The 55998-nt window shown below is 41.8% G+C and overlaps 1 protein-coding gene across 2 annotated transcripts; it reads right to left on the minus strand.

The window, feature by feature from the left end:
- Positions 1-6981: 6981 nt before the first annotated feature.
- si:ch211-266g18.6 (synaptotagmin-like protein 1) lies at positions 6982-49306 on the minus strand. 2 transcript variants are annotated; one of them, XM_024146246.2, is made up of 15 exons: positions 49082-49306; positions 45275-45420; positions 44959-45052; positions 43948-43993; positions 43816-43858; positions 42196-43719; positions 31488-31549; positions 31069-31173; positions 29899-30071; positions 28757-28862; positions 21981-22142; positions 21299-21377; positions 19141-19240; positions 7860-8065; positions 6982-7596 (listed from the first exon to the last, which is right to left on the minus strand). In XM_024146246.2, exons 1-15 carry the CDS (start codon positions 49210-49212, stop codon positions 7457-7459), a joined length of 3117 nt encoding a protein of 1038 aa, XP_024002014.1. In that variant the 5' UTR covers positions 49213-49306; the 3' UTR covers positions 6982-7456. The 2 variants fall into 2 exon arrangements, with proteins under 2 accessions (XP_024002014.1, XP_070298691.1); XM_070442590.1 differs by lacking the exon at positions 42196-43719 and having other exon boundaries at positions 49082-49305.
- Between the last annotated feature and the right edge of the window lie 6692 nt (positions 49307-55998).

Raw genomic sequence — 55998 nt, forward strand, 5'->3', positions numbered from 1 at the left:
TCAGAATAATAGTAGAGAATGATTTATTTCAGCTTTTATTTCTTTCATCACATTCCCAGTGGGTCAGAAGTTTACATACACTCAATTAGTATTGGTTGAGGGACAACTATTGGGGAATTGTGGGGGGATCTTTTAGGGTTCGGGTTCACGTTTTTTGGCCTGGTGGGAGATCTGTCAATGTGCCCTTGAGCAGGGCATTGACCCTGGATGCTTCTATGTGTTGGATGACTAGTATGGTGTAGTTGTTGAGCGGCTTCACTGCAAGTATATTGTTTTGGATATTATTATCATTATTTTAAGTTCCTTAACTATAGGGACAAATCATTTCTACGACTGGCCATCCAAGCCAAAAAGTCGGGAGTCTGACCTTTTGATGTATGAGTATCATCGGATCTACATCAATGCTGACTTGAGCAGGGACCTCTACATGAAACGCAGAGAATTCGACCCCATAAAGAAAAATTTATGCTGAAAAACGTATCCCATTCTCTTTGGTGTACCCCGTACAACTACGGGTCAAATGGAAGGAGATATCACACTGAAATCAGCAGTAGAATTTACCCGATTCCTGGAGAACGTTGGAAATGGCAATGAACGAAATGTATAGACTACAGGACAGCCTCTCAACAGACAATGTACAACAGATGGGGCACTGGACTATTGAACTGTTTAGGCTACTGAAATTAATAAACTATGGACTATTACACCCCACCACATCAAAGACACAAAAGACAAAGGTAGGTGTTGTTAATATATTCTCTCACATGCCTATTCAAAAGATAATCACAGCACCACTCGGGCAATCTGTCTAAATGAATAACACTTTAATGACTATTGGCTATGTAGCCTAAATGACAACCACTTATTTGGTAGGTTATAGCCATGATCTATTTGTTTAAGTAACGAATTGACAAGTGAATAAGACAACTCGATGATTGCTATGATCTGGACAATTATTTTTGAACGGTCTAAGTGGGCCGGAATAATTTAAATGGCCCATATGTGAAAAAAGATCAAATGTCATACAGCCTAAGATGCTGAAATTGTAAGCACACAGTACTTTTATTTCTGTTGCCATCTCTACCTTCCTTTAAAAACAYACGTTTATAAAAGAGAGAGACAAACAAGCGGGCTATGTGCGCGAAGCCCACAATTATGCACCTTTCAATCATTATTTCCAGATTTTCGTTGGGCAATTATATCAAAACAAATGAATTAATTGGATGTCAAGGTGGAATGTAAAAGAAATGGAGCTAGGCCAACTGAACATGAAAAGTCAATTGAATAGATGGACGCACTCGCTTTGGCTCTGCCAGTGCCTAGAGCAGACGGATGTTGCGTTGATGTTACAAGTCACTATACTACTCCTGCTCTTTATTTATTTAACCTTTATTTAACTAGGCAAGTCAGTTAAGAAAGATTATTATTTACATTGACGGCCTACCCCCGGCGAAACCCAGACAACGCTGGGCCAATTGTGCGCCTGTCACGCCCTGACCGTAGAGAGCTTTTTATGTCTCTATTTTGGTTTGGTCAGGGTGTGATTTGGGTGGGCATTCTATGTTCCTTTTTCTATGATTTGTATTTATGTGTGTTTGGCCGGGTGTGGTTCTCAATCAGAGGCAGCTGTCTGTCGTTGTCTCTGATTGAGAACCATACTTAGGTAGCTTTTTCCCCACATGGTTTTTGTAGGTAGTTATTTTCTGTTTAGCTGTTTTGTTTGCCTGACAGAACTGTTTTTTTTTTTTTTTTTTATTATTTTTTCATTATTTTACCAGGTAAGTTGACTGAGAACACGTTCTCATTTGCAGCAACGACCTGGGGAATAGTTACAGGGGAGAGGAGGGGGATGAATGAGCCAATTGTAAACTGGGGATTATTAGGTGACCGTGATGGTTGAGGGCCAGATTGGGAATTTAGCCAGGACACCGGGGTTAACACCCCTACTCTTACGATAAGTGCCATGGGATCTTTAATGACCTCAGTCAGGACACCCGTTTAACGTCCCATCCAAAAGACAGCACCCTACACAGAGCAGTGTCCCAAATCACTGCCCTGGGGCATTGGGCTCTTTGTTTAGACCAGAGGAAAGAGTGCCTCCTACTGGCCCTCCAACACCACTTCCAGCAGCACCTGGTCTCCCATCCAAGGACTGACCAGGACCAACCCTGCTTAGCTTCAGAAGCAAGCCAGCAGTGGTATGCAGGGTGGTATGCTGCTGGTATGCTGTTTGCTTTCGTTCTCCTGTTTGTTGTTTTTGTTCGATTGTTTTTTWAAATTAAATCATAAACGCTGCACCTTGGTCCACTCTTCCTTCAGCCCACGAGAAGCGTGACAGCGCCACCGTATGGGACTCACAGCCRGATGTGATTCAGCCTGGATTTGAACCAGGGACTGTAGTGAAGCCTCTTAAACTGAGATGCAGTGCCTTAGACCGCTGCGCCACTCGGGATACCACTCAGGATCTCTTAATGATCCAGCAGCTTTTTATTTAAAAAATAATTATGCCAACATCAGTTTTTTACAAGAAACTCACCTATCAGCAACAGAAAGTGAAAGGTTTTGGTAAGCTTGGGATGGGTTGGCATTATCCTCCACCTACTCCTTAAGATCCAGAAGAGTATMAATTCTCATTGATAAAGTCCCAATTAAAAGGGAATTTCACCCTGGGTGAATCTGGGCTTGTTTTCATCATGTCCGAGCCATTTCTATGTCAGTCAGATGTGTTTCACACATAATTTCCCAGGGGGAAGTCAGGTCTGGGCGACGCGCGCTGAATGATACACACCCTGTGGCGGCTTCCGGTGTATTGTGAGATCTGAACATAAATGTAGTCCTATTTGTGGCATTTCGTGAAGGCTCTATGTGATATTGTTCGCATTATACATTTTTGTGCGTGTAGATATGGTTGTCCTTGTTCGATAGAGACATTGGACTTCTTTCAGCAATGTTCCTACCAGTGGATTCATTGCTAAATATATAAGCTGACACATTTTTCCCGTCTCTGGAAGACTACAACTTGTGTGGGGCAGTGCTTCGTGCTCCGGCCCTGTCTCTCCCCCAAGGCAGGCTTTTCTGAAATGGAGGCAGACACTAATGTAAGAATACTTTGAAGATCACAACGCAGAGTATGAGAGTTTGAGAGGACTAAACTAAAAACGAGAGTACTAATGGTCAATAGCGAATGGTAATAGGAGTTGGGTTTCAGTTCAACATCTGTTCGAATCTGTGGAATGTCACTCCTGAACTCAGAGCGACGTGTTCTACGTGGGCCACATTTCCATTGGTCTGTACAATGAGTCTGGAGTGAGACACTTGTTATTTGGCCATTGGCCAAGTGGTCCTGCAAGGACTTCTGATTGGTCAACCCCAGGCTAGGGTGGAGGGGTTATAAATGGCATCATGTTCCTTTATTCTGGGGGAAAAGCTTAGGACAGGGAGACTGAACATCTGACTCCCAGCATAACATCTTGATTTGTCCTCTCTGAATAAACCTATTTTTCTCCCCCTGATTCGCTTTGGAGTTTGTGTTATTGAAGAATAACATCATTTGCTAAAGCTAACAACACAATCCTTTGAGCAAAACTGAAAGAACTGACCAGACCGCAATGGCTTCAAGTGATTCCTCTCATCAACACGAATTTGACGATGGAGCATTTTTTTTGCTACATGGTGACATTCAACCATATGCTGGGTTTCTTCCCTGGTGATGCTCTGCCAGGCCTTTACTGAAGCTGTCTTCAGTTCCTGCTTGTTCTTGTGGTATTTTGCCTTCAGCAAGTGAAATGCATGCTCAATTGGATTCAGGTCAGGTGATTGACTTGGCCATTGCAGAACATTCTACTTCTTTGACTTAAAAAAGTATTGGGTTGCATTTACAGTATGCTCAGGTCATTGTCCATCTGCACTGTGAAGCGCCATCCAATTATTTATGAAGCATTTGGCTGAATCTGAGCAGATAATATGGCCCTAAACACTTCAGAATTCATCCTGCTGCTTTTGTCAGCAGTCACATCATCAATAAATACAAGGGAACCAGGTCCATTGGCAGCCATACATGCCCAAGCCATGCTTCACAGATGAGGTGGTATGCTTCGGATCATGATCAGTTCCTTCCCTTCTCTATACTCTTCTCTTCGTATCATTTTGGTACAAGTTAATCTTTCAGCGTATTACAGCTGTGAATGTGTTTTGAAGTATTTTGGAATGCCAATAGAGTGTACCAACTGAGATTTAAATCATTTACACAAACAGATTCAAAAAAGATTAAAAGAATCAAAGATGACTGCCATATACCGATACACTAACGCTGAAATATTAATACAGTATAAAGCGTTAGTCAAATGGACCCCAGAATTGGAAAATAAACTCAATACATTATGTAATGACTTTAAGAATTATTACCTGCTGAATTCCAAGATAACCAACCTACAGCACTAGACCAAACTTCACTTGCGTCATCCTTGTGGTATTGAGAGATAAACAGGGTAATGCATTAACTGATTGCACATAAAGGAAGACACTTACTACATGATAGAGTGCTTGCTTTGATATCCAATTGACCTTTTTGTCCTTTCTTTCATCCTGTGAAAAAATGTCATCCTGGTCCCAGATTCTGTCTCGCAATGTTCTGTGTAAAGTCAGCACAATTCTGTCCTTGTCCCACATTAGGTCAGTCAGCACTAGATTTTAACCATAATGTATTATGCAGTACTGTACAAAAAAGGTAAATAAAGCTGGTGACCATTTTACAGTCAGCACTAGATTTTAACCATAATGTATTATGCAGTACTGTACAAAAAAGGTAAATAAAGCTGGTGACCATTTTACAAACATAACTTTATTTTTACACTTTGTGGTGGTTAATTTCTTTACTATCAAATGAGGAGAGATACACTTATCAAGAGAGACAAACTTATCAAACAAGTCAGAGTCATACTTAAACTAAATCTTTAATAAGAGCTTTGCAATAGCAATGACATTCAACGATCCACCATTTCTAATGATCCGTTGAGAGTGATAAAACAAAAGTACAAAGGTATTTTATAGGCAAGATACACCCCTTTCAACCTACATGACGAACAACAGATACATAGAATGTTCACAAGGTTAAGATTCCAAACTAGAACCATCTCTCCCTGGTACGGTTATAGAGCAGAAACATTAACTCATGTTCTCTGGAATGCTCTTTAGGTTTTATCACCCAAAGACATCGTAAATCTCCTCTGTCAGTGTTATCTCATAGAGGCCCATCCTCAGTAGAACACACACACAATAGTTAACAGAATACTCTATTCTGTCGAATAAAACAACCATTATAATGCAATACAAGCATTATAACATAATCTTGCAATTCCCCTGACAACTTACATAATTTGAAAACAGRCACACTCCCTGGGAAATGACAAGATATACAGTACCAGACAAAAGTTTGGACACACCTACTTATTCCAGGGTTTTTCTTTATTTTTACTATTTTCTACATTGTAGAATAATATTGAAGACATCAAAACTACAAAATAACACATATGGAATCATGTAGTAACCAAAAAAAGTGTTTATCAAATTAAAATATATTTTAGATTTGAGATTCTTCAAAATAGCCACCCTTTGCCTTGATGACAGCTTTGCACATTTTTGGCATTCTCTCAACCAGCTTCATGAGGTAGTCATCTGGAATGCATTTCAATTAACATACCTGCCTTGTTAAAGGTTAATTTGTGGTATTTCTTTCCTTCTTAATGCGTTTGAGCCAATCAGTTGTGTTGTGACAAAGTAGGGGTGGTATACAGAAGATAGGTCTATTTGGTAAAAGACCAAGTCCATATTATGGCAAGAACAGCTCAAATTAGCAAAGAGAAAAGACAGTCCCTCATTACTTTAAGACATGAAGGTCATTCAATATGGAACATTTCTTCAAATGCAGTTGCAAAACCCATCAAGCGCTATGATGAAACTGTCTCTCATGAGGACCGCCACAGGAAAGGAAGACCCAGAGTTACCTCTGCTGCAGTGGAAAGTTAATTAGAGTTCCTAGCCTCAGAAATTGCAGCCCAAATAAATGCTTCACAGAGTTCAAGTAACAGACACATCTCAACATCAACTGTTCAGAGGAGACTTCGTGAATCAGGCCTTCATAGTCTAATTTCGGTAAAGAAACCACTACTAAAGGACACCAATAACAAGAAGAGACTTGTTACTTGCCAAGTAACACAAGCAATGGACATGAGACCGGTGGAAATCTGTCGTTTGGTCTGATGAGTCCATATTAGAGATTTTTGGTTCCAACCGCAGGGTTTATGTGAGACGCAGAGTAGGTAACCGGATGATCTCTGCATGTGTGGTTCCCACCCAAAAGCATGGAGGAGGTGTAATGGTGAGGGGGTGCTTTGCTGGTGACACTGTCTGTGATTTATTTAGAATTCAAGGCACACAACCAGCAAGGCTACCACAGCATTCTGCAGCAATATGCCATCCCATATAGTTTGCACTTAGTMCCACTATCATTTGTTTTTCATCAGGACAATGACCCAACACACCTCCAGGCTGTGTAAGGGCTATTTGACCAAGAAGGAGACTGCTGGAGTAGTGCATCAGATGACCTGGCCTCCACAATCACCCAACCTCAACCCAATTGAGATGGTTTGGGATGAGTTGGACTGCAGAGTGAAGAAAAAGCAGCCAACAAGTGCTCAGCATATGTGGGAACTCCTTCAAGACTGTTGGAAAAGCATTCCAGGTGAAGCTGGTTGAGAGAATGCAAAGCTGTCATCAAGGCAAAGAGTGGCTCCTTTGAAGAATCTTAAATATATGAACACTTTTTTGGTTACTACATGATTCCATATGTGTTATGTTTTGGGGCCACAGGTAGCCTAGTGGTGAGAGCGTTGGGCCAGTAACCGAAAGGTTGCTAGATCGAATCCCTGAGCTGACAAGGTAAAAATCTGTCGTTTTGCCCCTGAACAAGGCAGTTAACCCACTGTTCCTAGGCCGTCATTGTAAATAAGAATTTGTTCTTAACTGACTTGCCTAGTTAAATAAAGGAAAAATAAAATGTCATAGTTGTGATGTCTTCACTATTATTCTACAATGTAGAAAATAGTAAACATTAAGAAAAACCCTGGAATGAGTAGATGTGTCCAAACTTTTGACTGGTATCGTAAGTAAAGTATTGGTGAATAACAAATACACCGAAAAATGATGCATTGCAATTCTAATTCTTTATACTTTGATTAATCACAATAAAAAATCTCTATCACAAGAAAAAGGTTCTGAGCAGTAATGACCTTTTACCGAACCTCATCCTCCTGATATATTTGTTTTCCTTTATTCAGAAAAGTTAGAATGTAGATTATGGGGTACAGTTGAAGAGGGTAGAAAGTTGGAAAGTGTTGCTCATGGAAATATGCGCATGTTCGACTCTAGCACTACCGCTGCGCTCCCGCACTGATCTATTCTACTTCCTCGGGGTCATAGAGGAACGAAGGGGGATCTCACCCTCCACCCAAGCATCTGGACTTGATAGCATATTTTCCCAAAGTTGAATTTCCTCATTGACAGATTCCATCCAGTCCACATTTTTGCCATAGCTTTGTCCTGGAATCAAACAGAAAAGTAAGGCATTTCAGAAAAGTAAGCCATTGCAAAATATTGAGTGAACAACTTCTATACCGAAATCAAAGACGAACTATGGTAGCATCTCATACTTTATTTTTTCAGTTGTTAACTATGTTTTTAGTGCTTCAGCCTTGGAAATTGATTACTTTTCGTAACAAATTTTGAAACGTACTATCACAGACATTTGTCAAGCATGAGTAAAGCACAAGTAACATCATGACAAAATGGTGTTTAACAATCACCTGTGCCCAGACTGAGGCGCACCCCTCCCAGGAACTGATTGGAGAGTTTGTTGTGGTCCCACACAGTCAGCTCGCAGCAAGCCTCTCTGACCTCTCCGGCACGGAAACCGTCGTACACCATGGCGTGGTTATACACAGGCTTTTGGCTCTTCTTCACCACCCGCGTCTTCTGACGACTCTTCTTGCTTGTGTCAGGCAACATGTAACTGACATAGAAAATGCAATCATTTTGTTTTTTATAGCACATTAAAATGACGCTAATGACTTTAGCATATGGTGTCTCTGCTTGCAAATATCTGTGCATCTGGATAGATGATAAGCTATCATAAAAAAATGACATATTGATGAGTTCATTAAGAAGCTGAGAAAAAAATGCCTCTCGCTTTCTAACTCTGTAGAGACCGAAGGAGTTTCCCAGAGTTAGCCATCCCTGAGACCGGGTATGGTAACTCATACGTCTAAAGGTTAACAATGATGTTGGGTACAGTGGTTGTTTTTGAAAAAGAGCTTTATAAATAAAATGTAAGCAATGTATGGAGCTACGTGACATCAAAGAGGGTCAGTTCTTTTGGTAGAGAATGCAGTGATGTGTACTAAACCTGTCACCCGTAACAAAACGTAGTACACTATGGTGAACCGCATCTAATGGCTTTAGTGAAGTGGCAGCTGCATTCATATGGATGATATCTCCATAGTCTACGACCGGTAGGAACATCGATTGAATGATCTGCTTTCTACTATTAGGTAAATGAGCTTTGTTCTTTTACACCTTACACTTGGAATAATCTCAAACCTTTATCTCTAGGGTAGGGGGCAGCATTCGGAATCTTGGATGACAAGCTTGCCCAAATTAAACTGTCTGCTACTCAGGCCCAGAAGATAGGATATGCATATAATTGGTAGATTTGGATAGAACACTCTAAAGTTTCCAAAACTGTTAAAATAGCGTCTGTGAGTATAACAGAACTGATTTGGCAGGTGAAAACCTGAGAAAAATCCATTCAGGAAGTAGGATTTATTTTTGTTTTGTAGTTTTCTATTCAATGCCATTACAGTATCCATTGACTTAGGACTCAAATTGCAGTTCCTATTTCTTCCACTAGATGTCAACAGTCTTTAGAAATTGTTTCAGGCTTGTATTCTGAAAAATGAGGGAGTAAGAGCAGTCTGAATGAGTGGACCCTGCAATGTCACAGAGCTTTTTCATGGACCGAGAGAGTGCCTTTCTTGTTTACCTTTTATATTGATGACGTTATTGTCCGGTTGAAATATTATCGATTATTTAGGCTAAAAACAACCTGAGGATTGAATATAAACATCGTTTGACATGTTTCTATGAACTTTACGGATACAATTTGGATGTTTTGTCTGCCTGTTGTGACTGCGTTTGAGCCTGTGGATTACTGAAGAAAAGGCGCAAACAAAAAGGAGGTTTTTGGATATAAAGAGACTTTATCGAACAAGAGGAACGTCTTCTGAGTGCAACCATATGAAGATCATCAAAGGTAAGTGATAAATTTTATCTCTATTTCTGACTTGTGTAACTCTGCTACTTGGCTGGTTACTGTTTGTAATGATTTGTCTGCTGGGCGATGTCCTCAAATAATCAAATAATGGCACTAACATATCTAGATGTGTAGACTATTCCATGCCTCTGGTGCACAAGACGAGAAGGCAGTCTTGCCTAATACTGTCAATGTCCTGGGGACATTAAGTAGCAACAACCTAGCAGACCGGGTATGGTAACTGCTGGTGGTGAAGGAGCCCAGACTACAGAGGTAAAGAGGGAGTTTACACAAAGGGGCTTTGTAGAGGAACACATACACATGTAGCTTTCTGCGCATATAAAGGGAGTTCCAACCTACCATTTGCTACAAGGTGCAATGGTGGGTGAGTGATTTGGCATTTGTAAAATGGATTTGAAAGGAGCATGCATAATGAACATGAGTCCAGTCTCTGTAAAACAGAGGAGGGCTGCATGCATATACAACAAGTCACCATATTCAATTACAGAGAGAAAAGTGTCCTGAACAAGCTTCTTTCTAGCCATAAGCGGGAAGCATTTTCAATGTAAGCTTCCTCACAAGATTATCCATATGAACTTTAAAGGACAACATGTCATCCAACCATATACTGTACCTACGTAGGTATTTGTAGGATGACACTTTTTCAATGGATAAGCCACAAGGTGTGAAAATGTTAACCTTCTCTGGCTGAGTGCGAGCTCTGGTAAAGGTCATRWATTTTTTTTACATTCAAGACCAGTTTGAGACCGTAAAGGGAGGCCTGCAGTGACTGAAAATCAGTCTGGAGCTCTTCAACAGCCGGAACCAGAGAAGGAGCACATGAATATATAACTGTATCATCTGCATATGCATGTGACTTTGCTGGTTGCATCTCATTTCCAAAATCATTAATACGAATTGAGAACAACACAGGAGCTAAAATGGAACCCTGGGGCACACCTCTATTAATCTCAAGAAAGCTAGACTTGTGATTGTCAGTATATACATAGTGTTCTGTAAGAAAGATTGGTTTAGGAGCTATTTACTTCCCCTTCACTGAGACCAATGTTACTGAGTCTAGCTAGCCACAACTAATAGTCAACTGAATCAAATGCCTTTGATAAATCAACAAACAGAGCACCTATAGTTGGGGTGCTGTGCCCCAATCAAAAGCCAGACTGAACCCCGCTCAGTATCTTATTTTCAATTAAGACGTTTTTAAACTGTGAATTCACTAGGGATTCAAAGACTTTGGCCAGGATAGGGAGTTTGGACGATAGGTATTAGCATTTGAGGGATCTCCACCTGTAACAGTGACGCTGTGAGTCGAGAAGCAGGTGAAACGTTTAATAAAACAACAAACATGAAAACAGAGTAACAGTGGTGATATAGCATGAACACAGGAACAATACTGACTGAGGAAGGAACCCAAGGGAGTGACAGATAAAGGGAAGGTAATCAGGGAGCTACGTAAGTCCAGGTGAGTATCCTAATGATCTGCAGGTGTGCGTAATGATGAATCCCAGGAACGGTGGTTAGTACTCCGGCGATGTCGAACGCCAGAGGGGAGGAGCAGGAGTAGATGTGACAGTACCCCCCTCTGACGTGCGGCTCCYGTCGCCGTACGAGGCCGACTAGAGGGACGACCCCGAGGACGAGGAGCGAGTCGGTCGTCGAAGGTGAAAATCACAGATGTTGGGATCCAGAATGTCCTCCACCGGAACCCAACACCGCTCCTCTGGGCCATATCCCCCCCCAATTCACCAGGTACTGGAGCCGACCCCCACGACGCCGGGAGTCCAGGTGGGATCTGACAGCATACACCGGACATTTCCTCAATGTCCAGGTGGGATCGGGGGTGTTAAGGGGGACAGCATCAGCTAGGGGGCCAGGGACCACTGGCCTGAGAAAGGAGACATGAAAAGAGGGTGAGATACGACAGTGACTTGGAAGCTGTAACCTATACGCCACCTCGGTGACCCTCCGGAGAACCTTGAACGGCCCCACAAACCAGGGCCTCAGTTTCTTGTAGGGCAGGCGGTGTGGGAGGTTCCTGGTAGAAAGCCAGAATCGATCCCCAAGGTGGAACACAGGGGTCTCACTGTGGTGGCGGTCTGCCTGTTCCTTTTGACGATGGAACAGGCAGGCCACTCATCAACCGCAGGAGCTTTCGGTCTGGCCCGGAGTCCACGGAGGCAGGCCCGGCTGAAAACCCAAAACACACTGGAATGGGGTCAACCCAGTGGAGGAGTGAGTTCCATGGAAGGAATTGTGCCCACTCACCCTGCCGGTCCTGACAGTGACTCCTCAGGAACCTCCCTAGCTCCTGGTTCATCCTCTCCACCTGCTCGTTAGACTGACGCCGGTAACCAGAAATGAGGCTTCTCCAAAAAGGCCCTCCATACTAGTGATGTGAATTGGGGGCCACTGTCGGAGAATATGTCCTCCGGAAGGGCATAGTTCCGGAAGACCGGCTGGAAGAGTACCTCAGCAACCTGGAGAGCAGTGGGGAGACCAGGAAAAGGGATTAAATGACAGGACTTAGAAAATCTATCCACTACCACCAAAATGGTGGTGAAACCGTCAGAGGGGAGCGCCCAGGTCAGCAGCCGATCCGTTATCCCTTTGGGAATGTAAATGCGTTCAGGGGGACAGTTATTGGGTGCGGGCTCCTTCTCCAGAGCCTGGCGGATGTCCGCATCTACGTCCCAGACTACAGAAGCTACGACTCGGGAGGATGGGATTATAGGTGCACTCTGGACAGGACCCTCTCCCAAATCGTAGAGACGGGACAGGGCATCGGTCTTGGTGTTCTTTGAATCTAGGCGATAGGTTAGCGTGAAGTCAAACCTTGTGAAGAACAGGACCCACCTCGCTTGGTGCGGATTCAGCCTCCTCGCTGTCCATATGTACTCCAGGTTCTGATGGTCAGTGAGAATGACGAATGGTTCCTTGGCGCCCTCCAGGCAGTGTTTCCACTCCTCTAATGCCAACTTCACCGCCAGGAGCTCCCAATCCCCGACGTCGTAATTCCTCTCTGCAGGGGACAGTTTCTTAGAGTAAAACGCACAGGGGTACAATTTCTGTTGAATACCCTGTTGTTGAGACAGAACTGCCCCCACGCCTACCTCTGAAGCGTCCACCTCCACCACAAAGGATRTCGAGGGATCTGGATATTTTAGCAATGGGGTGGAGGTGAAACGTCCCTTAAGGATACCAAAGGCCTCCTCAGCTGCTGGGCTCCACACCAACCTACGGGGCCCTCCCTTAAGGAGAGAGATGAGAGGAGTGGCGACAGAGCTGTAGTTCCTGATGAAGCAACGGTAGAAGTTGACAAACCCCCAAACTCCATTGTACCCCTTTTATGGTGGTTGGGACTGGCCATGACCTGACTGCATCTACCTTCTTGTTTTCCATCCTCACTCCCTGTGGGCTGATTTGGTAACCTAAGAAGTATACCGACCTTTGGTGAAATTGGCACTTCTCAGCCTTGACGAACAGATGGTTAGCCAGTAGGCGTTCCAGGACTGCTCGAACGTGAGTGATGTGATCCTCCAGGGTAGCCGAGTAGATCAGGATGTCATCGATATACATGACCACCTGGCGTCCGAGCATGTCCCTGAACACCTCATTAACGAAAGCCTGGAACACTGACGGAGCATTGGTGTCACCAAGTACTCGTAGTGACCAGACATCATGCTAAATGCCGTCTTCCACTCATCCCCCTCCCGGATGCGGATGAGATTGTAAGCACTTTACCAGTGTGGTAAAAAAAAAAAACAGGCCCCGCGGAGTTGTTCGATGGCTGACTCAATGGTAGAGGGTACCGATACTTTGTGGTGATTTCGTTGAGTATTCTGTAGTCAATGCAGGGACGTAACCCTCCATCTTTCTTGGCCATGAAGAAAAAAACWGCCGATGAAGGGGAAGTGCGGATGAAACCTTGTTAACTCGCCTCTTGGATGTAATCCTCCATGGCCTGGATCTCAGCCACCCACAGAGGGTAAATGCGCTGCACCTGCAAGCGGGTCGAGGGCACAGTCCCAGGGGCGATGAGGAGGAAGACAAGGTGGGGCGAGTCTTGGAGAATACATCTCACAGGTCCTGGTATACCTCCGGGATATGGGCTGAAGAGCAACCATAGGACTCTCATCATGGACCACACGGGACACGGAAGCAGGTCCTCCGGCACTCAGGTGACCAGTGTGTAATTCTCATCCTCGACCATGAGATGGTAGGGTTATGGCGTTGAAGCCAAGGGAGCCTGAGGATGATCTTGTGGACTGGTGCACTGGTAATGACTGGACTCCACGGTGAGGGAGAGTGGTTGAGTGATGTGGGTGATGGTTTTGGATCCTAAAGGCTGACTATCAAGGCCTTGAACCGGAAAAGGAGAGGAGAGTGGGTATGAGATGATGTTAAGGGAGGAGGCAAAGGTCTGGTCAATAAAGTTCCCCATGGCACCGGAATCCACTAAAGCTGTAGACACAGTACATGAGCGACAGTCAGCTAGCGTGATGGACACCAAAAAGAGCCTAGCAGACAGTGATGAAGACGGCATACTCACTCCTGCCCCAGGGGGTGGAGATCACGTGACTGCCCTCTGCTCTTGTGGATCCTGGGTTCGGACATGCCAGACACCTCTGGAGCTTGTGCCCTTCGTGTCCACAGTACAAACAGAGCCCCAGTTGTATCCGTCTGCCGTGGGGAGGCGTGTGACCCCTACCTCCATGGGTTCAGGCTCGAGTGTTCACTGAGGGAGGGAGAGAAACGATGAGAGTACCGGCGCTCCCAAAGTATGTTGTCCAGACGGATGGCAATCGCAAGGTGAGATTGTCTCGACAGGCCAGTTCTGTCTGGATCTCCTCGCTCAGACCTCTTCTGAATGGCGTGCGAAGCGCCGGCTCATTCCATCCACTGGATGCTGCTATTGTCCAAAAGGTGAGCGCGTACTCAGCAGCCGTCTGGTTCCCCTGCTGTAATTGCAGTAGCCGCTCACCTCCCTCTCTGCCCTCTGGGGGATGATTAAAAATAAATGTAAAACAGAGCCATGAACCCCTCATAAGAATCAAGCTCCTCCTTTTCCCCGAGACGGCCGTAGCCCATTCCAACGCCCGCCCAGTCAGTAGAGAAATCATAGTGGCAACCTTGGACCGCTCGGTGGTGGGCGCTCCCATCTGATGCGTAAAATAGAGGGAGCACTGAAGTAGGAAGCCACGGCATTTGGATGGTGTGCCATCATATTTATATAGGATTGGATAAATGGGCATCTCTGACCTGAGCAGGTAGCTGAATGTGCTGACTCACTGGGTCGACTGGTTGTAGAGTTACTTGCGCTGGATGAAGGGAACGCATCCTGGGTGTGTTCGAGACATTGCACACTGCGAAGAACCTCCTCCATAGCCGATCCCAGTTGTGCCAGCTGGTCATGGTGTTGACGTAGAAGATAACGCTGTTCATTGACCGTCTGAGAGATATTAGAATTTCCTGCTGCTTCCATAGTTTGAGTCGGTATTCTGTAACAATGCCGCTGTGAGTTGAGAAGCAGGTGAATATTTTAATAAAACAACAAACATGAAAACGAAACAGCTTAACAGTGGCGATATAACATGAACTTAAAGGTAAGTATCCTAAATATCTACAGGTGCGCGTAATGATGGATGCCAGGTGTGCGTAATGATGAATCCCAGGACCGGTGGTTAGTACTCTGGCGACGTTGAACGCAGGAGGGGAGGAGAAGGAGTAGACGTGACACCAAACCTTTAGCAGTGGGAGGACATCAGCGGATTTCCAAATGCTGGGTATGGAATTGGTCAAGAGAAAATGTGAGCCACAGGTTCAGTAATAATACCAGCTGCTACCTTTGAGGTAGGGATCCAGGTTATCTGGACCTGCAGACGTTTTAGTGTCTACTGCTTTTAGTGCTTTATCAACCTCAGCATAAGAAACAGGCTCAAAGTTAAAATTATTCAGATGAGGGCCTATATCATAGTTTACTGTAACAGAGCTTACATTATAGGCCTGGGCCCCACTATTATCAAAAACTGAACCAGCAAATATGAAGTGCATGTTCAAAACTCCTTCAATATTGGCTTTATCCTTCATTTCATTAGAATCCATAATTAAATGGTCAGGAAGGCCAGAGGATCCATTAGAACCCGGCACTGATTTGATTAGCTTCCAGAACTTGGTAGGGTTGTTTAGATTCTCTGTGACTGCATTTAGAAAGAAATCTGATTTGCAATCCTGTGCATTTGTTTCTTAGCACTCTGAAAGAGGCCCAGTCAACAGGAGCGTTTGTATGTCTAGCTTTAGCCCAAGAGACATCTCTTTTCTAATCAATTTATGTGAAAACCAGGGATTGTCCCTTCCACTGATTAAAATTTTCTTCACAGGTGCATGCTTATCACAAATGGACAAAAATTTCATACAAAAATAGTCCCAGGCAGTGTCAACATCGGGAATCAGACTTACTCTGTCACGACTTCCGCCGAAGTCGGTTCCTCTCCTWSTTCGGGCGGCACTCGGCATCGCCGGTTTTCATCGATCCACTTTTCATTTTCCATTTGTTTTGTCTTGTCTTCTCACACACCTGGTCTCAATTTCCCTCATTACATGTTGTGTATTTAACCCTCTGTTCCCCCCATGTCTTTGTGCGGAATTGTTTATTGTAAGTGCACGTTTTCTCTGGTGCGCGACKGGTTTTGTACCCATTTGTTTGTGGTTCTGGTTACCGGTGGTTTTATGAATAAAACCGCTCCGTTGATTACCCAGTTTTGCTCTCCTGAGCCTGACTTCCCTGCCACCAGTTACGCAGTCCCTTATATACTCTGTAAATATGGTGCAGATCATGTAAGAACGCTTGCTCATCAAAGTTTCTAAAATGTCTTTWAAAAATATCATTACTTGACACAGATTTCTTTAGCAGAGTTTCTGATAAAACCATTGTCTGCATTTGTCGTATTGACCCATATTCTAATCATGTCTATTTTTGGAAATAGACTTCTGAGATTAACATACAAGAGGCCAAAACCTGCTCTGTTTTCGAAAATCATAGGGAGTCGGTAGAGATTGCAGGGTATCTACAGGCCCAGGGCTTGGTCGCACATTACCAGAGACCAACAATAAAAGCATAACAATATATCTCAGTTGCCCAATGTGTGAGGGCTTGGCGGAGCCAGCACCATTGTCAATAAAACGAGCGGAGTCATTCAAAAGTTTGATATTTTGGAAGTATGCCATCAAGTGTAGGCCCAATTGCGTTTGAGAGTGGTACAAATGCAGTTGCAGAGAGAGACCAAGCTCCTGGTGGTATTGACATGATGGTCTCGTCAGAGTGTTTGCAAATTGTAGGGCATAAAGTGAAGATAATTCACTCACCCATTGGTCATTTAGCCTATTTAATCCAGGATGGCATTGAGTAAATTCAGGTGGCTGATTGAGACCCTTTTTCCTGAAGAATATGTTTGTTTTCTATGATTGTTTTCTATCTCTGGTTTACTTTTCACATCGGTATTGATGTGTATATTTTTGAAATTACAGGGCTCGTCTACAAAAGCGCGCTTGGTCTCAGCATGACTCCCTGTCAAAATAAAGGTTAAATAAATACATTTAAAGTATTAATTGAGACAAAATATGGAGAGTCACACAAACACAGACACACAGTGAAAATGACGTCGTCAGAGACGGCTGCCTCGCTTCTTGCTCGGAGGAAACTGCAGTATTCTGTTTTTTATTAATGTATTATTTCAAAGAATTGTTAGCCCAGAATTTTCTTACATTWTTACGTACAGTTGAAGTCGGAAGTTTACATACACCTTATCCAAATACATTTAAACTCCGTTTCACAATTCCTGACATTTAATCCTAGTACAAATTCCCTGTCTTAGGTCAGTTAAGATCACCACTTTATTTTAAGAATGTGAAATGTCAGAATAATAGTAGAGAGAAGGATTTCTTTCAGCTTTTATTTCTTTCATCACATTCCCAGTATGTCAGAAGTTTACATACACTCAATTAGTATTTGGTAGAATTGCCTTTAAATTGTTTAACTTGGGTCAAACGTTTCGGGTAGCCTTCCACAAGCTTCCCACAATAAGTTGGGTGAATTTTGGCCCATTCCTCCTGGCAGAGCTGGTGTAACTGAGTCAGGTTTGTAGGTCTCCTTGCTCGCACACGCCTTTTCAGTTCTGCCCACAAATTTTCGAAAGGATTGAGGTCAGGGCTTTGTGATGGCCACTCCAATACCTTGACTTTGTTGTCCTGAAGCCATTTTGCCACAACTTTGGAAGTATGCTTGGGGTCATTGTCCACTTGGAAGACCCATTTGCGACCAAGCTTTAACTTCCTGACTGATGTCTTGAGATGTTGTTCAATATATCCACATATTTTTCCTTCTCATGAAGCCATCTATTTTGTGAAGTGCACCAGTCCCTCCTGCAGCAAAGCACCCCAACAACATGATGCTGCCACCCCCGTGCTTCACGGATAGGATGGTGTTCTTTCGGCTTGCAAGCCACCACCTTTTCCCTCCAAACATAACGATGGTTATGAACATTATGGCCAAACAGTTATTAATTTTTTTTATCAGACCAGAGGACATTTCTCCAAAATGTATGATCTTTGTCGGCATGTGCAGTTGCAAACCGTAGTCTGGCTTTTTTTATGGCGGTTTTGGAGCAGTGGCTTCTTCCTTGCTGAGCGGCCTTTCAGGTTATGTCGATATAGGACTCATTTTACTGTGGATATAGATACTTTTGTACCCGTTTCCTCTAGCATCTTCACAAGGTCCTGTGCTGTTGTTCTGGGATTGATTTGCACTTTTCGCACCAAAGTACGTTCATCTCTAGGAGACAATGACATCTCTTCCTGAGCGGTATGACGACTGTGTGGTCCCATGGTGTTTATACTTGCGTACTATTGTACAGATGAGTGTGGTACCTTCAGGCGTTTGGAAATTGCTCCCAAGGATGAACCAGCCTTCTGGAGATCCCAAAAAAATTATCTGAGGTTTTGGCTGATTTCTTTTGAATTTCCCATGATGTCAAGCAGAGGCACAGAGTTTGAAGGTAGGCCTTGAAATACATCCACAGGTACACCTCCAATTGACTCAAATGATGTCAATTAGCCTATCAGAAGCTTCTAAAGCCATGACATAATTTTCTGCAATTTTCCAAGCTGTTTAAAGTCACAGTCATCTTAGTGTATGTAAACTTCTGACCCACTGGAATTGTGATACAGTGAATTATATGTGAAATAATCTGTCTGTAAACAATTGTTGGAAAAATTACTTGTGTCATGCACAAAGTAGATGTCCTAACCGACTTGCCAAAACTATAGTTTGTTAACAAAAAATGTGTGGAGTGATTGAAAAACGAGTTTTAATGACTCCAACCTAAGTGTATGTAAACTTCCGACTTCAACTGTATATACATAGACTTTAAATCACTGGCCACTTTAATAAATGGAACACCAGTCACTTTAATAATGTCCACATATCTTTCATTACCCATCTCATATGAAATTGTGGTATTCTACTGTATCTTATTCAATGTCGCTCTGACATCACTTGTCCATATATTTTTATGTTCTTAATTCTATTCCTTTACTAGATTTGTGTGTATTGGGTATATGTTGTGTAATTGTTAGATATTACTTGTTAGATATTACTGCACTGTCAGAGCTAGAAACACAAGCATTTTGCTACACCCGCTAAAGTTGTGTATGTGACCATACATGCCTCAGACGCCATTCTATTAAACCTGTCTTCTACTCACCACTTCACAAAGGAGTCGACACCCTGAGGCTTTAGCTTACGCAGCTCTCTGGCCTCCTTCAGCCACACATGGACCTCCCCTGAGTTAATCTTGTCATCACCTGCAAGAAGAGGAGGCACAATATCCAATATTGATGATCAGAGAGCTAATTCAGTGTCCCACATGTCTTTCAATATGTACTACACGACTATTGACTAATCTAGTCTTTTTCAGGGGTTGGAACCAAAATTATTTTCCAATCGGTTTGGTTTCGTTCCACTGTTCTGACCGGTTTGAACCCCAAAATAGTACCGGTTTATATTGTTCGTTTCTGTTCCTTTTTTAACCTGTGAAATCAACCTTTGATGATGTGTAGCCTATGGTGCAAGATGTAACTCAAATGTTGCGGGTAGGGAGAGCGCAAGAGAGGGTTGAGGAGGAGGCTTGTAGTGCTGGGCATCATTTACATTTACATTTTAGTCATTTAGCAGACGCTCTTATCCAGAGCGACTTTGCATTATATGAATTAGGTCCACAGAATTATACCTAGGAGGAGCAGCTTCTATGAAGGAACTTTGAATGTCCTTTGCGCTAGCTAGCGAACACGCTTGTGTGTGCAGAGTGGCACCATAATTGTAGATTGTGAGATAGGTGTGATATTGTATTTTTGTAGTTTGTGAAATCGCTAGGGGAGGAAGCGGTTTAGTAGCAACAATGGATAATTGTTTTATGACACTAATTGATTGAGGTCTGCAAAATGTGCACTACATGTGTTGTTGACGTGCCTAAAATAAAGGTTAAATATATAGTCCCAGTCAAACGTTTGGACACACCTACTCATTAAAGAGGTTTTTCTTTATTTGTACTATTTTCTACATTGTAGAATAATAGTGAAGACATCAAAACTATGAAATGATACATATGGAATCATTGAAGTAAACAAAAGTGTTAAACAAATCAAAATATATTTGAGATTTGTCAAATAGCTACACTTTGCTTGATGACAGCTTTCCACACTTTTGACATTCTCTCAACCAGCTTCATGATGTAGTCACCTGGAATGTATTTCAATTAACAGGTCTGCCTTATTAAAAGTTAATTTGGGTAATTTCTTTCCTTAATAAGTTTGAGCCAATCATTTGTGTTGTGACAAGGTAGGGGTGGTATACAGAAGATAGCCCTATTTTGTAAAAGACCATGTCCATATTATAGCAAGAACAGCTCAAATAAGCAAATAGAAACAACAGTCCATCATTACTTTTAGACATGCAGGTCAGTCAATCCATAACATTTCCAGAACTTTTAAAGTTTCCTCAAGTGCAGTCGCAAAAACCATCAAGCGCTATGATGAAACTGGCTCTCACGAGGACCGCCACAGGAAAGGAAGACCCAGAGTTACCTCTGCTGCTGAGGATAAGTTCGTTAGAGTTACCAGCCTCAGAAATTGCAGCCCAAATAAATGCTTCACAGAGTTTAAGTAACAGACACATCTCATCATCAACTGTTCAGAGGAGACTGCGTGAATCAGGCCTTCATGGCCGAACTGCTGCAAAGAAACCACTACTAAAGGACACCAATAAGAAGAAGAGATTGCTTGGGCCAAGAAACATGAGTAATGGACATTAGACCGGTTTGACCAAGGAGAGTGATGGAGTGCTGCATCAGATGACCTCGCCTCCACAATCACCCGCCCTCAACCCAATTGAGATGGTTTGGGATGAGTTGGACCGCAAAGTGAAGGAAAAGTAGACAACAAATGCTCAGCATATGTGGGAACTCCTTCAAGACTGTTGGAAAAGCAATCCAGGTGAAGTCGGTTGAGAGAAGGCCAAGAGTGTGCAAAGCTGTCATCAAGGGAAAGGCTGGCTACTTTGAACAATCTAAAATATCAAATATATTTTGATTTGTTTAACATTTTCAGTGAATAATTGATCACATGTGTGTTATTTAATAGTTTTGATGTCTTCACTATTATTCTACAATGTAGAAAATACTAAAAATAAAGAAAAACCCTTGAATGAGTAGGCGTGTCCAAACTTTTGACTGGTACTGTATACATATATTTTTTWAATGTTTTGGCTCAGTAAAGTGATTTAAACATGATTTATTTGTCACTATTTTTCTAGCATAACATAATGCTATCCCATGCACAAAAGAGACAGGCATATCATATCAGTACCTGTTGAGCCAGGGGGAATATATTTCAGTGCTACTGTCAACAGTCCATGATATTCAGGAGAGTCCTGAACGCCAGGATTCTGCAAATAAAAACAAGTGGATGATAACTTAACACACAGGCATTTATAATTGAGTGTTGCTCTTGCTGCTTTTTGTTTCCAAGACATTTACAAACATACATTATATCCAATAGTTGTTCTTAATGTCTTGTGATGTTTTTTTTGTTCTTATTGTGGGTTTGTCAGGTCGACAAACTAATCTATCCTCGGGGATCAATAAAGTATGAACTCATCTCTTACTGCACATAGCATTTCATCTCTATATCAGGGCCAGTGTTGGTCAGGGAGGGAGAGGTGGTGTCCAGCTGAGTTTTAACACATGTTCTACAATAATATTTGTGTTGTGGTTTATTTCCAAGAAACTCCTCCTTACCAGAGATCTGCTCAGGTCAGTGGTGGGTCAAATAAGCAGGCTTTTCAGGCAATTCAGAAAGTGAATTGAGATTGAACTGAAAAGAATCCTCTTTGAAAGTAATTTTGTCATTAATTACATTTCAAGTCCACCTGAAAAGACTACATTAAAATGGGATTGACCTCAACGCCTGGGAGGCAATGTACYAAGCTGCCTTGTGATGTTTCTTTCTGTATAAATTCCACAACTTCTATACAGTAAATGCTATTTACCTTGGGCTGTAGGTTGTACCAGGTAAGGGTCTCATGCCCCCAGTCCCAGGTCTTAAGGTCAATGTCTACCTGCCCCAGAAAGACATTTCTCCCTCTGGAGTCATTGTGCCACACAGAAAGGTTCAGTGTCCTGCCTTTCAGATCATCCATCATCATCTTGTACTGGAGAGGGGAATACAAAAAAAACTGTATTACACACAAAAAAATGAAATAAAAGATGAAGTGTTAAGAGGATRAGCTGCGTTCATAACATCTTGTAAATTCGTAAATAYGAGGATATAATCCACTTGAAAGCCCGTCCAACTCGTAATTACTAGTGGGAAACTCGTCATCCCTGAGATCTGACTTCTAGCACACGATGAACTCAACTACTAAGGAAATCACCTCGGTAACAGAATTTGACAGTTAAATGCAACAACAAAACATTATTTATCAAAATGCAATCTATTGCATGGTTTTTTAACACTATAATAGTTTATGGTTAACGCAGCTTGTTAGCCATTAGCCTATCTGCGTTCTCAATTAGTTCAAAGCATGTAAACGCACAAAACCTGTTGCTTCCAGGTTACACGTAGTATTTTCAAAGTGTCTCACTTGTTATCACTGCAGCATTAGAATAGAATAAAAATGATCTGTTACTAGCTAGGTTTCCATGCAATTGGCTTCAGATTTTCATSCTAATATTCTAAAATCCGCATAAAATCTGTATTTCYCCACCAGAGACGTTTCCATCAAATTGACTTGTTGCAGATAAAAAGCTGTACGTGATATAGTGCACATAAAAATACTTTTTGCAGTAAAATGTACCAAATGAATTTTTTAAAGCTGTACTAATGGTTTTCTCACAAAATAATTGTGTTATATGGCGAGGGTACCCACWCTGGTATTGGCATGTGCGCTCTAGCCAACARCTCGCAAATAGAATGCGGGTCAGCCAGCCTACATGATGAGATTATTAGGGACAAAAGAGCAAGATTATTTTTATTTGTCAAACGGCTGCCAAGCATCGACRATAATGTCACCAGAATAAGACCCTCTATATGAATTGGAAAGGAGCATCAATTGAGCTCGTCGCCTTGCACTTTCACCATCCTATGAAGTTCATCATAACTTACAGTGCTTACGGAAAGTATTCAGACCCCTTGACTTTTTCCACATTTTGGTATGTTACAGCCTTATTCAAAAATTGATTACATAAATAAAAATCCCCAGCAAGCTACACACAATACCCCATAATGACAAAGTGAAAACATGTTTTTATATTTGCAAATGTATTAAATATAAAAAACAGATACCTTATTTACATAGTACTCAGACCCTTTGATATGAGACTCGAAATTGACCTCAGGTGCATCATGTTTCCAATGATTATCCTTCAGATGTTTCTACAACTTGATTGGAGTCCAATTGTGGTAAATTCAATTGATTGGACATGATTTTGAAAGGCACACACCTGTCTATAGAAGGTCCCACAGTTGACTGTGCATGTCAGAGCCAAAACCAGGCCATGAGGTTAAAGGAATTGTCCGTAGAGCTCAGAGACAGGATTATGTCGGCACAGATCTGGRGAAGGGTASCAAAACATKTCTGCAGCATTGAAGGTCCCCAAAATCATTCTTAAATGGAAGAAGTTTGGAACCACCAAGACTTTTACTAGAGCTGGCCGCCCGGCCAAATTGAGCGATCGGGGGAAAAGGGCCTTAGTCAGGGAGGTGATGGTCACTCTGACAGAGCTCTAGAGTTCCTCTGTAGATATGGGAGAACCTTCCAGAAGGACAACCATCTCTGCAGCACTCCACCAATCAGGCCTTTATGGTAGAGTGGCCAGACAGAAGTCACTCCTCAGTAAAAGGCACATGACAGCCCGCTTGGAGTTTGCCAAAAGGCACCTAAAGATGATCAGACCATGAGAAACAACATTCTCATGGTCTGATGAAACCAAGATTGAACTCTTTGGCCTGAATGCCAAGCGTCACGTCTGGAGGAAACCTGGCACAATCCCTACGTTGAAGAATGGTGGTGGCAGTATCATGCTGTGGGGATGTTTTTCAGGGGCAGGGACTGGGAGACTAGTCAGGATCGAGGCAAAGATGAASGGAGCAAAGTACATAGAGATATTTGATGAAATCCTGCTCCGGACCTCAGACTGGGGTGAAAGTTTCACTTTCCAACAGGACAACGACCCTAAGCAAACAGCCAAGACAGCGCAGGCGTGGCATTGGGACAAGTCTCACAAGGTCCTCTATTCTGCCAATTAATCCACACATAAAACGGTCAACCGAATCGTTTCTAGTCATCTCTCCCCCTTCCAGGCTTTTTCTTCTCTTGACTTTATATTGGGATTGGCAACTTTCATAAATAAGGTGCATTATCGCAACTGACCTCGTTCGTCTTTCAGTCACCCACGTGGGTATAACCAATGAGGAGATGGCACGTGGGTGTCTGCTTCGATAAACCAATGAGGAGATGGGAGAGGCAGGACTTGCAGCGCGGTCTGCGTCACAAATAGAACTGACTTCTATTTTAGCCCTTGGCAACTCAGAMGCTCGTTGGCGCGCGCGAGCAGTGTGGGTGCAACAATGGAATAATATAGATTTCTAAATTTATTTTGCAATTCTGCAATTTTGCAGGTGCAGTCAGCCTGTAACAGCTTACAGACGGTAGGCAATTAAGGKCACAGTTATGAACACTTAGGACACTAAAGAGGCCTTTCTACAGACTCTGAAAAACACCAAAWGAAAGATGCCCAGGATCCCTGCTCATCTGCGTGAACGTGCCTTAGGCATGCTGCAAGGAGGCATGAGGACTGCAGATGTGGCCAGGGCAACAAATTGCAATGTCCGTACTGTGAGACACCTAAGACAGCCCTACAGGGAGACAGGACAGACAGCTGATCGTCCTCGCAGTGGCAGACCACGTGTAACAACACCTGTACAGGATTGGTACATCCGAACATCACACCTGCGGGACAGGTACAGGATGGCACAACAACTGCCTGCGAGTTACACCAGGAATGAACAATCCCTTCATCAGTGCTCAGACTGTCCGCAGTAGGCTCAGAGAAGCTGGACTGTCTGTTGTAAGGCAGGTCCTCACCAGACAGCACCGGCAACAACGTCGCCTATGGGCACAAACCCACCGTCGCAGGACCAGACAGGACTGGCAAAAAGTGCTCTTAGCTGAAAAGTCKGGGTTTTGTCTCACCAGGGGTGATGGTCGGATTTGCATTTATCGTTGGAGGAATGATCGTTACACCGAGGCCTGTACTCTGGAGCGGGATCGATTTGGAGGTGGAGGGTCCATCATGGTCTGGGGCGGTGTGTCACAGCATCATCGGACTGAGCTTGTTGTCATTGTAACGCTGTGCGTTACAGGGAAGACATCCTCCTCCCTCATGTGGTACCCTTCCTGCAGCCATACTGCTCGTTCTGTGCGTGATTTCCTGCAAGACAGGAATGCAGTGTTCTGCCATGGCCAGCAAAGAGCCCGGATCTCAATCCCATTGAGCACGTCTGGGATCGGAGGGTGAGGGCTAGGGCCATTCCCCCCAGAAATGTCTGGGGACTTGCAGGTGCCTTGGTGGAAGAGTGGGGTAACATCTCACAGCAAGAACTGGCAAATTTGGTGCAGTCCATGAGGAGGAGATGCACTGCAGTACTTAATGCAGCCACACCAGATACTGACTGTTACTTTTGATTTTGACCCCCCCCTTTGTTCAGGGACACATTATTCCRTTAGTCACATGTTGGTGGAACTTGTTCAGTTTATGTCTCAGTTGTTAAATCTTGTTTTGGTCATRCAAATATTTACACATGTTAAGTTTGCTGAAAATAAACGCAGTTGACAGTGAAAGGACATTTATTTTTTTGCTGAGTTTAGATGGCAACAGCAATGATAGCAATATGCTGGTCACAATATATTAAAGTAATCTACTGCCATCTAGTGGTTTTGATTAGCTATTGACGTTTTGGTTATCTCACAGACCTGGCTGAATAATTTGATTATGGATAAGGACATTGCCATTGCGGACAACAACATTTTCAGATGTGATAGACAAAAAAGACGCAAAGGATTTACTGCTGATACCGGACCAGGCCCAACCCCCCCGTCATTCGCATGAAGAAGAGACCCGAAACAGGGGACACARATCCAGGTGTCTTGTGAGAATTCGTCAGCGAGTGGAAAACCCGCCTCCACCATYCGTCCTATTGGCCAGCGTGCAATCATTTGAGAATAATCTGGATGAGCTCGAGACTATCCTATTAACGGGACATTAGAAACTGTAATATTTTATGTTTCACCGAGTCGTGGCTGAATGACGACATAGATAATATACTGTTGGCTGGTTTTTCCGTGCATCGGCAAGACAGAACAGCCACCTCCAGTAAGACAAGGGGTAGTGGTCTGTGTCTATTTGTCAATAACAGCTGGTGTGTGAAATCTGATATTAAAAAAGTATTGAGGTTTTGCTCGCCTGAGGTAAAGTATCTCATGAGAGTTTATCTATATTTTTCATAGAGATACCTGACAAAGACCTTCAACGTGTAAATACATATATTACTTGTTACCCAAAAGTGCGGCAGTTCGGGGCAAGGTATTAGGGTTATTGTGAGTGTAGCTCCCAAATTATGCAAGTGTTGCTTCTCTTTCTCTCTCTCTTTAAGTCTCCATCTTGTGTAACAAGTGTCCTATTGTGTAAGTTTGCTAGGGACCTGTTGTCATCGTATTAAGTTTATAATCAATAACCTATACAGTGTGTGTGTGTGTCCTATGTTATCATTTAGTTGGTTAGTTAACCTTTCTAGGACACAAGTTCCGGTAGCGGAACCCCTGACAACATTCCGCTGAAAAGGCAGCGCAGAAAATTCATTTTATTTATTTTTAAATATGTAACTTTCACACATTAACAAGTCCAATACAGCAAATGAAAGATAAATATATTTTTAATCTACCCATCATGTCCGATTTAAAAAATGTTTTACAGCGAAAACACAACATATGATTATGTTAGATCACCGCCAAGTCCAAAAAACACACAGCCATTTTCCCRRCCAAAGATAGGAGTCACAAAAAGCAGAAAWAGAGATGAAATTAATCACTAACCTTTGATGATCTTCATCAGATGACACTCATAGGACATCATGTTACACAATACATGTATGTTTTGTTCGATAATGTGCATATTTATATAAAAAACTCTCAGTTTACATTGGCGCCATGTTCAGAAATGCCTCCAAAATATCCGGAGAAATTGCAGAGCCACATCAAATAACAGAAATACTCATCATAAACTTTGATGAAAGATACATTTTTTACATAGAATTAAAGATACACTTGTTCTTAACTTCTTTATGATAGGGGGCAGCATTTTCACTTTTGGATGAATTGCGTGCCCATAGTGAACTGCCTCCTACTCTGTCCCAGATGCTAATATATGCATATTATTATTACTATTGGATATAAAACACTCCAAAGTTTCTAAAACTGTTTGAATGATGTCTGTGAGTATAACAGAACTCATATGGCAGGCAAAAACCTGAGAAAAAATCCAAACAGGAAGTGAGAATTCTGAGACTGGTCAATGTTCAACTCATCRCCGATTCAATTCCCTGTAAGATATGGATCTGTTTGCACTTCCTACGCCTTCCACTAGATGTCAACAGTCTGTAGAACGTGGAATGAAGCTTATGCTGTGTTGTGGKGCCGGATGGGAGGGGAATKAGTCAGTGGTCTGGCAGAATGCCAGTTCCTGGTCAAGCGCTTTCCTCATGATATCGCCTTGCGTTCCATAACTTCTACAGACATGAAGGAATGCTCCGGTTGGAACGTTATTGGATATATATGATAACAACATCCTGACCAGTTTGACCAGTTTATTCGACCTGTGTTATATAACTTTTTGAAGTTTTCGTCCGAGTTCGCCTCCATCTGCGCGAGCGTTTGGACATTTGCACTAAACATGCTAGCAAAAGTAGCTACTTAGACATAAGTAATGGACATTATCRAACAAAACAACGATTTATTGTGGAACTAGGATTCCTGGGAGTGCATTCTAAAGAAGATGATCAAAGGTAAGGGAATATTTATGATGTAATTTTGTATTTCTGTTGACTCCAACATGGCGGAGAAATGTTGTTATTTTCGAGCGCCGTCTCAGATTATTGCGTGGTGTGCTTTTTACGTAAAGTTTTTAAAAAAATCTGACACAGCGGTTGCATTAAGAACAAGTGTATCTTTAATTCTATGTAAAAAAATGTATCTTTCATCAAAGTTTATGATGAGTATTTCTGTTATTTGACGTGGCTCTCTGCAATTTCTCCGGATATTTTGGAGGCATTTCTGAACATGGTGCCAATGTAAACCGAGATTTGTGGATATAAATATGCACATTATCGAACAAAACATAAATGTATTGTGTAACATGATGTCCTATGAGTGTCATCTGATGAAGATCATCAAAGGTTAGTGATTCATTTTATCTCTATTTCTGCTTTTTATGACTACTATCTTTTGCTGGGAAAATGGCTGTGTTTTTCTGTGGCTATGTACTGAGCTAACATAATCGTTTGGTGTRMTTTCGCCGTAAATCYTTTTTGAAATCAGACATGTTGGCTGGATTCACAACATGTGTAGCTTTAATTTGGTGTCTTTCATGTGTGATTTCATGAAAGATTGATTTTTATAGGCTAAGAGATGCGTAACTTTCCCAAGTACATTTTCATGCTAAATTAATTCATAAAATATACGGGAAGCACTCACAACACGGTAAAACCTACTTTCAGTGTCTCTCCACCAAAAACTGGGTTGATTGTGCGTTTCTTGATGGAGGTCTTCTTCTTGCTATGGCGGGATTTGTCAGGGTGGAGGTAGGTTTTCACATATCTGCACAGGAGACAGGAGTTATACTGTTAAAGGAGTAGTTCACTATTTTACAACTTGATGTAAGATAGTTCCTCACCCTGAAAGTAGTCTATGGGCTAAAATAAACGTACGTTTTCTTTAAAACAGCCACTACAAATKTCAGCCACCACAAGCTAACAATCAATGGATGTGATGGGGACATGTGAGCATGTAAAAAAAACATAATGTCAAAATCACCTGAAATAAAATCAACTCCATAATTGGTTTGATGTTACTTAAAGGTGATTTGTCTCCCATAACTTCCATTGATTGTTAGGTTGTGGTGGCTAAAGTTAGCTGAAGTTTGTTGTGGCTTACAGTTGGATTACAGTTTCTCCTGGCCCATAGACGACTTTCAGGGTGAGGAACCATCTAACATCAAGTTGTACAATAGTGAACTACTTATATTATTGATGCCATGGGAGACGAGTCATCTTGTATGCTACACAGCAATGACCATAGTTTAAAGGTTCCTTCCCATTCTAACCCCTTAAAAATATTTAACATAAACTGATCTAATACTCTACTAAATACTTATTATTTGGCTCATATTTATTTTTTTAAACCTGTTGTAGGTTCTGGAGACCCCAATTAAAGCTGCAATATGTAACTTTTTGGGCGACTCGACCAAATTCACATAGAAATGTAAGTTGGAGATCTGTCATTCTCATTGAAAGCAAGTCTAAGAAGCGGTACATCTGTTCTATGTGCACWATTTCTCGTTTTTGGGTCTTAAACGTTCAGTTTTCTACACCAGCTGCAAACAGCTGAAAATACAATATATTGGGTTATGGAAAATATATTTCACAGCAAATTAGATGGTACAATAATTCTCTACACTATACTTGCTTGTTTTGTCACATAAATTGAAATTAGGCTGACTATTAGAATTTTAGCAACCAGGAAATGGCAGAACGATTTCTGCATAGTGCATCTTTAAAACACCTGATTTAACTACTATAATATTGGTCTGAATTTGTGTGTCTATGTGCATGCATGCGTGGTGTGTTGAGTTTACGGGTCAGTGCGCTGCTTGCGAGGGTTGGCGTAGGCAAGGTCCTGACACTGCTCCACTGTGACGATCAGCTCCTCTGCATTTCTGTACCTTAGCGAGAACTCCACTGCCCCCTGAACAGTCACACTCCCAAAGTCCCCCGCCTCACTGTACACACTCAGAAGACTGCCAATGCGCTGACAAAAGAGGACAGGAGAGGGACATTTCAAAGCTACTCATTTGGAGACAAAGCATGTTCTTCAGGCGTCATTTTGGAAATGGAAGGATTACCAAACACAACCATATTAACCTCTACAGGATCGATGCCCCCCTCCCCCCCGGTTGTAAGTAACAAGAACATTTCCCAGTACATAGACATATGTGGCATGGACAGAAAGCTTAAATTCTTGTTAATCTAACTGCACTGTCCAATTTACAGTAGCTATTACAGTGAAAGAATGCCATGCTATTGTTTGAGGGGAGTGCTCAGTTATGAACTTGAAAATGTATTAATAAACCAATTAGGCACATTTGGGCAGTCTTGATACAACATTTTGGGGGGAAATACAATGGTTCATTGGATTAGTCCTAAACTTTGCAGATGCACTGCTGCCATCTAGTGGCCAAAATCGAAATTGCGCCTAACCTAGAACAGTACATTGTCACCTTTTCTCTTGCATTTCAAGGATGAGGGGGGAAAAAATGCATGTTTTTTTCTTTGTGTTATCTTTTACCAGATCTAATATATTAAATTCTCCTACATTAATTTCCACAAACTTCAAACTGTTTCCTTTCAAATGGTATCAAGTATATGCATTTGAAAAAAAGGGTTAAGCCTCACTTTCAGTATTTYGTATTTTTTTGGGGAAAAGGTGGCCTAGATAAAGCAATCATTTTGGGGGGTTTTAAGTAATCATTGCAATAGTTTAAAACATGATGCAATTATGAACTGCAAAATCAAGAGCTGTGTCAAGTATTTTGAAAAGTCATACAGTATGATTGTATTTTTGCACAAATATCACCTTTGATGTTCARAGAAAAGAAAAAGAAAGATTAATAAAATAGACAAAGTATTAAAACAAATATTTCACGGGACAGCTAATATCTTGCTATTCAAGCCATACCTTCCAAAACGACTACAGTATGTTGTTGTAAATGGTAGATTTATGGTAACTGTCCATAAAATGGTCCTACCCCAGTGAGGCCCAAAGCAATGGAGCCATAACCTCTTCTTGCAGAGAAGTCAGACCCATAGCTGGAGACAGAGCTGCAGTCATCATCTGAGTCCAGACCCTCATCCTGAAGAGGGTTAGAGTTCGAGTAAAAGTCAAGGAAGGCATATGAAAGCCATCAGCCGGTGTGTGCATGTATGTGGTAATGTTTTTTCAATAGTGCTACATTTCATGTATTTAGACAACTTAACTCACATGAATGAAAGGCATCAKTGTGTGTGCGTGCATGTTTTAAAGAGTTATAACATCCATCTTTCTGGTTGTTTATGTCAGTACTACTAAACTCCCACAAGTGAAAGCCATTATTCAGAATATGTACATAAACAGTTGAAGAATGCATTTATTCATCTGTTTTGTTGGAAATGTATTTTGACGTCTAACCTCCCAGGTGTCCATAGGTGTAACAACCACTGAAGGGGGCTCCTGAGACGTAACTGGGTGCTCTAAGCCAGAGTGAGAGAAAAAAAACACAGACAAAAACAACCGTTTGTAATTTGGTGTGATATGCATGTTACCTCAATTGGCATGTGAACTTCCTTGATTGAAAACATACTACTGTATAGCGAATCTCTAAGTGTCAGATACAGTGCAAGGACATTCAGAGACTTGTCCCAAAGCCACTCCTGCGTTGTCTTGGCTGTGTGCTTAGGGTCGTTGACCTGTTGGAAGGTGAACCTTCACCCCGGTTTGAGGTCTGGAGCAGGTTTTCATCAAGGCCCTCAACTTCCGGACTCGTCTCAGTGCTGTTTGTTGCTACTTGGCTATCAGCCAAACTTTTCCGTTTTTACTTTTAATACATTTACCAAAGTCTTCGTTTTTTTCCCATTCAACTTTTTCACCCCGGACGCTTTATCTGGACATGGTTCTACAGGACCTCCATCAGCAGAAGCTAAGTAGTAACATTAACACTATGCCATCTAATTGCAGTCACTGTACTCATACTATACAGGAGAACTATCGCCTTGTGGTGAGGATAGGTGTGTTGCAAGCCCAGCTTCAGATGCAATCGTTAGGCAAGGACAATTTAAGCGTAGGAAAGGATGAAACAACTTGTGTGCCACCAGTAAGTACAGATAGTAGTATATCTCCCCCCCCCCCACAGTCTCCGCAGCCGGACAGTTTTCTCAAGGATCCTGGAAAGAAATGTTGTTGGCATACTCAACAAGTGTCGCTCATTCAGCCGACAGAAACGTTCAACTGGTTCTCCCCATTTAAGCAACGAGTATTAGACTTAAACATAATTATCCAGCGACCATACACTCACTGTCTACCAGGGGGCAGAGCTATCAAACATAAAACCTACTCTGAAGATTGTGCTGGCTAAGGCTAAAACTGGCGAGTGTAGAGAGTATAGGGATATTGTTTTACCACGTCGGCACCAACGATGTTAGGATGAAACAGCCAGAGGTCACCAGGCTCAACATAGCTTAAGCGTGTAATTCAGCTAGAAAGATGTGTCAGCATTGAGTAATTGTCTCTTAGGGGAAGTGATGAGCTCTACAGCTGACACTCACAACTCAATCGCTGGTTGAATACTGTTTTCTGCCCCTCCCTCTTTCTGGGACTCACCCATAAAAAGGACCAAGCCTGGCCTGCTGAGGAGTGACGGACTCCATCCTAGCTGGAGGGGTGCTCTCATCTTATCTATGAACATAGACAGGGCTCTAACTCCTCTAGCTTCACAATGAGATAGGCTGTTAGCCAGCCTGCAGCTTAGTGGAGTCTGCCACTAGCACAGTCAGTGTATTCAGCTCAGCTATCCCCATCGAGACCGAGTCTGTGCCTCAATCTAGGTTGAGCAAAACAAAACATGGCGGTGTTCGCCTTAGCAATCTCACTGGAATAAAGACCTCCATTCCTGTCATTATTGAAAGAGATTGCGATATCTCACATCTCAAAATAGGGTTACTTAATCAATTCCAATGCAGTCATAATCAATGAACTAATCACTGACCACAATCTTGATGTGATTGGCCTAACTGAAACATGGCTCAAGCCTGATGAATTTACTGTGTTAAGTGAGGCCTCTCCTCCTGGTTACACTAGTGACCATATCCCTGCGCATCCCGCAAAGGCGGAGGTAATACTGCATTTTCGTCTTTTTTTGAGCTTCTAGTCGGCAGGTAGCCTAGTGGTTAGAGTGTTGAACTAGCAACCGAAAGGTTGCAACATTGAATCCCTGAGCTGACAAGGTGCAAGGCAGTTAACCCACTGTTCCTAGGCTGTGATTGAAAATAAGAATTGTTTCTTAACTGACTTGCCTAGTTAAATAAAGGTTTAAAAAAATTGTCATGTAATCTATGCAGCCTATTCAATCACTTTTTATAGCTACTGTTTACAGGCCTCCTGTGCCGTATACAGCATTCCTCAGTGAGTTCCCTGAATTACTATTGGACCTTGAAATCATGGCAGATAATATTCACATTTTTGGTGACTTTAATATTTACATGAAAAAGACCACAGACCCATTTAAAAAGGCTTTCGGAGCCATCATCGACTTAATGCGTTTTGTCCAACATGTTTCCGGACCTACGCATTGCCACAGGGACCTAGTTTTGTCCCATGGAATAAATGTTGTGGATCTTAATTTTTTTCCTCATAATCCTGGACTATCGGACCACCATTTAATTCCGTTTGCAATCGCAACAAATAATCTGCTCAGACCCCAACCAAGGATCATCAAAAGCTGTGCTATAAATTCTTTAACAACCCAAAGATTCCTAGATACCCTTCCAGACTCCCTCCAYCTACCCAAGGAAGTCGGAGTACAAAAATTGGTTAACCTCCTAACTGAGGATCTTAATTTAACCTTGCGTAATACCCTAGATGCAGTCACATCCCTAGAAACATTTGTCACAAGACATTTGCTCCCTGGTGTACAGAAAATACCCGAGCCCTGAAGCAAGCTTCCCGAAAATTGGAACGGAAATGGCACTCCACCAAACTAGAAGTTTTCCGACTAGCTTGGAAAGACTGTACCGTGCAGTATCGAAGAGCCCTCACTGCTGCTCGATCATCCTATTTTTCCAACCTAATTGAGGAGAATAAGAACAAAATGTAGCATAAGAACTAAAAAGCAGCATTCAACAAGAGAGGATAGCTTTCACTTCAGCAGTGATACACTGTTGGTCCCGTGTGGCTCAGTTGGTAGAGCATGGCGCTTGCAACGCCAGGGTTGTGGGTTCATTCCCCACGGGGGGACCAGGATGAATATGTATGAACTTTCCAATTTGTAAGTCGCTCTGGATAAGAGCGTCTGCTAAATGACTTAAATGTAAATACATTTATGAACTTCTTTGATGAAAAGATCATGATCATTAGAAAGCAAATTACGGACACCACTTTGAATCTGCGTATTTCTCCAAACCTCAGTTGTCCTGAGTCTACACAGAACTGCCAGGACCTAGGATCAATGGAGACACTCAACATTTTCGATCCTGTCTCGCTTGACACATTCATGAAAATAGTCATGGCCTCTAAACCTTCAAGCTGTATACTGGACCCTATTCTAACTAAACTACTGAAAGAGCTACTGCCTGTGCTTGGCCCACCTATGTTGAACATAATAAATGGCTCCCTATCCTCCAGATGTGTACCAAACTCACTAAAAGTGGCAGTAATAAAGCCTCTCTTGAAAAAGCCAAACCTTGACCCAGAAAAAAAAAAAAAAAACTATTGGCCTATATTGAATCTTTCATTCCTCTAAAAAATTGTTGGAAAAGCTGTTACGCGGAAACTCACTGCCTTCATGAAGACAAATAATGCATACGAAATGCTTCAGTCTGGTTTTAGAGCCCATCATAGCACTGGGAAACCAAAGTCTTTGGGTTCCGGGGGGAGTATGGTTGCAAAGCTGAAACTTAAAGGAATTGACGGAAGGGCACCACCAGGAGTGGAGCCTGCGGCTTAATTTGACTCAACACGGGAAACCTCACCCGGCCCGGACACGGAAAGGATTGACAGATTTAGATCTTATCTGTCTCTGTGGATGGTTTGTCCTCTGTCAAATCAATGTGTTTGTTTCGGCATCCCTCAAGGTTCCGTTTTAGTACCACTATTGTTTTCACTATATATTCTACCTCTCGGTGATGTCATTCGGAAACACAATGTCAACTAACACTGCTATGCGGATGACATACAGCTGTACGTTTCGATGAAACATGGTGATGCCCTAAAATTGCCTACCCTGGAAGCCTGTGTTTCAAACATAAGGAAGTGGACGGCGGCAAATGTTTTACTTTTAAACTCTGAAAAAACAGAGATGCTAGTTCTAGGTTCCAATAAACAAAGAGATCTGCTGTTGGATCTGACAACTAATCTTGATGGTTGTACAGTCATCTCAAATAAAACTGTGCAGGACTTCAGTGTTACTCTGGACTCTGATCTCTCCTTTGATGAACAAATCAAGAATATTTCAAGGATAGCTTTTTTCCATCTTTGTGACATTGCAAAAATCATTAACTTTTTGTTCAGAAATTATGCAGAAAAGCTAATCCATGTTTTTGTCACTTCTAGATTAGACTACTGCAATGCTCTACTCTCCGGCTACCGGATAAAGCACTAAATAAACTTCAGTTAGCGCTAAACACGGCTGCTAGAATCCTGACTAGAACCAAAACATTTGATCAYATTACTCCAGTGCTAGCCTCTCTTCATTGGCTTCCTGTTAAGGCTAGGGCTGATTTCAAGATTTTACTGCTAACCTACAAAGCATTACATGGGTTTTCTCCTACCTATCTCTCTGATTTGGTCCTGCCATACATACCTACAGTCACAAGACGCAGGCCTCCTTATAGTCCTTAGAATTTATACAGCTGGAGGCAGGGCTTTCTCCAATAGAGCTCCATTTTTATGGAATGATCTGCCTATCCATGTGAGAGATGCAGACTCGGTCTCAATCTTTAAGTCTTTACTGAAGACTCATCTCTTCTGTAGGTCCTATGATTGAGTGTAGTCTGGCCCAGGGGTGCAAAGGTGAACAGCAAGTCACTGGAGCGACAAACTGCCCTTGCCGTTACTGCCTGGCCGGCTCCCCTTTCTCCACTGGGATTCTTTGCCTCTGAAACTATTACGGGGGCTGAGTGACTGGCTTACTAGTGCTCTTCCATGCCGTCCCTAGGAGGGGTGCATCACTTGAGTGGGTTGAGTCACAGACGTGATCATCCTATCTGGTTTTGCGCCACCCGGGCTTGTGCGGTGGAGGAGAACTTTGTGGGGTATACTCAGYCTTGTCTTCCTGTTCGGGCGGCGCTCGGCGGTCGTCGTCACCGGCCTACTAGCTGCCACCGATCCCTTCTCCCTTTTCTGTTGGTTTTGTCTTATTGGTTACACCTGTTTCTTGTTTAGGTTTTAGTTGGGCTATTTAAGTCAGTGATGCCCGCCGGTTTTTGTGCGGGCTTATTTCCTCTGTTCGTGTTTGTGGTTGTGCGATTTTCTTGTTTTTCTCCGGACTGGTTGGGTCCTGTTTTTGGGTCGGTCTTTGTTATGCGCCTGGTGTTTTGGCGTGACCGTTTTCCTGCGCCGGAATAAAAAACAATTGTCCTTTACCCTCTGTTCCATGCGCCTGACTCCGCACCCACTACTCATAGAAGTGCGTTACAAAACGGGATAAATCTGCAGTTACAAGGAAGAGGGAAACAGTTGTGGACATGGTGGAGAAATTTGAGGCCTTTACTAGGAAGCTTGAGTTGTTCGATTTGGACTTGTCATCTGGAAGGCTACTGTACTTCAGCACACTGAAGAAACGACAGGCTGAGGGACCAGGCTGCAGCACTGTCACAGTGGTGATGGAAGATTTCATCAAGYAGGGACAACTTATCCACCAGATTTGAAGACTACAGCATGCCCAAGGATTTCATTGCGTTTGTACGTTATCCTCTCACAGTCCGCCCAGGTGGAGAATTTTACTCCCTTGCTAAGAAAACAATACCTTCGCTGGATGAGGCCACAATTCAAACTGAGCTGATTGAATTCCAGACATCGAGCCAAATCAGGGATGCGCTCAGGAGTGCCGAGTCCCTGTGTGTGTTGTGGGTGGCATGCTCAGAGGAATACAGCACAATAAAGAAACTTGCATTTTATGTGCTAACAATGTTTGGATCGACTTACACCTGTGAGTCCTCATTTTCCTCTATGAGCGCAATATAGACTCACGACAGGAACCTGCTTTCACATAAGTCAATCAAGGACTGCCTGCACATCAAAATCACATCCATCCATCAAACCAAATATCCACAAGATTGCGTCCGAGGGGAAATGCAACTTTTCTCATTGAATAAGTAACTTAGTGGCCTGTATTTAGTAAATACTGACTGTATTTAGTAAATACTAATATTATTGTGAGAGCTTATCCAGGGATATTTAAATGTCAAGCTGACAGTATGTTCTGTTTGTTCTGTCGTTAGAGAGCTGGCTATCCCGACACAGACATACTTTTTTTCTTTAAATTATTGTTTTATGTAGGATACTACATTTTTGACGAGTTGCAATTGTAAGTAGGCCTAATAAAAAAATCCACCTTCTATTAGGCTGTTAAGCCTCATAGCCTACCTCAGCCAGTTAAGTTATTTTATATAGGTCTAGGCTCCAAGGAAATAGACTCAAATTAAGCCCTCTTGTTGTTTTTAAAGTCAAATTAAAATGAAGATTATTGATTATTGAATTGCTCGACTGGTGTAGGTTTTCTCCATCTGTTGGTGTGCAACACTTGCATAACAAGTAAGCTAGATTTTCCTGCACCAGGCACTGTTCACCTCCTATTGATCGCACTGCGGTTGCAGCTTTACGTTTCAGCAGCACAAAATGGTCCGCTGCCTGCGTTGTTAGTTGACTGTCTACTGCATTCTCTCTCATCATGAATGAAGTTAAAGTGTAACTTTTTTATTATTTAGGTATGGTGACTTCCTTCTCGGGACATTGCATTTGGGAGTATTTTTAATTTCATTAGATTTTTTATGAAAACAATTTTCATAATTATTTTGGGGGGACAAATAATTTTGCCGACAGATGTTTTCTACAATTTAAATTGAACCTTTATTTAACTAGGCAAGTCAGTTAAGAACAAATTCTTATTTACAATGATGCCTACCCCTGCAAAACCCAGATGACGCTGGGCCAAATGTGCGCAGCGCCACTCGGGAGCCATGACCAATATGACCAATATATATCTTTTTTTCAGAACATTAACCATGTGTGTAGGTAGATGTGGAGAGGTTGATACAAATGATTTGTTGTAAATTGGGGGGGGGGGGGGGGGTTCACACCTACAGTAGCCGAGCTATTAGACTATCCTTTTGTAAAGGTTGAAGAGTCTATTGTCCTGCTAATAGCCCATCCTAGAAACGTTGTTTGCAGAATTCACAACCTGCTACGCTGGTGAAAAACAAAATGCCTCCAGCTGTCCATCACTACTGTAAATAAAAACACAGAATATCTAAGGGGCTTTTATATAATTATAATGCAGAGTTAATAATAATAATACTTTTCCCCCCTTCCACTTGTTGAAAGTTCCAATTGATAACGTTTTTTTTAATCAATTAATATATTTGAGTTTAACCACAATATTTGTTGTATTATTTTTCTGGTGGATTAAAGAAGATAACAATATTTTGGAGATTATTTCGTTTTCAAATAACCGAAAGTGAGCGATTTAATCGGAATAAAGGRAAAAAGGCTATTCTTGAACATGGGGTGAGACATTCTTACTAAATTGCAAATAAAGCCAGTTTGTTATTTAGAAAAATGTATTTTTGTTTTTAGAGGGAGAGAAACCAAAAGCCCACCGTGCCTATTTTTTGGACAAGGACATCCCGGCCGGCCAAACCCTCCCCTAACATGGACAACGCTGGGTACGTCGCCTCATGGGTCTCCCGGTCACGGCCAGCACGGGTATAGAACCAGCATCTGTAGCAACGCAGTTTGCACTGCGATGCAGTGTCTTAGACCGCTGAGCCACTTGGGAGGCCCCATCCACAAAGTTTTTCATGCTGATCAATTGCATTGCACAAAGTATCAAAATACTACTTAAACAGAGAAATTCAAATACATTATTAGGAGATATGCTGGACCCTATGTCAGAGAGGTGTTTTTGGGACCACGTCGTGTCTATTGTCCTGCTAATAGCCCTTGTGAAAAAAAAAGTGTTCGAAAACATTTTTCCCCCTTCCACTTGCCTCTTCCATTAATTTTGTATTTTTATCAAGGAATCCTGTACAGTATATGCTTAATCTGACATTTCGCAGGTGCATGAGTTTTGGAGTTAAAAATCTCTTCCCAACAATTTAGTTAAGTGATAAGTATCATTGCCATTCCAAATAAAATTGAATATTTTTTGCTCAAATAATTTAAACAGGTCATTCTCCGCCTGAATCTCTGCCAATGACGTGACTCTCCGCCAATAATTACATTTAGAGGATTGGAAGATTCTAAATGTCAGCCTTTAAATGCTTTATTATCCAAATGTTTAAAGTGCGTGTGGGAGACGAAGAGAATGCATTTGTCTGTTAGGGCTTTCAGGAGGAACAGAAAATTGCATGTCAATTCCATGCCATGGAATCACTTCCCAACTATTTTGCAATCTATATGTCTCACCACCAATAATTAAATTTAAAGGATTGGAGGATTATAAATTAATATCTAAGGGTCATTTTTTGTTAGGGCAAATCTGGTCTGTGAGTATATCTAATAATAATATTCGCTTTGTAAATAAGGATGCATTATGAAAGGATAATGACATCCGCAAGAGACGGTGGGAATATTGCTCATTTTAGAGACTATAATACTGTACCCATGGCATCCGGGTCAGGATAACCACAAAGAACTAACTGGAATATAATTGAACATTTTCGTTTCTCTTACAATAACCTTCTTCATCCTCATCATTCAGTTCATTGCACAATTATCCGTTTCTATTTGGTTTATATTGCTCATTCATTGTCAGTTAGAGACACATTAGCACATTGGGACCTAAAAGCATAACCAGTGCTCTAACTCCCCCTTGTGGTGGTCTGGAGCAATGAAGCAGTCATGCGGGGTAATGTTCTAAACCACAAATTCCCCGCGGCATAATCTCAAAACTTTTAATTGAGGAACCACTGTAGAAAATAAAGGAAAATCCTTGAATGAGTAGGTGTGTCCAAACTTTTGACTGGGACTGTATGTATATACACTGCATAAAAAAATAAAGGGAACACTAAAATAACACATCCTAGATCTGAATGAATGAAATATTCTTATTAAATACTTTTTTCTTTACATAGTTGAATGTGCTGACAACAAAATCACACAAAAATGATCAATGGAAATCAAATTTATCAACCCATGGAGGTCTGGATTTGGAGTCACACTCAAAATTAAAGTGGAAAACCAGGCTGATCGAACTTTGATGTAATGTCCTTAAAACAAGTCAAAATGAGGCTCAGTAGTGTGTGTGGCCTCCACGTGCCTGTATGACCTCCCTACAACGCCTGGGCATGCTCCTGATGAGGTGGCGGATGGTCTCCTGAGGGATCTCCTCCCAGACCTGGACTAAAGCATCCGCCAACTCCTGGACAGTCTGTGGTGCAACGTGGCGTTGGTGGATGGAGCGAGACATGATGTCCCAGATGTGCTCAATTGGATTCAGGTCTGAGGAACGGGCGGGCCAGTCCATAGCATCAATGCCTTCCTCTTGCAGGAACTGCTGACACACTCCAGCCACATGAGGTATAGCATTGTCTTGCATTAGGAGGAACCCAGGGCCAACCGCACCAGCATATGGTCTCACAAGGGGTCTGAGGATCTCATCTCGGTACCTAATGGCAGTCAGGCTACCTCTGGCGAGCACATGGAGGGCTGTGCGGCCCCCCAAAGAAATGCCACCCCACACCATGACTGACCCACCGCCAAACCGGTCATGCTGGAGGATGTTGCAGGCAGCAGAACGTTCTCCACGGCGTCTCCAGACTCTGTCACGTCTGTCACATGTGGTCAGTGTGAACCTGCTTTCATCTGTGAAGAGCACAGGGCGCCAGTGGCGAATTTGCCAATCTTGGTGTTCTCTGGCAAAAGCCAAACGTACTGCACGGTGTTGGGCTGTAAGCACAACCCCCACCTGTGGACGTCGGGCCCTCATACCACCCTCATGGAGTCTGTTTCTGACCGTTTGAGCAGACACATGCACATTTGTGGCCTGCTGGAGGTCATTTTGCAGGGCTCTGGCAGTGCACCTCCTTGCACAAAGGCGGAGGTAGCGGTCCTGCTGCTGGGTTGTTGCCCTCCTACGGCCTCTTCCACGTCTCCTGATGTACTGGCCTGTCTCCTGGTAGCGCCTCCATGCTCTGGACACTACGCTGACAGACACAGCAAACCTTCTTGCCACAGCTCGCATTGATGTGCCATCCTGGATGAGCTGCACTACCTGAGCCACTTGTGTGGGTTGTAGACTCCGTCTCATGCTACCACTAGAGTGAAAGCACCGCCAGCATTCAAAAGTGACCAAAACATCAGCCAGGAAGCATAGGAACTGAGAAGTGGCCTGTGGTCACCACCTGCAGAACCACTCCTTTATTGGGGGTGTCTTGCTAATTGCCTATTTACATTTATTTACATTTAAGTCATTTAGCAGACGCTCTTATCCAGAGCGACTTACAAGCCTATAATTTCCACCTTTTGTCTATTCCATTTGCACAACAGCATGTGAAATTTATTGTCAATCAGTGTTGCTTCCTAAGTGGACAGTTTGATTTCACAGAAGTGTGATTGACTTGGAGTTACATTGTGTTGTTTAAGTGTTCCCTTTATTTTTTTGAGCAGTGTATATATTTTTATAAGTCAAAGGTGTGTCATGATATTCCTCAAATGTCATAGCTTGAAGCTGTGTTGCAAACGAGGAAACACTGTAAAGTACTTTCATTCTGAACCTCTTTTCTAACAACAGCAAGCACAAACACGGTTATGAAGGCAAAAGATTTGAAATCACGAGATCAGGATGGAATTTTATCATGTTAGTTCTGCTAACGAAAGCGTCGCAACATGTTGTGGCATGTGAAACTGAAAAATAATAGAGAGCTCCACACCAAAGTTTAAACTGCAAAATAGAGGGACCTCTTACCTTCAGTGTCATCTGTCACTGGGGATTCAGAGGAATTGACCACTATTGCGGGAATGAGACATTTTCCAGTCTTCTGATTCACTTTTTGAAAGTCTCCATTTGGAGACAGCTTGGACTTCAAAGTATTCCTTTCCTTAAATATATCTGCCTCCTTTCCATCTAAAGTAACACATGTCTGCCCATCCACTGCTCTGCTTAGAGATTCAGTAGACTTCTTTACATCCATCTGTTCTTGTTTCTTTTCTTCATCAAAATCTCTTGGAGAAACCCTATGGTCCATCTTTGTTACATGTTTCATGCCACCAACAATTGCAGTCTCTGAGAGATCATTTCTAAACGTGGACACTTCCTTCTCTTCGTCTTCCTTTGATGTATGCAGATGGCTAGAAATGACGACTTCACCTAGAAAATGAACAGCAAATGGTAGAGACTCTTCTGAACAAACTAGGTCCTTTTTGGGTCTGGCCTCTTTGAAGATAGATGATTCATCAACAGGAACATGTTTGTCTATGGTGAGTATGTCCTGTGGTCCCTCGGGGAGCAAGTACTGAGGTTTCTCTATACATTTGAAGGACTCAATGGTAGGCAACGGGTCATTTCTCTGGAGAGAGAATGCATCCTCAAGTGATGGCATTTCACTGTGGCTTTGGTCTGTTTGAAGTTCTTGGCTCTCTGTTGAAACATCTTGGTTTAGCCTAACATATTCCAGCTCCAGCATATCATCATATTCAAGCTGACATTTCTCCTTCTCATACTTGACCTCGGAAGATTGCATGCTATGAGGCCCCTCATGTTCTGAAACTTCATCATCAGGTCTCCTGTTGTTGAACTTATCTTCTGATCGGGTCAGAGTGTCACCACTAGGTGGAGTCCCTGTGGTGTTTGTCTTTCCAAAGGTAAAGTTGACCTCTTTTGGCTTTGGCCTTATGTGGCTGCYCTGTGCCCAGATCTCAAAAGACGGAGTAGTGAGAGACTCATGCCCTGAATGCTCAGCATCAAAACCAAGGGTGATATCCTCTGACCTGTTATGTGCGTCAACCCTAGGCAATATCACTATTGTTTTAGTTGCTCCTATGGCCATCTCTATGTCTTTTGGCTCGGCCTCTATGACGCTACTTTTCAACTCTGGTTGTGTCCATACATAGGGGTCTACATACATTACAGAGCTGTTCTTCTCTGGATCATCCTTTATTTCAGGGGGAAACACCAGCTTTCTGCTAGACTTCAGATTCACAATAGTGTCCAGGGATTTGGTTGTTGGTTTGGTTTGAGGGTCGGGACTAGATACGTTGATAGGACCGAGCTGAGACTCAAGAATGGCATTGGCAATATAAGCAGATTCTGTCTTGTTTTCTTGTCCAGGTTTCCTGTCTGGTGATTGGTGGACAGTGTCAGTTGTGCTAGAGTATGGCATCACTTGATTTTGAGATGTAAATGGGTTGCTACATTTTTCCTCACTAGCAGGCACCTCATGAGACCTGTAGAGTGGATGTTTCCATTCAGGAATATCAACAGCGGTGTTGTCTGTAATAAAGGAAAAGTTCAGGTTTAGTTTACGGTTGGCCTGCCGGGATAGGGTTCGGTGGATCCTTCCACAGCTGCTAAATATTTCATACTCACCAGTATCCACAGTGCTTTCCTCATTGCTAAGTTCCTGGTTAGCCTGAGGATAACAATTGTGTTATTATGTATCAACTCTTTGATTAAAGTGAAAGAAAGTTTTGTCTCAAATAATAATGCAATAAAACAAACCTTTTCACGAAAAGATGGGTTGAGGAAACTTGTGTCTGGTTTCTGGCTATGAGTGGAAAAGAAAGATTGCAAGTAGTTGTACTCAAACAATAAGAATATAAGTACTTAATGTGMATATGCAGTACTTCAAATGTCAGTGCAAGAATGAAAGGTGTAGAACTCTTTAAAAATTTTTTTTATCTTTGGCAAAATTAAAATGTTTGAATGACAAATAGGTATTTCTTGAATATCAATTTTCAAAGCTTCATGCAATTGTTGATAAGCCAAGTGATTTAATTAGTGAGTTGCATGCGTAGATACAGTAATAGAGTTGTACTACTATTACTATTATACAGTAWTTCCTTGCTTTCTAAGCTAAAACGAATCATTGAGTAAAATAAATCTAATGGCCATCCGAGCTATTTGCGTTGACACCCCCCCTCTTGTTTTTACAACGCTGCTACTCAACGCTGTTTTTACAACGCTATTATCTATGCATAGTCCCTTTACCCCTACCTACATGTACAAATTACCTCGACTAGCCTGTACCCCCCCCCCGCACATTTACTCGGAACCGGTACCCCCTGTATATAGCCTCATTATTGTTATTTTATTATGTTACTTTTTTATTTTTTACTTTAGTTTATTTAATAAATATTTTCTTAACTCTATTTTCTTAAAACTGCTGTTGGTTTAAGGGCTTGTAAGTAAGGATTTCACAGTAAGGTCTACACATGTTGTATTCGGCGCATGTGACAAATATAATTTGATTTGATTTGAAAACACCTTGCAGTAACAGTAAAAGTTATTCTCTGGCATAGAAAAACCAAGCCATGAAGCATAATTATGTAATACCAGCACAGAAGTCTTCTGAAGCTTTTATTGCCAGAAGTTTGCTCTTGTAACACATGTATCTTCTATTAGGAGACAGCAATTCACTGTTCAATGCTTAAGCCTCTGCAATGTGTATGTTTGTATTCCCCGTGTGACCAGAAATCTTGATATTGTAGGCTACTCTTAGAATAAACTTACATCTCAGAAGTCTTGGTTTGAGGGTCCTTATTCTCCTTTTCTCCTTCTTTGTTTTCTGTTTGTCCGACATCGCTGAAAGTACTAGTCCTAAAGGCTAAGAAGCAGACAATGATCACTCAGATTATTTATCTTCGGTCAGCCCATCCCTCTGTATGAATAATGTAACTACAGTCTTTATCCTTCTCTCTGAGGAGTGACAGTGGGAGATGACTGAAAAAGGGGTTAAAGTCAGAATATGGAAAATATGAATTATTCTTTCATTGATTGAGAGTGTAGTTATTTAACTGATTCATGGTAATCAGTACAAAATCTATACCTGTTGTCTTCTTTCTCCTCATTGAAGACCTGAGAACTTCTGTTACGTCTGACTGTCGTCCATAGCGATGAGTCCGGAGCTCTTCAAACCACTCCCCGGTCATAATCTTGAGCTTTTTAGGGTCAGGAATGGAGATTTGCAGACGACTGCCACCAATAGACAATAAAGCAGATGGAAAAGTAGTAAATGAAAAGCCTGATTATTTTGGTAAATATTCCAACAAAAATGTTGGTCTCTATTAACATGAATCTACTGCATTGTAAATCTTCTCAAAGGTGTAGATGTTCAAATCAGCTCTTAAATTTGGGCTGAAGGGCTAAATATAACAGATGAASAGTACTAATTTCAAGTAATCTATACTGAACAAAAATATAAACACAACATGCAACAATTTCAACAATTTTACTGAGTTACAGTTCATATAAGGAAATCAGTCAATTGAAATCAATTCTTTAGGACCTAATCTACGGATTTCACATGCCTGGGCATGGGMGCAGCAATGGCTCCCCAYTGGGGAGYCAGGCTCAGCCAATCAGAGTGTGTTTTTCACCACAAAAGGGCTTTATTACAGACARAAATACTCCTCAGTTTCATCAGCTGTCCGGGTGGCTAGTCTCAGATGAAGAAACTGGATGTGGGAGTCCTGGGCTGGTGTGGTTACACGTGGTCTGCGGTTGTGAGGCCTGTTGGCCAAATTATCTAAAACGACGTTGGAGGCTTATGGTAGAGAAACTAACATTACATTATCTGGCATCAACTCTGGTTGACATTCCTGCAGTCAGCATTGCTATTTGCATGCTCACTCAAAACTTGAGACATCTGTGGCATTGTGTTGTGTGACAAAACTGGCCTTTTATTGTCCTCAGCACAAGGTGCACCTGTGTAATGATCGTGCTGTTTAATCAGCTTCTTGATATGCCACACCTGTCAGGTGGATGGATTATMTTGGCAAAGGATAAGTGCTCAGTAAGAAGGAGGTAAACAAATGTGTGAGTATGGAACATTTCTGCAACCTAATTTCAGCTCATGAAACATGGGACCAACACTTTACATGTTGTGTTTTTATTTTTRTTAAATATAAATCCAAATATGTATTTAACTGCATTGAGATACACTACACAGTGCATTYGTAAATTATTCAGACCCCTTGACTTTTTCCACGTTTTGTTACGTTACAAATCTATTCTAAAATGTATTAAAAATCTATATAATTCTCATCAATCTACACACAATACCCCATAATGACAAAGCAAAAACAACAGCTTTTAAAAAGAAATTGCAAATAAAAAAGTTTTATAAACATAAATACATTATTTACATAAGGATTCAGACCCTTTGCTATGAAACTGAGCTCAGGTACATGCTGTTTCCATTGATCATCCTTTAGATGTTTCTGCAACTTGATTTGAGTCCACCTGTGGTAAATYCAATTGATTTAACATGATTTGGAAAGGCACACACCTTTCCAAATCACATACACCTTAGCCAAATACATTTAAACTCAGATTTTCACAATTCCAGACATTTAATCCTAGTAAAAATTCCCTGTTTTAGGTCAGTTAGGATCACCACWTTATTTTAAGAATGTGAAATGTCAGAATAATAGCAGAGAGAACGATGTATTTCAGCTTTTATTTCTTTCATCACATTCCCAGTGGGTCAAAAGTTTACATACACTCAATTAGTATTTGGTAGCATTGCCTTTAAATTGTTTAACTTCGGTCAAACGTTCCGGGTAGCCTTATACAAGCTTCCCACAATAAGTTGGGTTAATTTTGATCCATTCCTCCTGACAGAGCTGATGTAACTGAGTCAGGTTTGTAGGCCTCCTTGCTCGCACACGCTTTTTCAGTTCTGCCCACAATTYTCTATGGGATTGAGGTCAGGGCTTTGTGATGGCTACTCCAATACCTTGACTTTGTTGTCCTTCAGCCATTTTGCCACAACTTTGGAAGTATGCTTGGGGTCAATGTTCATTTGGAAGACCCATTTGCAACCAAGCTTTAACTCCCTGACTGATGTCTTGAGAAGTTGCTTCAATATATCCACATACATTTCCTGCCTCATGATGCCATATATTTTGTGAAGTGCACCAGCCAAATCTGCTTCAACAAGTACTGAGTAAAGGGTCTGAATACTTATGTAAATGTGATATTTCAGTTATATTTTTTATACATTTGCAAAAAAAAACTAATACAAAATATTTTCGCTTTGTCATGACGGGGCATTGTGTGTAGATTGAGATGGGGGGAAAAACTGTTTAATACATTTTAGAATAAGGATGTAAAGTAACAAAATGTGGAAAAAGTCAATGGGTCTGAATGCTTTCCGAATACACTGTGTATACAAAGGTATGTGGACACCACTTTAAATTAGTGCATTTGGCTAATGCAGCCACACCCATTGCTGACAGGTGTATAAAATCGAACACACAGCCATGCAATTTCCATAGACAAACATTGGCAGTAGAATGTCTCATACTGAAGAGCTCAGTGACTTTCAGCRTCCACCTTTCCAACAAGTCAATTGTAAATTGTAAATGCTGTTATTGTGAAGTGGAAACGTCTAGGAGCAACAATGGCTCAGCCACGAAGTGGTAGGCCACACAAGCTCACAGAATGGGACGGCCAAGTGCTGAAGCGCATAGCGCGTAAAAATTGTCTGTCCTCGGTTGCAACACTCACTGAAGAGAATTGGAATGGGAATTGGAATTTCATTGTACTTCCTCAACTGACTGGAATTGAAATGGAATTGACCCCAACTCTGCTATGTAGCCTAGGCTGTATTTATATTTGAATGCATACTTCCTCTGGATGCAACATCAGCACCAGAACTGTTCGTCGGGAGCTTCATGACATGGGTTTCCATGGCCGAGCAGCCTAAGATCCCCATGCGCAATGCCAAGAGTCAGCTGTAGTGGTGTAAAGCTTACCGCCATTGGACTCTGGAGCACTGGAAACACGTTCTCTGGAGTGATGAATCACGCTTAACCATCTGGAAGTCCGACCGACTAATCTGGGTTTGGAGGATGCCAGGAGAACACTACCTGGTCTGGGGCTGTTTTTTATGGTTCGGGCTAGGCCCCTTAGTTCCAGTGAAGGGAAATCTTATAGCTACAGCATACAATGACGATTCTGTGCTTCGAACTTTGTGGAAACAGTTAAGCGAAGGCCCTTTCCTGCTTCGGCATGACAATGCCCCCGTGCACAAAGCGAGGTCCATACAGAAATGGTTTGTCGAGATACAGTAGATGTGGAAGAACTTGACTGGCCTGCAGAGCCCTGACTTCAACCCCATCGAACACCTTTGGGATGAATTGGAATGCCGACTGCGAGCCAGGCCTAATCGCCGAACATCAGTGCCCGAGCACAACATTAACTATCATGAAATAGGGAATGTTCATTCTCAGCATGTATTCGAATCAAATCAAATCAAATTTTATTGTCACATACACATGGTTAGCAGATGTTAATGCGAGTGTAGCGAAATGCTTGTGCTTCTAGTTCCGACAATGCAGTAATAACCAAAGAGTAATCTAACCTAACAATTTCACAACAGCTACCTTATACACACAAGTGTAAAGGGATGAAGAATATGTACATAAAGATATGTGAATGAGTGATGGTACGGAATGGCATAGGCAAGATGCAGTAGATGGTATCGAGTACAGTATATACATATGAGATGAGTAATGTAGGCTATATAAACATTATATTAAGTGGCATTGTTTAAAGTGGCTAGTGATACAACAATAGCGACCCAACAATATCAAGACATTTATTGCCACCAAGGCCATAAATGAATTACCGTATACGTCCAGTCTCTCGCTTCCTGAGGTTGTCATCTCGCTGAAGCACCTGCCGGATTGCCAATTCCTCATCTGTGGACAGATGACTCAGGTCCAGAAACTCCAATAAATCCTTTGGGGACTTCATCATGACATGAAGTTTATGTCCGTTTAAAACTTTTTTTTTAAAGCAGTAATTCCAAAAGAGTYCCAAAGATACAAATGAGGAGAAAAAGGAGTTTTGTTTTCAGTCTTCACACACCTGTGAATGTAAATAAAAAAAGGTGCCAAACCGGTTAATCTACTTTGAGGAAAGAGGAAAAACACATTGACTGATGAAAGGTGAAAGTATGGCATATATTCTTTACATGTCCCMAAAAATTATCTCAATTTAAAACAGCTAATCTAATGAGGAGACATGCAGCCACTGAGTTCCAACACATATACCAAAGTGTTTGGCCCGAACTGGCAATGAATGATGTAATAATGTAAACAGTGAAAGGTCCTTTGTCAATAAGAGTGCTGTTAATGATTTGCAGTGCAACGCCATTGTCCAGGGGAAATATGCTGTGGGGTGGGCACTATGGGCACAGACGTTTTGTCAATAATGTCAAGATTTTARAATCTAAGGAGAAGTAGGAAATGAATTACTTATCCAGTCTGTTTCCCAGYGTAATGAAAGCTATGGGCAACTTTGTATCAAGGCTTCACTAATGAACTATTTCAGCAACCTTCTCCATTAACACTGAGAAGGGTTTAACCTTGTTGCAGAGTGAWCACCCTTACCTAATGCTTGGGTAAATCATTGTCATTGCTTTATGAAAACCCAACCTCAAGCCATAATGGAATTGTTTACAGACAGACACATTCTTGTGGAACCAGGCACGTCATGTGTTCTGACACACCCTATCAAACTGAAACTTGCTATATTGACTTTTTCTAAGGAGGGACAATTTATTTATTTATGATCATCCCATAGTGAGCTATACACTGAGTATACAAGACATTAGGAACACCTGTTCTTCCACGCCATAGACTGACCAGGTGAATCTAGGTGAACGCTATAATCCCTTATTGATGTCACCTGTTAAATCCATTTCAATCAGTGTAGATAAAGGGGAGGAAACAGGTCAGAAAATTATTTTTAAGCCTTGAGACAATTGAGACATGGATCATGTAGGTGTGCCATTTGGAGGGTGACAAAAGATTTCAGTGCCTTTTCAAAAATGGCAAAGCTGCAGCTTTTTTAAATGCACAACAGTTTCCCGTGTGTATCAAGAATGGTCCTTTCGACACCTTGTAGTCCATGGTCTGACGAATTGAGGCGGTTCTGAGGGCAAAGCGGGGTGCAACTCAATATAAACGTGTTCCGAATGTTTTGTAAACTCAGTGTATTTATAGGCTTAGATAGTTTCAAGACAATAAATTGTATTTTCTTTTCTTATTTCCTTGCATATCAATTAGCTTTTGAAAATACATTATCTGTGCAGGTATGACATTGAGAAGATATGATACCTGTATGTACAGTTGAAGTCGGAAGTTTACATACACCTTAGCAAAATACATTTAGACTCAGTTTTTCACAATTCCTGACATTTAATCMKAGTAAAAATTCCCTGTCTTAGGTCAGGTAGGATCACCAATTTATTTGAAGAAGTGAATTGTCAGAATAATAGTAGCGAGAATAATGTATTTCAGCATTTMTTTCTTTCATCACATTCCCAATGGGTCAGAAGTTTACRTACACTCAATTAGTATTTGGTAGCATTGCCTTAAATTGTTTAACTTGGGTCAAACATTTCAGGTAGCCTTCCACAAGCTTCCCACAATAAGTAGGGTGAATTTTGGCCCATTCCTCCTGACAGAGCTGGTGTAACTGAGTCAGGTTTGTAGGCCTCCTTGCTCGCACACGCTTTTTCAGTTCTTCCCACAAATTGTCTATAGGATTGAGGTCAGGGCTTTGTGATGGCCACTCCAATACCTTGACTTTGTTGTACTTAAGCCATTTTGCCACAACTTTGGAAGTATGCTTGGGGTCATTGTTCATTTGGAAGACCCATTTGCAACCAAGCTTTAACTTCCTGACTGATGTCTTGAGAAGTTGCTTCAATATATCCACATCATTTTCCTCCTCATGATGCCATATATTTTGCGAAGTGCACCAGTCCCTCCTGCAGCAAAGTACCCCCACAACATGAAGCTGCCACCCCGTGCTTCACGGTTGGGATGGTGTTCTTCGGCTTGCAAGCATCCCCCTTTTTCCTCCAAACATAATGATGGTCATTATGGCCAAGCAGTTCTATTTTATTCCATCAGCCAAGAGGACATTTCTCCAAAATGTACGATCTTTGTTCCCATGTGCAGTTGCAAACCGTAGTCTGGCTTTTTTTATGGCGGTTTTGGAGCAGTGGCTTCTTCCTTGCTGAGTGGCCTTACAGGTTATGTCGATATCGGACTCATTTTACTGTGGATATAGATACTTTTGTACCCGTTTCCTCCAGCATCTTCACAAGGTCCTTTGCTGTTGTTCTGGGATTGATTTGCACTTTTCGCACCAAAGTACGTTCATCTCTAGGAGACAGAACGCGTCTCCTTCCTGAGCGTTATGACGGCTGCGTGGTCCCATGGTGTTTATACTTGCATACTATTGTTTGTACAGATGAACGTGGTACATTCAGGTGTTTGGAAATTGCTCCCAAGGATAAATCAGACTTGCGGAGGTCTACAAATTTTTGCCTGATTTCTTTAGATTTACCCATGATGTCAGGCAAAGAGGCAGTGAGTTTGAAGGTAGGCCTTGAAACACATCCACAGGTACACCTCCAATTAACTCAAATGATATCAATTAGCTTGTCAGAAGCTTCTAAAGCCATGACGTAATYTTCTGTAATTTTCCAAGCTGTTTAAAGGCACAGTCAATTTAGTGTATGTAAACTTCTGACCCACTGGAATTGTGATACAGTGAATTATAAGTGAAATAATCTGTCTGTAAACAATTATCACAAAAATGATTTTGTGTCATGCACAAAGTAGATGTCCTAACCGACTTGCCAAACTATAGTTTGTTAACAAGAAATTTGTGGAGTGGTTGAAAAACKAGTTAAGTGTATGTTAACTTCTGACTTCAACTGTATGTCTTGAAGGAGTTCCCACACATGCTGGCTACTTTTCCTTCACTCTGCGGTCCAACTCATCCCAAAACATCTTAATTGTGTTTTGGTTGGGTGATTGTGGAGGCCAGGTCATCTGATGCCGCACTCCATCACTCTCCTTCTTGTTTAAATAGCCCTTACACAGCCTGGAGGTGTGCTGGGTCATTGTGCTGATGAAAGCAAAATTATAGTCCAACTAAGCGTAAACCAGATGGGATGGCGTATCGCTGCAGAATGCTGTGGTAGCCATGCTGGTTAAGTGTGCCTTGAATTCTAGACAGTGTCACCAGCAAAGCACCCCCACACCATCACACCTCCTTCTCCATGCTTCACGGTGGGAACCACACATGCGGAGATCATCCTTTCACCTACTCTGCGTCTCACAAAGACACGGCGGTTGAAACCAAACATCTCAAATTTGGACTCATCCGACCAAAGGACAGATTTCCACCGTTCTAATGTCCATTGCTAGTGTTTCTTGGCCCAAGCAAGTCTCTTCCTCTTATTGGTGTCCTCTTTGCAGTAATTCGACCATGAAGGCCTGATTCATGCAGTCTCCTCTGAACAATTGATGTTGAGATGTGTCTGTTACATGAACTCTGAAGCATTTATGTTGGTTGCGATATCTGAGGCTGGTAACTCTAGTGAACTTATCTGCAGCAGAGGTAACTCTGGGTCTTCCTTTCCTGTGGCGGTCCTCATGAGAGCCACTTTCATAGCGTTTGATGGTTTTTGTGACTGCACTTGAAGAAACTTTCAAAGTTCTTGAATTTTCCATATTGACTGACCTTCATGACTTAAAGTAATGATGGACTGTCATTTCTCTTTGCTTATTTGAGCTGTTCTTGCCATAATATGGACTTGGTCTTTTACCAAATAGGGCTATCATCTGTATACCACCCCTACCTTGTCACAACACAACTGATTGGCTCAAGCGCATTAAGAAGGAARGAAATTCCCCWAATGAACTTTTAAGAAGGCACACATGTTAATTGAAATGCAAAAATAAGTATCATAACAAAAAAGTCTGAAATCACAAATGCTCATCTTTCTGAGCGACACAAAATGTATCTGTACAGGCGCAGTCTGGTTGAAAGGCCCTGTGTGTGTGTTAAAGACCCTCTTTGTTGGGCTCCCAGCCAGTCTCAGTTGCTGTGCACCAGTGTGACGAAGAGGAAGAGAGAACAGAGGGAGATGGATCCAGTGAGCACCGCCTTCACCTGATGAAGCTGGTTGACGGAATGCCAAGAGTTTGCAAAGCTGTCATCAAGGCAAAGGGTGGCTACTTTGAAGAATCTCAAATATAAAATATATTTTGATTTGTTTAACACTTTTTGTAACTTTTTTGTTACTACATGATTCCATACAGTATGTGTTATTTAATGGTTTTGATGTCTTCATTATTATTCTAAAATGTAGAAAATAATAAAATAAAGAAAAACCCTGGTAWTAGTCGGTGTGTCCAAACTGTTGACTGGTACTGTATGTGGTACTACACATTTGCCTCTTAAAGATAGCGGAACACTTTTTGTTGCTATAAGGCTAAGTAAATTGTTAAAACYTTCAAACGAGCTTTGTTAAATATCCAAGCTGTTTCCCAAAACCATTCTTACTAAAATTGCACTTGAAATGCTTGTTATTTACCGACTGCCTCAGACCACCAGTAGAACTGCCAAGTGCGTCGTTAAATGCTTGTTCTCCCCTTCTGGGTCACTTTATACACAGAATCTTCTAAACATAGAATCAACRTGTTTATCTGTCTTTGTGACCGGCGATAACTTCAGAATAAAGTTGATTACAAATACAAAGGCTCCAATGTTACAGACAAAATAACCATAAAAATATGATTCAAATGAAAACCYGAGATGAATGCATTAAAATATAAATACAGCATAGGCCTAGGCTACATAGCAGAGTTGGGGTCAATTCCAGTCAATTGAGGAAGTACAATGAAATTCCCATTCCAATTCTCTTCAGTACTTTTCAATTAGGAACATTTGGAATTGGAATTTGGTTCACTTTCTGATTTGACTGGAAGTTAAACATTACTGACCCCAACCCTGCTACATAGGCCTATGCATTTCAATCAATTTCATGTTCAATCAATTATATTTAGCTAATTGTAGGGTAATGTCTTTTTAAAATTAATTTATTATATGCTCAAGTTTTATGCAGAATAAATAATATGACGAATAATTTGATTGTCAGCGCACGTCCAACATAAAGACATAATTATCCGTAAAATATCAGGTGCATTCATAATACATGCACAGACCTAGCAAGCAACGTTAGATGCTATGCTAACTAATTCCACCATTAAAATAAAAAATAAACCCAGAACATCCCTCCCACCCGAGGMTACGGTCTTTAATCTTTTGGCGCAATATATTTAATGATGTGCAATGACGTGCCAAATCTGTGATTTAATGCATTATTATAGGGTTAGCATTAGAATAAGCCGCCTCAATATTTCCAGCCCTGTAGGTAATCCTACTGTATCTCTCTAAGAGCTGATCAGTCCTCAGTATTGTTGAATAACTATAATATTAAAGTAAGATTTAAATGGAGAAAGCTGATCTGAGAGCAGTGCTGACTTTCTTCCTATCAGTATCGACACACGCTCCAACGACACACCAAGTGAACGCTCTCGCTATAAGGTCTTTTGGGAAAYGCATACGACATCTTCGGCCATTATAGGACTGATGCGAATGGCTTCTCTCCGTTTGTTAGCTTAGCTTCTAATGCAAAGCTAGCAGTTCTTGTACAAGAATGTTCMCTTCAAGCACAGAAAGGTCCCCTTCAATTTGGGAAGGGGGGTTTACTAACGATGTCTCACGTTCAATCCAATCAGCTTTTCTTGCTAGCAATGTTACCTGGAACACAAAGAAATACTTGCCGCGTCTACTCACGCTCCTGAACTGCAAGAGATAGAGAGATAATACTTAATTTCGGCCAAACAAATATATCTTCTCAAATTTCCTTAATCGKCTGGCCCTTATGTCCTAGCTCTGGAAATTAATAATTCACCCTAAACACTCTAACCCTTTGTCAGGTTTACAACACTGGAGTCAATCTCTCCCTGCTATCTGGGTTGAAAGGAAACACACACCACTCCATCACAATMCTGCCTACTRCTCTTTGGKGTATAATTTGCTACACCCTTCCTGTAGACTGAATTCWAAAGTAAGGCCTAATTTTGTCTTATATTCCTCGCACGGGGCTCCAATATGTCGTTATTTGACTTTAACATTAATCTGAAGACTGTTACTTTTGTACTCTTGTAGCTTCTCAAATCACATCCCTCTCTTAACTTCACTAGGGTAGGGGGCACTATTTTCACCTCCGGATGAAAAGCGTGCCCAAAGTAAACTGCCAGAAGCTAGGATATGCATATAATTGGTAGATTTGGAAGAAAACACTCTACAGTTTCCAAAACTGTTAACATAATGTCTGTGAGTATAACAGAACTGATTTGGCAGGTGAAACCTGAGAAAAATCCAGGAAGTGGATATTTTTATGTTTGTAGTTTCTATTGAATGCCATTACAGTATCCATTGACTTAGACCAAATTGCACTTCCTATGGCTTCCACTAGATGTCAACAGTCTTTAGAAATTGTTACAGGCTTGTATTCTGAAAAATGAGAGAGTAAGACTACTGTAGTGACCTACAGTGTCCAGAGTTTTCATGCGCGAGACCGAGAGCGAGCCTTTCTTGTTTACCTTTTATATTGACACGTTATTGTCCGGTTTAAATATATCGAATTATTTAGGCTAAAAACAACCA

This window comes from Salvelinus sp. IW2-2015, unplaced genomic scaffold (assembly GCF_002910315.2).
Source record: "Salvelinus sp. IW2-2015 unplaced genomic scaffold, ASM291031v2 Un_scaffold16326, whole genome shotgun sequence".
In the NCBI taxonomy this organism is placed as follows: domain Eukaryota; kingdom Metazoa; phylum Chordata; class Actinopteri; order Salmoniformes; family Salmonidae; genus Salvelinus; species Salvelinus sp. IW2-2015.